Raw genomic sequence first — 64,255 nt, 5'->3', positions numbered from 1 at the left:
ATGCTAGCATAATTCCTGATTCCCACACATACCTATTATGCCTAAAATTATGCTGGCATAATCGCCGCATCCCTAACAGGTATTCAAGGGACCCTTGATGGGCGAGGCTCAGGGCAAAATTCCCCAGTTCCCCCCTCTAATTGTGAGCAACTTTAATTGAGAAGAAAAATTTGTCCGCAGTTAGACTCAGTCAGATCAGGTGTCTGCCAAATTGGGGTTCCAACTCTTTGAGTCCCCAGATCTGTCCCTACACTAGGCCACTACATATATAGCTGTTTCTCTTGTTCACTTCATCATTATCCAGATCAGACTGGTAGCATGCTTTCCTTCATGACTTTCTTTGTGTTTCTTCACATGATGTGTCAAGCAAACTACATATAGCTATAGCTAAGTGCTACTATTACCATGTAGACAGATAACTAGATGAACTTTTTAGTGAATACAGTTTAGCAATAATAATGATGTGGTATGTTATACATTTAGCTAATCGGCAAAAATTTACTCACTACTTGCATATACCCGTATATAGTGCTGTCATTAACTAACTATAGTTGTGCATTGTGACCGGTTTTATGAAAAGAGGTCTTCCCAAGTACACATCAAGACTCACGGTAGTGAGTCGCGCGGCCAAGAAACTACAAAGCGCACGCCCAATTAAAAGACGCGCGGCCACTACTGTGAGTTATTTACGTGTAGGGCCGGTTTCGCAATATTAGTCCTAAATTACGCAACATCTCTCAATAGATTTGTATTGCGTTACGTGAAAAAAAATCTTTAGGAGTCGTCATCATTTTCATAGTTTTCTTGCGACCTCGCTAAAATAAAAAAGTAACCATCGCAAAATAAAAAATAGGCGTATTTCACTTTATTTCTCTACCTTATGTTACAACTACTGTCACGTTATACCAGTCAACCAGTCAAAATAGCCGTGTTTGTATAGTCCATCTAGCACTGACATTATCCAATCCTGGTTTGCCTATACGCGTATTTTCTTCAATCAACCTCTAATCCCTACAATAACTTTTAAAGACACGACGTGGACACAAACTCTAATGCCTGATAAAAAAGTTGTGACAGCGTGCTGAACCGTAAGTTCCCTAGGGATGGCGTTTTAAGCAGAAATCTTTTAAATTCCATGTAGTACCACACCCCATGCGAGCGTTTATAAATCGCCAGTTGTCTTTGAACAAAATCACTAGCGAAGGTGCTTTAAGCATACTCTTCAATTCTCTATTTACATGTAATTTTTAATAGATTAACCACAAAGGCCGATAAGGTGAATACAAAAGGTAACAAGCCTTTAGGGGTTACCACCTCTATGTAGTGTGTACCATGTAGCTTGTGTTGTGGCTTTCATTAAGTATTATGCACACACAAATGGTGCAACAAAATTTTGTAATGGATTGCTCGAATGTGGTTGGTGGTGTTGTGGCTTGAATGTGGTTCGTGGTTTGCCAGTGACCATGTATGAGTTGGGGTTGGTCCACACAACTTACACAATATTCAAATTTCATGATGGCCATGATAATTTCTTGCCATATGGTAAACATACAACAATGTGTAACATCGTTAATTAACATCACATCAAGACTTGACTAAAAATAGTTCCAACAATAGTGATGATTTCTTGTATGTCAGCATGACGATACTGAGACCTGTAAAAGAATAAGCAGGCACTGAAGTTAACCTTAAATTAAACACTCATGCAACTGACCTGGAACATCGGTCGCAACACCAAAAACACTTGTTTCGATATCTGATGACACAATCCAGCAGGCACTGAATTAAAAGAGAATGTACAAAAAATCAATATGCCGGGCTGTGTCAATAATAGCATGGATAATCAAAATGAACAAAAATTATATCCCAGGCTAAGTGAATGAATAACATAACTGTTGGGTAAGCATGTTAAACCAGAACATTAGGACATTAGTCAAACCAGAACATTAGGACATTAGTCAAACAAAAGTACGCTATCACAACTTGGTCATAATACAATGTTTGTACCACTGGACTTCACACTGGTTGCCCAAAAATTGTGCCATTCCGGGACAACAGCATAATATTATGAAACAAATAGTTACTACAACACAGAAGGCTTACTGTTGCACTGTCTACACTGATATACCATAATTTAAAAACATAACAGGTGGGCATTAAATACAATACACTTAATATCTGGGTACTAGGAAAAAATCACTAACATCACAACATGTAAACTGACCTGGAAATTAACACCCTTGATGCCACTACAGTCTACACTGGATACTTGTTCAAACCCATCAACACTATGCCTGATACATCTGAGTAGACTGACCTGCAAATTCACATCACTAGTATACAGTGATAATTGATAACTGCAAAAACAACAATTGCAATAATACAATTCTTCTGTACGTCAACTGACCTGAAATTCATGACACTCAATACCGAGACCTGTAAAAGAATAAGCAGGCACTGAAGTCCAAAATTAAACACACATGCAAACTGACCTGGAACATCGGTCGCAACACCAAAGACATCTGTTTCGATATCTGACGAAACAATCCAGCAGGCACTGAATTAAAAAGAGAATGTGCAAAAAATCAATATGCCAGGCTGTACCAATAAAGGATGAATAATCAAAATGAACTAAAAATATATATCCCATATGCAGGTTAAGTGAGTAACATAACTGTTGGGTAAGCATGTAAACCAGAACATTTGGTCATTAGTCAAACAAAAGTACGCTATCACAAACTGGTCACTGATAATTGATAACTACAAAAAGAACAATTGCAATAATACAATTCCTCTGAATGTCAACTGATCTGAAATTCATGACACCTGTATCTTTGTTCCTGCATGGTCTCAACTTACATATGTACCATGATCACATTCAACAGCTAGTGGATAAACCAGTATGACCAGATGGCCTGCAAAAACCAACAAGCAGGTGTTAAATACAATACACATACCTAAAGCCTGGAATATGAAAAATATTATATAAGCATTATTCCACACTGATATAGTAATAGATTATAGGATGTTGTGGAACTTGCCTAAACGTGTAAACTTGAACATGAGGACAACTGCATAATCTGGACACTTGGAATTGTCCAATACCTGATGAACCGCAAGTAGGTACTAATGACATTCACTTCAACATTTTATCCCAGCTGGTGAATCTCTTGTAACTGAGTAAAAAGGTGTTTATTTTCCACCTGCAACCAAAGTTCTACATTTCCGTGGTTGGGTGTACATTAACTGACCTGGAAAATCAGTATGCCATAGGGGCTATGGAAATGGTTCCTTTCCTTCTGTTGTAACATTACTTACAGCTGACTGGTAAATGATCATCGATGTCCCAATGGACCCCAACAATGAGTATACCAATAACTTCACAAGTTGGAATGAATTTCCTTTCAACATCTGGTGGACAGGTCCAAAAACCCTATCGCACAAACACGGTGAATCAGTGTGTGGCGATGTGACACGTTGCACAAACTTCACTCCTCGTTTCGTTAGCATTCAAGACCGGCATATATCATAGAGTCCCTCAGTATTCTTGCCGGACTCTTACTTTTTCAAGCGTTGCTCAAGCGATGTAGTTTCTCACGAGGGGCTCGAGTTTCTCAGTAAAGTCGAGCCGATTAAAGTACGCCTCGCCATCCAGTTACATTCTTAAACCATTCAATTTAAAGCCACGTATCATGAGTGTCCGCTTAAGGTAATTAGGGACTTTCCAAGAGATTTCCCCTAAATAGATCACGTGTTAGTTGTCAATCTGGTGGATTCTGGTGGTATACATGGTTCAACAATGCGGTAAGTGTAGTATAAGCTGTCAATGAATAATTGTTTGTGCACAGTTATTTTTGTGTGATAAGCATGCTTGAGGAAGGGTCTGGGGGACGAAACTAATGTTTTGACAGCAGAATTGAATTGAATTGAATTTGGTTTTAAACTCCTATATTCGGCATAGCCGTTCTTCCCCGAGTCTTGATGATTGAGTCCTCCATTCCTTTCTCTGCTGCTCCAATCCTGAAGTTGTGACCACAGTCAAAAGGTGACGATCGAGGCTCTGGTCTTGCATCTATACTGTACTGCAACACCCTTGAGGGGTTAGTACCGGCATTGTCCATCGCAATACTGTTCCATCTCCCATATACAAGTCTTGATGGTTGAGTCCTCTATTCCTTTCTCTGCTGCTGTAATCCTGAAGTTGTGACCAAAATATTAAAAAATGGTTATAACATGATAAATGATTATGATGATAACAATTACTAATGTATTTATAACTGTGTAGCAACTGTGAACTAATTAGGCACTTGCAAGTTTAATTAGGTGTCTGAAGCATTTAACATGCACAGATATGAGATATATTCATGACGTGCAGGCAGTAAAGATAAATTTACTCTAATAGAACAGTCATACTACACCGTAAATTCATACTTCCGAATTTACGGTGTTATGAAACAATCATTATTATGTATGGATTTTACTGACTCTCCTAGATAATATTCTGCATTAATGTTAATTGCTCATTTCCAAAAAAATAGCTTTTAAACCAAATGTAGAGTCTATCACTGACAAAAATGAGTGATATCCACCCCAAAAACACCTTCACTGTAAAAAAGGCACGCCCAAGAAACTACAAGTACCTGGAACCCAATGTAAAAAAGAAAAAGAAAAATCAGCTCAGCTGAAGTGAAAAGTAACTGGTAACTTAAAGAGTTGATATCTGAAGCGGCCAAGAATACAATTACTAAAGTTTAATCCATGCAAGAACACCTTGGCTATAAAACAGGTGTATACATGAAAGTAACTGGGAACTGAAATGGCTGATATCTGAAGCGGCCAAGAATGAATGGTCATATACAACTAATCCAAAAATGTAACACTGAACCTTTATAATTCAGCTGTGTTCTATATTCACTCTTGCTGCATCGTAAAGTAATTTCTTTTAACTCTAATTGGCTGGTAATTTGGCCGCCTTTTTTTGCTCTATTATACTGACTATTAAAAAAGGCGGCCAAATTACCAGCCAATTAGAGTTAAAAGAAATTACTTTACGATGCAGCAAGAGTGAATATAGAACACAGCTGAATTATAAAGGTTCAGTGTTACATTTTTGGATTAGTTGTATATGACCATTCATTCTTGGCCGCTTCAGATATCAGCCATTTCAGTTCCCAGTTACTTTCATGTATACACCTGTTTTATAGCCAAGGTGTTCTTGCATGGATTAAACTTTAGTAATTGTATTCTTGGCCACTTCAGATATCAACTCTTTAAGTTACCAGTTACTTTTCACTTCAGCTGAGCTGATTTTTCTTTTTCTTTTTTACATTGGGTTCCAGGTACTTGTAGTTTCTTGGGCGAGCCTTTTTTACAGCGAAGGTGTTTTTGGGGTGTCCAATTTACCAATTGCAACTTTAATGATTCATAGCTTCAGACAGATTGAAGGAAACTAATGACATCATAATTATCTTGTCAATAGTTAGCACCAACACTGCTAAATAGACAAAAAAAAATTGTTCTATTATTCAGCTCCTATATATATGGATAAGTGTTAAATACCTGTTTTCAGTTAGACTAATTTGGCACTACTATACAGTGTGTTTAGTGGTCATGAACTTGCAGAAAAAGTTCACCAACAAGTATAAGAAAAATTAAACTAGACAACGTAGTACCACAATAAAAAGTGCTGAAACAGCTGGATTATAGTAGTATGTAATGTTCAATTGCTGTAAAACAACAAGAAGCAAATATCTCTACTGTGCATTTCAAATTCCTAACTTATACTTGTTATAGTTATATAATAAAATAAACCGATGGTGTTTATCAGCTTTAACAGTTAGGCTGTGTGCCAGTGTGTTTACTAGGCTTGAGTTAGCTACAGTATACTAATCTGTGACTACTGGTCTGGAGAGTTTTCTTTCAGTACATGCATGTCAAGCTAAGATTTGAGATTTGATTCTCTATCAGTAGGCACCAACAGAGTTGTAAGTGGTCCATAGATAATGTGGTGGACTAGTATTAGTATATACTGCTGACCCAAATAGTAATGTGGATGAGACCCGGTTATAGCATGTGTCAAGAGCTAGATTTAAACATGGTTAATCGTAACCAGTGTAGTTTTATGCACAAATTTACAAGCCAACAACAGGATTTACTGCCCCTAGGAAGAGGTCAATGGGCAAAGGGCAATAGCAGGCACCTGGGTCTGGAAGCAATATTTCCTCCTGTAATAAAGTATGATATGTATGCATAGCCTCGCATATGTAGCCTACAGTCTGTAAATTCAAATTTCTTGGTTAGGGAATAGATAAGGATTAATTGATTTCCAAACAGGCAGTAGAAATGTGTACGTGTTTTTAAAAGTCCAAGTTATAAGCGATAAATATAAAGGATTAATTGATATTAATCCATTCCCAAACAGGAAATAGAAGTGTATTTGTGTTATAAAAGTCCAATGCAAGTTCTAAGTGATAAATAATTACCAACCATAATTCTGGGACACTTACGTATTTTGCAACATTACTGAAATACATCAGAGAAGCAATTAGTCGTGCATTTTTTAAAACTGATAACCTTTACTTTGTTACTTGAATAGATTATAAATATTAAATCACTGTAAAACAATAAGAAGTGTTATATCCCTACTGTGCTCAAGATACCATAACAGAAATTCATAATAAAAGTACAATAAAGGGTAATCATTGCATGAAAATATAACTAGACCTACATGTATACAGGGTATACTACATGAGCTATGGAGACATCACTTCAGTGAAAAAAAAACAAAAAAAACAAACAAACAAACACATTCACACACACAAAAAAAGAATTACATAATGTTTATTATGTTACAAAGTAAAGTTAGAATACTTATCATATCTTTGAATTGCTTCAAGCAGGTCTTTGTGGAGGTATTCATACTGTTCCTAAGGAGAGAGAAAAAATACAATGCACTGACTCCACACAATAGTAAATACATCTGTGCAGCCTCCTGTACTATTCCTTCTATACAAGTACACAAAAATTAGAATTTTCAACTAGAGTAGGGACCATAGCACATCGATAAAAAGTACTGAAACAAGTTGGAGTAGTCCATGATATTAAATCACAATAAAACAATAAGAAGTGTTATATCCTACTGTGCATTTCTATCTTGAGCACAGTAGGATATAACACTTCTTATTGTTTTACAGTGATTTAATATCATGGACTACTCCAACTTGTTTCAGTACTTTTTATCGATGTGCTATGGTCCCTATTCTAGTTGAAATCCAAATTTTTTGTGCACTTGTTTGTTAACCTTTTCTTGTAAATAATTATTATGACTGGTGAACCCACGCATACCGCATCTGAAATGGCACTGCATGCCCCAACTATATCAATTATCATCTGGGGTTGGAGGGATTTTTTCCTTACTTTGGCCCCTTTTCTGTTATACCTTTTCAGCTATAAGTCACTAAGTCTAAGTCCTTGCAATTAGGTTAGGTAATCCTAAGGCTGCAGCACATGTTGCTGTCAGACCTTCAGTGCTGGTCACTGTAAAGTGCTAATAACAATAAATACTTTAGGTTTAAGGAAGAAAATCCATCCCTCCTGGAGGAGACTGAGTGTGGCCCCGACTAGACATTGGGTGACCTGCAGTTTGAATCCTGGGGTTGGAGGGATTTTTTTCCTTCCTTTGGCCCCTTTTCTGTTACACCTTTTCAGCTATAAGTCACTAAGTCTAAGTCCTTGCTATTAGGTTAGGTAATCGTAAGGCTGCAGCACATGTTGCTGTCAGACCTTCAGTGCTGGTCACTGTAAAGCGCTAATAACAATAACAATCTGAAAAGTGAAGTATCCATTATGCTTCATTGTCAGCTATGTTCAACTCATTACACAGCAGTACGAATCAAGAACTGTTCGAAAAACACCTCTGCAATCAAAATAGCTACTATGAAAATATGGACGATTTCCCTTATGAAGGGAAGCCATTATGTGCTACCGCCAAATCAACACTTTTCGCTGTCAGCAAAGATGAGTGGAACACAAATGAGGACACTGGTATGTAAGTCCATGAAGAATACGCTATATGTACTGCGGTATGCCAAAAGGCACCCTTGGGCCGAAGTGACATCGAACACTGAAAAAAAATAAGCCTGTAGCCTTAGCCATTATCAAGTTACACTTGTCTGAAGGAATCAGTCAGTCATTTACTCAGTCAGTAGAAAATTCCATTAAAAAATTTTTAAAAAGCTTCCGCAGCTACTTTTTGAAGGTTTCAGCTTGATCTGAAAGCTTCTTTGAGCTTAGTTTGACCTAACCAATAGTGCTTTATCATCGTCTGGGAAAATTGAGGCTGGTTTTTTGGTGATGTTATTTTGTGGGCCACGCCTACTCCCATGTGGTCCTACTATACAGTACTATTGTATTGTAGGATACAAAGTTATGGTAGAGACAAAAGCCTTGATAGAACTTGTTTCACTGAAGAAAGTACTAAATATTCAATGTTTTCATGAATAATAGCATTTTGAATCACTTCTACAACTGCTACATAATTAAGTCGGTTAGTTTCTTGTGATGAAATATAAGGATTCAACAATTTGGTTTTTGACACCATTTTTGTAAAATAGCACTATATCATGGACCACACAAACCCATAGGGACCCGCCGATTATGCTGGTATAATTATGAGCATAATAGGTGCCTGAAAGCATTGAGCATAATGCTAGCATAATAGGTAGAATATTTGTGTAATAGTATGAATTCTTGCTTATCAAAGTAGCTATCACAGAAAGATCGATATACTCTAATAGAACAGTCAGTAACTCTAATAGAACAATCATATTCCTGACTGTTCTATTAGAGTATATCGATTTTTTTGTAATATGCATTTTGACAAGTAAGTTTGTGCTTCAGCCACTTATTATTTATCCATAAACTGGAAATCATTAACAGAGCATGAGAACTGAGGTATAAATAATTGGGCATAATTTGAGCATAATAGGTAAGTATTGAGCATAAATTTAAGCATAATAGGTAAATTTTTGAGCAGTGCAGCATAGCATAATAGGTAAAATTATGAGCATAATCGGCGGGTCCCTACACACCCAAGAACAACTGTTTTACAAAACAAGTACAAAAGTTGTATTGCTACCACAACACAATTGATGAAATATCTCTCTCTGCTTATTAAGAAGTAGGTTTTGTAATTTGTCACACCCAGCTAGATCAAGCCCATGTCCTAAGCAGTTATTGAGTTATGCTTGTCTGAAGGTATCAGTCAATTAGTCAGTGAGTAGAAAATTCTATTAAAACTAAAAGAACTTTTCAGGTTGTACTAATAGGGCTATACCTAACAAATACTGCCAAGGTGCCAATGGTGAGGCTGGATCCAGGGTGATATTTGTGGCCAGAAAAGCTCAAATCAAATTTTTACAATCAGCACTATCATACTAGTATGATAACTGATGATAGGACATTCTACCAACATTTCATAATGCAAGCCATGCGGTGTTAACAGAGCACTATATTATGAGGTCTCATTGGAGCTTTAAAACTACAATGTGTAGAACAAAACATGCTACTTTTCTCACAACTTAAGCATACTATTCTTAAGCATGAATTGGTAAGCATACTGTTTTGATAACAGCATCGTAACAGATCAGTTTCACACAGTATATAAGGATGGCACAGTATGTGGCTTCTTAATATTCACTACAAAGTGGTCACATACAGGCTCATTGATTTTGTCATGTTCAAAACTAACCAATGTCTCAACTATTCCTGCACGTTGTGTACGCATTTTCTTCACAGTTTGGAATATCTCAGCCTTTTGCTCAGCTTTGAATTGGTTCAAACTGTACATCAAAACACAGAAGGTCCCACTGCGGCCAACTCCATTGCTACAGAACGTAACAAAAATTAATGACATCTATTCACACCATATCCAGATCATTAATAACTTTAAAAGTAAAATAAAAGTTAGAAAATTTAAATCCAAGAAGGGATCATCAGTAAATAGTTACCTTCACGTAGTGTTGGGAACAATGCATGTGTTATGTAATAGTTATAATTACTTTTTTGCCTTCTAAGTAATATAATATGTTACTATTCATAATATAACGTAGTTACTTTTGAAGAAGTCATAATCCATTACCAGTAATGACAAAAGTATTATTACATAATGAAGTAACAATATTATCATGTAAAGCTCTATACGTTAGTAACAAGTTACCGCTAATAAAGCTAAGGTAGGTATGACTTCAGTATTAGCTATTTATAGGATGACTGATTCGCAGAACTGAGTAAAGGTAAAACAGCAGCCCCGAAAGTGATGAGGCGGACTATTACTGTAGCTGGCTAGTTGGCTATAACAACAGTAAGTTAACGTGATGTAATGTATTAATTATCTGGAGTAATAAGTGACTAAGTTATTACATTGCTGCAGAAGTAAAGAGTAACTATGTACATGTATTTTGTTATGTGACTTGCCTAACATGTGCAGCTATACTAGACAAAATTTAACTACAATAGAAGATTTGCTATTGTAAACAGTTAACATGATGAAGCTATTAAAGTTTCTGACACAGTATTAACATGCATGTAACAGCAAGAAAGTAGTGGGCAAAATTTTCTAATACCTTGTAATTTGTGTTGTAAAAGGTCAATGCAATATTACCTGCACATGATTAACTTTACACACCACATGCACCAAATGTATCTCAACCAGGCTGGTGGCTAGAATGCAACAAGGATACACTGTGCACTACATTGCAACCACCACAAAGAAGCATATCTATTATTAATTAGATTTATGTAGAAATGTAGTGTACTACTGAACTAATTAACTCAAAGGTCTCAAGCGAAGGAGTTACTACAGGGCCTGAGGTTTCTAAACTCCATAGAACCCTATGTTTTAAAGCACAACTTGTGGTTGTACTGTCACAGCTGCTTGTGGCAGTACAACCACAAGTAGCTGTGACAGTACAAATCTCTGCTTTGTATAAATCTCTGCTCTGGGGTTATACAAATCTCTGCTTTGTATAACCCCAGAGCAGAGATTTATTGATGGTAAACCCATGCATACCACATCAACAAAAGAAGGTACAGTGTACCAGTCATACATAAAATTAATTTCGCATGTGAATGTGCACCCAAATAATTATATCAATTACTGAAAAGATACATGGCCATTTCCCTTCACTTTTAGCTACAGTATGTTCTACCCATTACAATGAGTGTTACTAATGAGGCATGTAAGTCCATTGTACCTGCTGCAGTAGGTGGAAAGGCAAGCCGTGGGCCAAAGCAGTGAATAAATTAACGCCATAGCATTTAACCATAATCATGTTATGCTTGGATAGATGACAACAGTTAGTTGAAAGAAAATTAAAGAAACTTTTAAAATCCTATAAAAATTTGTTAGGTCACTTTGAAGGCTTGTTTGGGATTGACTACCTACCCAATACTGCCAAGGTGTCTTGAAGGAAAAGTGAGGCTGGTTTTTTGGTGATATTTTTGTCAGAAAAGCAATCCTTTATGATCCCACTACACAGAATTACATGTACGTGTATACTGCATGATAATAATCTCATAAAACATTTATATCTGTGCATACTTGCAGTGCACTGTGATTGCTCCATTTCCAGTTCTATGCTGCACTCGTTCAATGGACTCAAGCATGTCAATTGTGGATAATGGGACCTCTGGACAACTGTCTAGTGGCCAGTTCTGGAAGTGGAACTGAGTGATGACACGAGAACCCATTGGCTGTATGTAGAAAGAAACAATTGGGAATTTGTTAATGCCATAATTATATTGGTAATGTAAACTTTTGAATGCAGTTCAGGTGAGATGATACAGTAGCTGCAAAACAGCTGAGAAAACATTCAGTATTGTATACAATGGTGGTTAGTACAACAATTTTACATGTGTAGAATATGTATATGGTAAAGTGATTGCTATAACATGTCATGGAAATTATGTTGCAGAAAGACAGATACAAAGAAGAGATAAACTTAATGGAAAACCTGTGCAAAAGTTGATTGAGTATTCCTAATAAGATTTAAGATTGTTAGTATGAAATTTGGTTGAAAATTTTACACACATACGTCAGAGATTTGGCTCAGTTTAAACTGGCGTTTAAACCAATCTCCTATTGGCTCATCACAATCCAACACTTCTACAGTGTATGAGCCATATTCCTCTATACCAGCATCTGGCCAGCACTGGTGGCAGTGTTCCTGTGAGGTAATAAATGATGTTTCATTGAGTACACTGGGATGATTCGCCTGTCTGTTTTCTTCCAATGCTGAAAGCATCACACATCACAATAGCATGTGTCTTAGATTCCCATATCATCTGCCAAAATTCTGTAACGGTTCCTTCCAATGGTCCTTGTGTTATGATATAGGCATTGCTGTGGTGGTATCCCTAAGTATTGTATGTGTACAATTGAGCTTAATGCATAGAAGCTGAACTTACATGAATGTAGGAACCATTGATATATTCTGACTCAGTGCCTGGCAGGCCAACATAATTTTCATCAGCTGTAAAGAAAATTCTGAACTGAGATACACCTTACCACTTTACTAACGTGCGAGAGCAACTGAATAGCAATTCTTTGGAACATTCTTTGGATCAGTTGCAATGGTATAGGTAAATGTCTTTTCATACAAAACACCAGATGTATTAAGTGTCTACAAAAATATAGTAGATCTTTTTTGCAAAGTAATAGTACATACCTTGAACTGTTTGCTGTACAAAGTTTCATTAGTGTGTTCATCAACAGACTCTAGCTCCTTCAGCTGAGCGATAACATTCTTTACTGGAGCTTCAATTGAAGTGCTCCCACACATGACTGCCTCCAACAGCACATCGTGGAGAAATACATACTGGCTCTACATATTAACAGATTAACAGCGATGATAAATCGTAAGTATCTGCACTACAATATTCTGGTATACCATGATCAGGCCACACTGTGTAATGAAACTGGTGGACTTTTACAGCATTTCTGGAAGGACTTGCATTCTCCTGAGCGAAATACCAACATTTTAATATATTAAAAATGCAATAAAATTACCTTCTCAACATCAAATACTCTGATAGTATATTCTACCAGAGGCTCCACTGATTTTAGTGTTACTTTGCATTTACTATAAACAGCCACTGCGATATGATGGCCGGTGCATGCCAGTATTGATGACACTTAGTCTGTAAGCAAAGTGCATAGGATTTAGACCAATATACTTTAGTACTAACCTTTCCGCCTTCATTTAGATTGGTGAGCATCACTATTGTTGAGCATCTTCTCTCCCATATCATCTTCCAAAAATCACCAAAAGTAGTTGGCAGTGGGCCTTGAGTGGCTATGTACTCACAAGGCCTGACATATCCCTTCAGTTACACAATATATGGCACACATTACCACACACACTATTATGTACATCAATGAAAGAAGCATTGATATAATCTGATCCAGTTGATGAGTAGTCTACTTCAAGAGGAACACGACTATGATCATCTGAAAGAATAACATATTAAATAGAATACATTTCTATTAGAAGCACATACAGAGCAAAATGGTGGAGTATCGATTCTTGATCTTGTTAACAGGTAGTTTAGCATTGTGGCAAGCAAATGACCACTCCGGTAAGCCTTTGTACTCATTATAAAAACTACTCTCCATACTTGAATGACACATTGCAACATGTTGGACAAACTCTTCCAGTTTGATTGGTGGATGGGCTGGATCATCTATACAAAAAACAAATTGGTTTATCTGTGGTTTATATTCCACAGCATGTACAAATAGACCTCTTAGTGGCTCTTACAGAATCTCATTTACAAACTTATAACATGTGTGTGTATTGCATGTGAAACACAGTAAAGCCTTATTAGATTAAGGCACAAGGAAGGAATGAATGGAGTAAATTACATACTGGCAAATGCTACATTTTAAAACCCAAGAAAATCACAGTTTTATACCTGCTGGTGGTATTGGATGAGACACTTCAACTCTGATATCTTCTTCACAAAATCCAGAAGAGTTGGCAAGTCAGTATAGCTCCAACTATCATGAGTTTGGGCATTGGCTATATACAGAGAACCACCTGATAAAATACGATGCTCAACCAGATTATTGTCTTTGAACCACTCCACGTTAGAAGGAGGATATCCTCCAGACTCAATACAGAGTGTAGTTGGCTGTCCAGCTGATGTCTTAATTTCAGAAACTGGTGCATAGATGTACGGAACTAGTAGTAATATACGTAGATAAGTTTACCATAGAACAACCAGTTACAACTTACAGCTATCTTCATGAGATGAGTCTGTTTCACAAACTAACAGTAATCCATATGACTCAGATACTGAAGACGACTGCAAAGTAGACTGTGCTTTAGGAATTGTTTTGGTAATCTGAGGATTGGAAAAGCATGGTTGTTTAGGTGATGACTGTGCTGCAGAGCGTACAGGCATTTCAGGTTTTTTTCTGTGACCTTTTTTCTTAGGAATTGTGATCAAAACAATTAGAATTATAATCAGTAATACCAGAACTGCAACTATAACACCCACAATGACTCCCACTGGTGTACCATCATCAGATGAATAATCAGACTCAACATCAGTAATCTCTGTATTGCAGAATAATTTATAATCCCAAGTAAACTAACAATGCTCACCAAAAGAAGATGACAAGTGACTGGTTGTGTAAACTGTTTTATCCTACAAAGACCACACATACTTTATTGTACATATAATATCTTGTGAAACATACACATTGAGAGTATATTCGTATGAAGTAACTGTATTTCTGATTGTATTTCAGAGGTTGATTGTAGTAGTACTCTACTGAATCCAAACTGGTAAGCATTCTATTTCCTAGTGTAAGACTGTTATTAGTCACTGTACCCACTATAGCTACATAGTAGTTTAATCTGTTGTCCATATGGAAAAGATTTCCATCTGGGATATCATTTGTATCATCTGAGAGATCTCCTATTACCACCACTACTTTGTAGTGACTGCAGAAGTAGAAAAAACACAAAAGAACTACATAAACATATAAGAAAGGAGTCAGGTACATCACATTACTTGTGGTAATCTTACAACTTATTCTAATAGAACCCTGCATGCTATTTTCTTCAATAGAGCTTTATAAGAGTTCCCTTCTAGCTACAAGCATTCACATTTACTGGAACAAGAAACTGAACTATATATTGTGTGTACTGGGCTTTTGCTCCTAACATTTTACAAAAAACCTGCTGTCAATAACCAGACTAAAAACTACTGAATCCTTAAAATGTCAACACAAGTAACTAACTAAACAACTTAAACCAAAGCTGAGGGCATGTGGAAGCAAATTTTCAGTTACTTGTGAAGAAGTTTTATTACGTTTCTAATACTTTCTTTGAGTAAACTAAGCTATATATAAATAGTATCTCCATCACTTGGAAGAAACATGCCCAAATGCTTCAACGTGTATACCCTAATAAATCTAGTATACAAGTCCTAGAAATGCCCATAGAGCCTACAGCTTCTGCTGCATAGAAGAACATGGGAATGACAGCTGGTGTTTACATGTTCTGGCTATACTGTAACTACACAAGACAAAAATTTAACGGCCTTCATGTCTGCTTTAAACATTTCACCCTCCTTGACTGGTTTTGTGATGGTCTCAATAAACATAGATACTACATGGAATCAAAACTAAATAATGCTGTACCATGGATGTACCATGGATGAACACTCCATGATAAACTTTTGTTATACAAATATTTTTGTATAATTATTGTATTACTTGTATATAGTGCCATACTGTAAAATGTGTTTGCATTTTGTACACTTAGTCTAATGATGCTGTACATTAATGGTTAGTAAATTTGTTAGTACGTAGCTATAGCAAACTAACTATAGCAGATTATAAGAAAGTTGCATCCTGTGTATCAATTCAGCTATCTATAGCTACTATATATACAAAATGAAAAATTCTACTCACTGACATGCCATCATGCACTTTGGCTAAAGCATGAAACTTGGCAGATAGTTTGAGTATATCATAAAGATCATATCATTTTTTTCATATAATACACCTTCTGTGTACCTATACATGATTTAAAACTTGCAAATGTGGTGCCAAATCAATGCTATTGTCACAAAGAACGTGTTAGAGCTTTACAGAAAGTCTATAATAATAACTTGCTTTGTTTCAAAGATCAGTAACCTTTAAAGGATTAGTTTCTTTCTCCCACATAAAGAAAGTAGGTTTGCTGAATGCTGATCCATAATTATTCTTTACTCCTTGACATTTTACCACGGGGATACTATGTTACCAAGAGTTACAGTGTAGCTATGTAGGAAAGTTGGATAGTATGACTTATGGGCACTAGTATATGTATTAATATTATATAGACAATTTAGTGGCATGCTGAACTTTAGAGTAATCACTGAAATGTAGTCGAAGTTGTAATAAATTTAGCACAGTTTACATATGCTAAGGGTATAGTGTATTTACATGGTACCATAATTTGCTTTTTTTCCGTTATAAAATAAGTTTCGTATGCAAACACTTATACTAAAATTTCTTGCACAAAAATATTTATACAAGATTGAATTACTTTAATAAAGCAGTCATTCATGTAAATCGTATGAAAATGTTTTTACAATGAGAAATTTAATCACGAAAAACTTTTGTACAGAAAATACAATTAATGGTATATCATTTAAGTCACTGGATTTTTAAGGAGTCTTTGATTCCTACATGCACAGCAAAGTTGCAAACTCTTATATACCCAACTTCAGGATTCATAACTTTGGTCACAAAGCACAGATGAGCTACAAACTTAATTGCTTGTGATATTTGCAGGTTTGCATACTGTAACAGACCTCAAATTTGTATGTGTGTGGCAGACTTTTTTTTCATATCTGAATTATAGCTGGCTATATTATATAGCTATAATCTGAATGGTGATGTGGTCACCCTAAGGATAGCATAAAGATTATAGAGTCAGTGCACTGCAACCAATTATCATCTGACTCACTGACTTTGAAGCATTCCTAGTATGCTACCATACATATGTGGTCCTCTACAACAATTATACATAATTTGCATTAAGCTATGGTATCTGGCAATTGTAGACAACATTGGTTTCTCTACTAGTAGTTATACTAATTTTCAGGTGAGCAAATTCCAGCATCCCCATCCCCCATACTGTAATAGAGCAGTTAGCTACTCTAATAAAACAGTCACCTTTACATTTCCTTTAGTAAATTGTAAGTAGCTAGCTACTTAATTAGTAGCTAAAACATAGTAAAATAATCTTTAATAGGCTCCCTGGGCCTCCAAACTATGAAGGGGCAAGCCTATAGACCCACAAGAATATCAACATATCTGTTGTATGCTTTGGGTAAATTTCATTCAAAGTTGGCTCCCTCACTTTTTGGCCTGCTCCACTGCCCCTGATGACAACTAAAACATGTCTATCGCTTTATATTATAACCCAGATGTATAGATAGTCAAAATATCATATAGACAGCACAAGACAGCTGTACAGTATGGAGAGGCAGACTAGCAATTGTTAAGGCAATGTTAAAAATTAACTTCAAGATGTAGTTCACTATAATTTTCACATACTTCTGCAATATGCACATACTTTGAGCTTCCCTCCTAGGCTTTTGTCTTAGCCTGTAAGCCCTGTATAATATAGTAGTACTCCAATGACAACTATGATATTGTCCTCACATGTGACACAGCAATCAATCGTATACGGTGGTGTACACCTTGCAACTTTCCACACATAGTGTTTCATCAAGTTCAGATAACAATAAAGGGTTCATTTTGTATTAGACAAAGTTACAGTTTCTTAAATATTTGATTGCATATGTAAATATGTGGTTATACTTTTTCGGGGATCTGACTATGGATGGCTACTGTAGACAGACAGACAGACAGACCTGTATTGCTTTCATAATACCTGTACATTATATTGCTTGGTTTTTAATGCTGTTAACCCTGATGTACCATATAGCCTAAATATTTCAAGTGGAAATATTTTCAATGGTCAAGCCACATAATTATGCATTTACAATGATGGTATTGAAACGTTTGTGGATTTGCAAGCAAACCCACATGTGAGACATACTGCCTGGTCAAAATATTTCACAAATCATAACTTTTGCTGTATATACATGTGTTTCTTTCAAACCCTCTAATCAGCAAAATAATTATTTTCCCCATGAAATATTTACAGTAGGCTATACAGTATACTATTGTGCTCTCTGTTTACCCTTCCCTTACTTGGAAATCCAGATAACTCTATTACTGAGTGGAAAATAATTGAGCATCAATTCCAGAAGAAAACATGAACAGACAAATTAGAACCATGACATAAACTGGAACATTTGAGACTAAAAAGGATGGTGATTCGGTTCAACCACATAATTATGAAGGAAATGGCAGAGATTTTTGATGGACTGTCAATGATTGAAGACCCAGTTTCTGAGGAAGATCATGTTGTGCATTTGTTGACCAGTTTTTCTGCTTCGTACAGTATGCTAGTTACAGCTTTTGAGACCAGGGATGAAGCACCTAAAATGGAAGTGGTTACAGAGAGTTTGATGCATGAAGAAAAGAACATAACAGAAAGGGTAACGAAGAAAAAAATAACAGAAGGGATAAGCAATAGCAGTTGATGGTAGAGCGGAAGCAATCAACATTCAAGGAGCAGCAAAGCATGAAGGTGTTAGTACTGCCATAAATTGGGCCACATTCAGAGAAATTGTGAAGAGCGTATCCAGGTAGAAAAGAAGGAGAAACATGCCAAAGAGAAGACATTCAAGGTTAGGAGAAACAATTTGATAGTGATAGCTCAGATAGTGAGAGCACAGGTTTAGTTGTATGCCATGCACTATATACATTATGTTGGTAAGTTGGACAGTTGACTCAGGAACTACCTGTCACAGTGTAATAATGAGGCATTGTTTGTCAAGTTTGAATGCCTAGAGGTCACCCTTGGAGATAGACTTTTTTTATTAACTTACAGCACACGTACTGAAGGTCTGTAGGACTCCTTGTCCTACAGCTTGTCCAAAGGATGTCAGCTAAGGATGTGGAACTGTTATGTTAACAATGAAGCTGCAACAGCATTAAGGGCAATGTATGCCTAAGGTGCTAAAGAAGGTACCAAAGAGTACATTTAGGTAATCATTGGTGATACATCTTCATTGAGAACATGTGTCACAGCATCAGATACCAGTGAAGCTGACAGTTGGATTAAAAATTAAATGCATTATTTTCATGAAATTAGTTTAACTGGGTATTTTTTGTAGTTTGTAATAATACATTTATAATGTAAGAACTGTAATTGGGGATTTATTTTGTGACTTTGTTGGCAAGTCACAAAGAAATGTATTGAAATGTCTACTCATAGTTAATTTCTTATGTAAACAGTTTGCATATTACCAGGTAACTACAATCTTAAAATTAGGGCTAAAACTAATACTGCAAATACTTGAGTATCTTTTTAGTACTTGGATAGTAAAATTGGCACTTGAGTACTTGTTAAGATCATGTGATCTAATATTTATCAGCTCACATGATTCGTTTGCTATCTGGCAAAGATGCTGTTGAGTTTGATTGAAGCACTTTGCTTGATCATTTACTGCATGGGCACTTTAATGGAGTGCATTTATGATCAGGAATATGATATAGTTGCAAATATTTGTGGGTATACATAATTATATACTCAATTGTTAATATTAGAGAGGACTCAAATACTAAAAATCCATATTGTTTCAGCCCTACTTAAAAGTGCGCATCGCAGCTCTGTTTTATATACATGAACAATATTACAATACTTTAAGTGTACGCAAATTAATAGTGTGGCATTCTAAATGCATTATTACACTGCATAGCTACATATCATATACTGAGAGTGACTCCCCTTGATAATACAAAACGTCATTACAAAGTCACTCTACATGTATGTCACTATCTTGTTATAAATAAACAAACTACTTATGAGTGACCATAAAGAAGTCAAGGGTTACTTTCTTTTGTAATTTTTTCGTGATTATGTTGTAATGTTGATACAAAATGAAATTCTGGAGAGCTTTCATCTTGAGTGCATGCTGTGTCAGTCTTGCAGCCAACAAGAAAACTGACAGTATTTGCTACATGAAATATACAAATAATGCAGTATTACTATTATGTAACGATAATGACTTTTGTACTTACAACCAACTGGCGATTGTACTTGCATTAGAGGAATAAAACTTGCAGGGTTAATCAATACATTGTCAACAGCAGTAGTGTAATCTTTTGGCTTATTTTTTTCCGCTGGTAAATCAATCTGTACCACTTTCTGCATGTCAAGCTGATCACCACATTCTGTATGATCAACAGGAACTGTTGAATCTACACGTTTGGTATAATTTTTGTAATTTGCAATAGCATCTTCATTGTAATCAATGTGGCCAGTAAACTCAACATGACAAATCAAATCACAAGAATTGATGTCTTGATTTTGATTAGTCCCACTTGCTGTTGAATACAATAAATTTACAATATATATGTGTATGCTATTGTGATTAAACATGTGTAAACAAGCACCTACATGCATACAGTCTTTATAAAGAACTTCACAATGTGTAGCTATATTCAAGAGTATACTAAGGAAGTTTTGACAAGTTTCAGCTGTAGCTAAGTGACTGTTCTATTTAAATAAGTTAAATTGTCTGAATGCTTTATTAGAATATTTTGAATCTTTGATCATTATCACTTAAAAAGTTTGTCAAAGCTTTTTTATTCAGTTTGGTACCAGAGGAATTATTACAAAAGACAAACCTGAATGATGTATACCATTTGATAACCTATAGGAGTTGAAAAGGGAATGAACCGCCACACTTATATATATACCGAATCGTTACCTGATAGATAATTTATGATACTGAATGCTTTTATTTAACATGTAGTAGCATTAACATTATTTTACTGTATGTTCATATTTTAATTCACCTGGGTCTTTATCTCTTGCTACTCAGGCAAACACTCATACATTCAGTTAACACACATCAATCTTAGGTATTAACGTTTTTGTGAGTATAAATACATATCATGAACAACAGTATAGAGGTTCATATTAGAAATCATGAAGAATTGGGATTTCTGGCCAAAAAATGTTATTATCATTAGTGATGAAACTCACAGTGACATATGCAAACATATACACTTGTAAAGCTTTGGTTAGCTTGTATGTCAGCAGGTTCCTGCGAGTGATGCTGGTTAGCGGAGCTTGCAGCATCACTATTATTCTAGAAATTAACACCATATACATACAATAATGGGATGTAACAGCAAAGTCTTGAGTTCAACTTGAACCTGGGAGACTTAGATGTCTTCTGATCATTGTAGCTGTTCTCAAAATTACAGTCTTCTGTAGCTGGTGGACATTAAGATCCTTCACTGGTAAGCTGGCCATGTGTGTAATGAGAGTGTTGGATATTGTCCCAAGTGCTCCAAAAATAAGTGATATTGTTTCAATAGTAGTACCCCATATACACTGAAGCTAAATTGTAAAATCCATATACTTCTCCACCTTGTTCTCCATTGATAGCAAAATTCACACAGCAAACCATTATCTTCAATTGATTGGTCACAAGAAATACATAATGAACTTGACTCACCTGCTGCTGTGTCCTCATCTTTTGTTATCTTAATTGGTGGACAGGTGGAATGCTACCAGTTGGTCTGTCTTGTTTCTCCATCAAGGTTGGTTCTGCTCTGGCTCACGGATGGAGGCCCCGACAACACTGAAAAACTCACGAGTTGAAGACTACAACTTACTGAAAACTGTAAAACTAAAGAAGGGTGTGTATGGTGTGTTAGACACCTTTCTTCCTTTTGATGCATTGTATGCCCAGGTTCTCCATCCAACACTGATCCAAATTGCACATCGGGGGAAATCAAACTAACAGTATCAGTGGATTGCAGCACTACTATACTATTGGTTTTGACTCTCAGCATTTACTCAAACCAATCGAGGCCGGTTTTAATAGATGGATTTTCTGGGTGGTGTGGCAGGCTCGAATGGCAGTCTTTGGCCTTGTAAAGGACCTGACTTTAAGAGATGAATGGGTGGATGGCCTTATACAGTTGCCAGTACAGCCCCATAATCTCGTGTTTGGACTTCAATCTTATTTGGTGGGAAATTCTGCAAGCAGCTACAAGTACTGGAGATGGTCTGAATTGATAGTCTCGTTCCCAGACTTGTTTCCTCAGGGGTGGCGCTTAGTAATTACAGATTATGAGTTCCCCCCTCGGAAAGGGTCTGGTCATCTGCCCATACCATTTTGTTCTGAAAATTTGACAACTTTTGTCGTGTGTTAAGTAACAACTTCTAAGCAGTCACAGTGGCGGATCTAGAAAGTTTCAGACAAGATTTCAGGTTTCACTCAACTCGGCCTACGTATTTGTAAGTTGAAGACCAAAAAAGGTCACTACCTGCCTTTGAATGCCATAATGGTGATTTCAAAGGCAAAAGTATGAAGTTTCGCCAGTAGAAAATTCATAATATAATACACTATGTATAACTCTTGGTGATTTTATCACACACAACGAATATTAAATGGACATGCGTACATGTGTGTTTCAGTTGAATCTGCCACTGAGTCAGAAGTGTTGATACTGCAAAGTCAAAAAGTGCACAATGCGTTCTGTATCACATGTCACAATAGGCTTCTTAGTGCACCTTAGAAGTCAGTAAGCATCAAATAGCATACAACAAAAGTTGTCGGTTTTTCAAAGCAAAATGGTATGACCAGAATCTTCTGAGGGGGTTATAATTTGTAATCAAACAGTGCCACCACTGAAGAAATAGGTCTGGGAACAGAGTAATAAATTGATGTATTTCTTGTATAAATATTTCACACATCTGCTTAGTTTCCTAGGCAAGTTATACTGGCTGAAATTCTTAAAACCATATATCTCAAAACTTCTAATGTGTGATTTAGATAGCTTTCCAAAATCAAGTCATAATTAGGTGTTCGGGAATTATGCTTGCACAATTTTCAGCATAATGATGAGATAAAAGAATTAGGAATTATTCTGGCATTTTGAAGCAATTTTGGCATAATGATACGAATTCACGTAAGTTGAGATTGAGATACTCTAATACAGCAGTCACCTACTCTAATAGAACAGTCAATGGAATAACCTTCAATCTATTGCAGTAGTGACTAAGGATCTTGCCAACTAAAGATAACTTTCTTGTCTGATGGAACTGCTCAAAAATCTTGCTAAACATTAAAAGTTAATAATTTGGAATAATTTTGAGAATAAAATCATTTTGGGAATAATTAGAGCATAATGAGAACTTTTTTGGAGAAATTCAAAATAGAATAATGATGAAGCATAATTCCCTGAGGCCTAGTCACAATTATGTTACAAATAGTAAACAAACAAGTAGAAGGAACAATTAGAAATTTTAAATTTGAATTAGGGATCAAAAAAGTAATGAAACAAGGGAATAGATAAAAGTGTAGTGAAACAAAAGAGGTCACCAATACCTGCAGATATACTGGAAATTTAATCCCTAATATCAGTCATGGTTATAGACTGAAGTATAGGGATTAAAAATAATGTCTACTAGTATACACTGTATGTGCACGTATTAGCTTCCTCTCTTGTTTCACTCCCTTGTTTCATTTACTTTTCCCAACTTTTTAGTCTTCCTACTTTTTTTCTTTTTATTTATTTAGTAAACACTATAGTTTGCCTGAGTAAAAATTAAGAAATGAAGACTCAGGTGAGTTCAAATATGAATGAACTATATCAAAATAATTGAAATTTCATAAAATGTTAATGCTACTAGATGTCAATTAAATGAATCCAGTATCATGTCCAACTTTCAGGCAATGATTTGGTATTGTGTGTGGGACTCAGTTATTTGTTCAACTCCTAGGCCATTAAATTAATGGTACATCACTCAGGTTTGTGTATTGGGTATAAATCAACAAACAGTGAACACAGGCAAACACTCAGATTCAGTAAACACACAGCACTTCTTAAGTTTTATTGTAAAGCGTTTGTGAATTGAATGCATATAAACTACATTTTTTTGTTTGGAGTGAGTGCTGCAAACCAGCAAATATCTATGGGTACACTAGTGTACATACAACATATACCATCGCTCACTTGTGGATTCCTTCCTTGGGTTTGACATACTTAAACTTTTAGCCTGCATAATTATAAAAGAAATATTGTTAAATGCATGTATACTGTATTGCTTCCACTTACTGGTATACGTGATGTTAGAGTTCCAAAAGAAATCATGTCCCATTTAGTTTTGATAAATGTTAAAAACTACAACAAGAAAATAAATTACATCTAGTCCCAGAAACACTGTGGTGCATGATACATAGCAAAACATGAATGACTATAAAATTGCACTTAAGTATGAATCAAAAAAATTAAAATGATAGCATAAGTGAAAGTAGCAGCTATATACGTAGTAGCTTTGCTTTCTTAGTAATTTTTTGCACTGTGTAATATATAAATATATGGTGACTGCTTCATTTGCTTCTCATAAAGAAACACATGTAATAACATATGCACATATACTGTAAACACAGCAAGCAGTGTGTAACTGAATGTAATAACCAATTTTAAAAATTGCTTAGCAGTCTGACAGATGAGAGTACAAGGTGGTGGAGCTATAGGTCACTGAAAGCTACCCTCAGTTTTCGAACTTGAGTAAAGCCCAGCTTTTGTGTCTTAAAATCTACTGAAAACCGTTTAATAGATCATATTGTTTGTTTTGTTTCATTACTTTATGGTGTAAACACATCAAGGGTCTGTTGGTAACACGTGTAACATGTACCAACAGCCATTATATGTGCTCTAATAGAACAGTCATTTGCATACTATGGTCTCAGCTTTAAAATAAGACCTAAGAAACCCTATGTCAGTTAAGGTTAAACTCCTTTGGAACTCCTAAGTTATATATTAAAGGTGTTTATCTGCAGTGCACAAAATAACGTTTTAGACATGTGCTGACATGCTGTCAGAACAGCATGAAAGTTGAGCAGACATAAATCAATTTGTCCGGACATTTAATATTTTTTGTGTTTCTCCTTTCCTGTATGTATTTTGCCAAATTATTTTGTTTCAAGCATTGGGGGCACCAATGTGCTGTACAACGGATTATTACTTTTCAATCACTAACAGTGACAGATCAAGATTCTGGTCACATATAAGAGGTCCTATAAATTCAGTGCTGTTACAGGAGCATTTGTAAAACAGTAACAAAGCTAAAATCACAATCATAGTACTTTGCATAGCAACAATAACCAATTATATAGCCGGAATTCACAGTATAGAGAAGTTTCTGCCAGAATTCACTGTACATTGTGTGCCAAAAGGAGCATCCTTTACTGAGCATGCAGAGAATACTGAGTATACAGCTACATGCCAAGCATTGTGACTGGACACAATAACAACTAACTGCAATCATTATGATTATTATAATTTTCAGTTTAAATGCATCTTGACACTCCTGTACTAGCTAAATGTAAACTAACGAATTGTAATAATTAATTCAGTTACTTATGTCAGCTTTCAAGTAATACATAACTTGTGAGAGTCGGAGTAGCTAATAGCACACATTCAGTACTACAGGTAGCTCATTAGAGTCATCAGTGCACAAATTCAATGAAGTTTTTGTCAGCATCTAAGGGCAAACCCCACTGCTGTAATTGCCTACCATGTCAGAGTGCAACCCCTCTTTGAGAAATTCTGGTTACAGCCCTTATGTAGACACATTTTACACTAGGTATTATACCTTTTCAGTTTTCACTACATCAAAAATCAAGATGAACAGACCCTGTGAACAATAGAATATTAATGCTATGGTGCGACGTGAAAGTAATTGCACCTGTAAAGAGTTTAGCACTGTAAACAGCCATGCAAAAACAACGGTATCTTCATTAACAGCTAGTATTCCAAACACCCAAGTGCTTCCAAGTAGAGGAACAAATATCACCGCTGCTTTAAGCAATGACCTGCAGCAGGATGAATAATGTAAATTATGTAAATACAGGTAGTCAGCTTTATACTCTTTAACCTCACCATAAACAAAACTAACAGTGTAATATACTTCACAAAGTTAGGCTACATACAATAGCAGTTTGATCTATTGTCAAAAAACCTTCTGAACAAAATGGGAGAATAAACTGTAAAGGTTAGCTGGATGATTACATGAATGTCTTGTATTTTTGTAGTAGCACTATGGGCAATTTCTAATCATGAGTTTATTTGATATGTCCCCAATCCGTCCCCGTGAAGTTGAGTGTGCTTTGAAGAAGTGTTTATCATCATCTGCAGCAGGAAATGATAACATTACTTACTTCCATCAGAGGAACTACCCAGTTGTCATCTACTCTTGGCCACCCTATACTCCAAGATTCTATTACACTTGCACTCTGCTCCCCAGTGTTGGTGCCAAGGCAAAACTATATTACTTTATAAGAAAGGGGACCCAACCTCTCCCTAAAACTTCCATCCCATTACACTGACCTCAGTCTTTGGAAAACTCTTTCATAGAATGCTGTCTATTTGTTTAGAGGTACAGAGCAAATGTGACCTCTTATCACTGTGATGGCTCCTGTGATTTAGTTTATGATAACGGTGACACTGAACAGTCTGTGGATCTTCACAGAATGGTGCTATGCAGGCAGGTATTGTAAAGTATGTTCATTAAACATACATGATCTAGTCACTTGGGCTGGTTACTGGTAGCGGATGAGGGATCAGGAGATGCTAAGGTTATTAATGGTGTTAGTTGGTCCATAAGTTGTGAGGCAGCGACAGGTTGGTCTGTAGGGGCTTGAGGTAGACTGGTAGGACAGGTCTGAAAGACAGAGTTTTTGACTTGGCCATATAATTGGTTATTCACAAAGATGCTGTTGTGAATAACCAATTATATGGCCAAGTCAAAAACTCTGTCTTTCAGACCTGTCCTACCAGTCTACCTCAAGCCCCTACAGACCAACCTGTCGCTGCCTCACAACTTATGGACCAACTAACACCATTAATAACCTTAGCATCTCCTGATCCCTCATCCGCTACCAGTAACCAGCCCAAGTGACTAGATCATGTATGTTTAATGAACACTCGTAGTATAGTCAATAAAATGGATTTGTTTCAGAACTATGTATACTCTAATTCTCCTGATATTATCGCAGTAACTGAGACTTGGTTATCTGAAAAAATATTTGATAATGAAATTTTACCTAACAACTATACAATCATTCGGAAAGATCGCAAAACTCTTGGTGGTGGAGTAATGTTTGCTGTAAAATCTTCTAAACCATATCAAGTGTTACAATCCCCTACCAACCTAGAGATGCTAACTATCAGTATTGGATCTACTTTACCAACTGTGTATTGCTTAGGATATATTCCTCCTGATTCATCGGTTGATTATTGCCAAGAGTTTCTGAGCTACATTAACACCCTCAGGGATCTTACTGGCCATTTAATTCTACTGGGAGATTTCAATCTAGGAGATATCAACTGGGATTCCCTATGTGGTCAATCCCCCTTTTCATCAAATTTCTGTGACGTTGTATTTGACCTTAACCTTGTTCAAATGATAGATGAACCTACTCATATAGCTGGTAACATACTTGACCTAGTCCTAACCAATACTCCTGACAATATTTTGAATCTAAGAATACACCGTGATCCTCCTTTACCTATCCCATCAGACCATTTTGTCATAACCTTTGACTCTCATTCATCATTGTACAATGACAGTGACCAAAGGGCTATACCAATTCTAAATTACTCTAAAGGTAACTACAATGACCTGTGTTACTTTTTATATAACTCTGATTTCACACCTTGTCTCATGTCTGAAGATATTGAATTTGTGTGGTCATACCTTAGCAACACCATTAAAGATGCTCTACCACATTTTATTCCCATAACTACAATTAAACCTAATAGTCAGCCCGTGTGGTTCAATTCCGACATTAGACACCACATCAACTGTCTACGCTCTCTTAGACGTAAATTTAACAACAACTCTACTGAATACAATAAAAATAAGCTGGTAACCTCCCAAAACCTGCTTCAAGCAAAGATCAGCAATGCTAAAATGACATATGAATCCAATTTAGTCACTACATCTGACAATTCCAAAATTTACAAATATATCAGAGGGTTTACAAAATCCAAATCTATCCCCTCCACTATGTATCACAATTCTACGACATTCGACTGTGATAATGATAAAGCCAATGCTTTCAACAATTACTTTTACTCAATTTTTAATAACACTTCCACTGATTTACCGCCTTCTTTTAACTCCTATTGTCCTGCATCACTCTGTCATATTACAATCACTGAAGCTGATGTCTATGAAGCATTGGTAAGCTTAGACACATCCAAGGCCATGGGCCCAGACGGCATCCCACCCATTCTACTTTCTAAGTGTGCTTCGGTCCTCTATAAACCTCTTCACTATCTTTTCAATCTAACATTAAAATTTGGTTATCTTCCTTGTGAATGGAAAGTTCACAAAATAATTCCTGTGTTTAAATCCGGTGACCCTACCCATATCAACAACTACCGACCGATATCCTTACTCAGTAATACTTCTAAAGTGTTGGAACGAATACTGCACGATAAAATTATTGGACATGTTACTAGCAGAATAAATCCTGCCCAGTTTGGATTTATTCGGAATCATTCATCAGTACAACAACTCCTTTTAGTTTTATCTGACATTTTTACCTCTCGTCATCAGCTGGATATCATTTACCTGGATATCACCAAGGCTTTTGATACTATTTCTCATTCACATCTACTTCACAAACTTCGTATGTTCGATATTGGCGGTGAACTCTGGTCATGGTTTCTGGCATATGTTACGAATAGGTCTCAATTTGTATCAATCAATGGCTGTAATTCCAATCTTCTCCCCGTTGAATCAGGAGTACCTCAAGGTAGTATACTTGGTCCTTTATTATTCATTATTTACATGAATGATATCTCCTGTGCCATCACTTACAGTAAAATCTTTCTTTTTGTAGATGATACAAAATGCTTTAAACATATCAAAGTACCAAGCGACATGCAGCTCTTACAACAGGATTTAAACTGCTTATCAAATTGGAGCACAACATCTCTATTGTCATTTCATTCCTCTAAAAGTACCCATTTGTCGTTTAAATGTAAATTTACATCCACTTATAACATCAATGGCAATCCTATAAACACTTCCCATTTGCATAAAGACTTAGGTGTCCTGATTAGTGACAATCTCAATTGGAACGAACATCATGACTACATTCTAAAGAAAGCCTATAAGACTCTGGGACTTGTACATAGAACCTTTTGTAAAACCATTGTGCCTTCGGTTACGCTCAAACTATATATATCCTTAGTAAGATCGCAGCTCCTATACTGTGCACCAGTGTGGCGACCTCATCTCTTAAAAGACATCTCCAAAATTGAACAACTTCAACGTAGGGCAACTAAATATATTTTACAAGACTTCTCCTCAGACTACAAAACACGGCTGACAAAACTCAATTTGCTTCCATTAATGTACATCTTTGAAATATCAGACATAATCTTTTTTGTCAACTCTCTGAAACATCCCACTCCAAGCTTCAATATCAACCTCTACATTTCATTCTCCCATAGTACTACAAGATCCAATTCAGTCAAGCTACACCACAACATATCCTTTACTAATAAAGAGCGTCATTTTTATTTCAACCGAATCTGTCGCCTTTGGAATTCCCTACCAATCATTGATATAAGTTTGCCTATAGAAACCATCAAAAGACGCATCAAATCTTTTCTCTGGAATCATTTTATCACAAACTTCAATTCTACTGACCCACACAAATATCATTATCTCTGTCCGTGTGGTAACTGTGTCAGCAATCATCTTGTCATGAACTTTGATCTCTTGTAGTTACATACTAATTAATTTATAATTAAATAAATAAGTAACTTACTGTAGTTAAGTAATTAATTTTTGTAACATACTCAGGCCACTAGCACAGGTTGCTAGTGGACCCTCAGCATGGACTAATATTGTTTTCATGAATGTATAACCACTGTATCTGTATGTAGTTGTACCCATGCTGAAAAGCCTTATAAATAAATAAATAAATAAATATATCGTTCTGATAATCTTGCTATGCGCTGGTGATACTTTACCAACTCCTATGAACCTGGCTAGACGAAACGTTATTACTAGCCCTAAATGTGCCCTTTGTCAAACTATCCAGCTCGCAACAAACCATATCTTGACTGGATGTCCTGTTGCTCTTGATCAAGGTAGGTTTACCTGGATACATGATTCAGTCCTACAGGTTCTTGTTCATGAACTTCAACAGCAATTACCTGACAGTTTTAAACTCTATACTGACCTTTCAGGATATCATGCTAGTGTCTGCCCTTCCCAGCACCATTCCAACCAATCTTTCCTCCACCCTTTGCAGACCTGACTTGGTTTTAGTTACCAATAATTCTATCTGTTTGTTCGAACTAGCTATTCCCACCAATACCCAGCAACATCTATTGGCTGCTAGAGCTAGGAAGGAAGACCGGTATAGCTGTTTACAATATGACCTTCAGCTTTCTGGCTTATCTGTTAATTTCATTTCCATTGAGATTGGTTGTTTAGGCCATTTTATGCCGGACATAATTGCCAAAGTAGCTAATGCTTGTGAAGTGGCAAAGAAATCCCTGTTTGAGCAGGCTGCTCACATTGCTGTCTCTTGCTCACACAGAATCTTTATCCTAGAACCTCCCCGGACTGAGATCTATCAGTTGCCTATACTAAACTGTTCTGCATGCCAAAATTATTATTATTTTTGTATTGTAACTTAATAGTGTAAGTCTTTCCAGAGCCCTGTACTGTTCATCCAGTGCTTGGTACCCCTGAGTCTAGACCCCTGTACTTTAGTTGTATTTTGTCTTAAGAAAACAAGACGTCTCTCCCTCCCTTATACAAATTGCATATTTTTAGAGTGAAACAATTCAACAAAGTGTATATGTATAGCTCTCCCAAACATTATTTTAATAGCACTGTGAAGCCTTTAAATACCAGAACTATATGTGTGACGAAAACCCAACATAATGGCGCAAGCCTAAATTTTCAGTATACTAAGCCATTGATTACAATGGGTAAATATTTGTGTAATTGAAAAAAAATTTAATGCTTTGTTCTTTGTGAAGAAAGGATCCAATGATAAAACTTATTTGCCTACTCAAGAGTTCAAAAATCTTTGTTTTGTTACAGTAGACTAAAGGATACGTGAGTTATGGGTATTTGTTTACATCACATTGAAGCAATCATACGCGATCTATCTTCACTGATCATGATTTTGTCACTGCATGTACTGAAGAAAGGTAATGGAAGGAAAACATTATCCAGTAATGGACTCCCCTATTCATGGCAAACACAATGGTGCAAGTTGCAACTCTGTACTGTATTGTGTTTGTAAGTTACAGCAGTTTTTGTAAGTGCCTGTAATTTATTTTCCCAATACTTGCTGTACAAATCAATCTTTCTGTTCTTGCTACTTTGTAGGGCTGTAACTCCACAAGTTGTTGGCATACAAAGCTACAATTTGGCCTGAGCATACACTTGGCTCAGCAAATTATAAATATTCAAAGAAGTTGACAAATGCACCATTAGCTATGTCGGGTTTTTACAGATCCAGTCACATATTGTTAATCAAAAAGTGCTTAAATATCAACAAGAACAAATCAGTTATGAAGCTTTAAAAATATCTCATACAGGGACTATGTAAACAGTGGAGAATGGTGGAGTGATAAAATTTTCATAAAGTTCTAACTTAACATCCAACTGAAGTACAATGTTCTTCATTTTAGCTTTGTACATGTTTGTGTCTCAGCATACACAAAACTAATTTAAATCTATTGTAGTTTATCATTGCAATGCATTAAACAATAGAAGTTTGATTTATTGTAGGGTATACCAAAACGCCTCCTGGTCAATGGGTATCAACTTTAAAAAAGCTGAATACATGTACTATATATAACAACCATGTATTTGTAGGCATTGCGGTTACTTCCATTTTAGTTGTATTCATGATAAGCTGTATTAGCCTCTTAACGCCATCTCATGCTGTATTTTCTGTACACATGCATGGCAGTGTTTCAACTGTAACTAGACCATTTGTATACAGAAGTGAGACGAAGGTGAAGTAAGGATCTGCCGATTGTGCTATGGGCATAATAGATCCCTGAAAGTGAGCACAAGGATAGGCAGAAAGCTTATAAATTTCTGCTTTTCAAACCATATATCACAGAAAAAGATTCATTCACTCTAATGGAACAGTCAGTAACTCTAATGGAAAAATTAGGGTGCTGATTGTTCTGTTAGAGTTTGTTGACCTTTTCTGTGACATCCATTTAACAAGCAAGGAATTATAGTCTGTGTTTCAATATTCAGCGCTGCAAATTTATTAGCAAAACATGGGAACCGAGGCACAGTAATTATATTGAGCATAATTTGAGCATGGTAGGAAAAGTTTTGAGGAGTGCAGCATAGCATAACACTGTAGGTAAAATAAAAGCATAATCAGCTGGTTTGGGTGCAGATTGTAGCTAGTAATTAAGCTTCCTTCTACAGTATGTACAACAAGTGTCTTTATCAGTGTAGTTATTTTAAACCTCAGCAATGTTCTGTGGATTTTGCTTCTGATTACTGAGTTATTGGTGGAAGTGTCCACCTGTTCTGGGGGTTGTTAACAACAAATTACTGATGCCTGCATTTCACTTACTGTTGTCATAACTGTATTTTACAAAGCTTTGAACTTTCATAAAACATAGTCAGTAGGGTACAAAGAACAACCCGTACCTTGACTGTACTATATGGAAATATTTTGCCCAAAATAGTCACAACTTTATACAATACTTACACAGTTACTTATAAACCAGCCTTTTACTTACTTTACTACATTGAGTTTAGCAATTTTCTCAGCAGTCATACTATGCCGTTGACCTTTAAATACTTCATAGATAGTTATGGCTAAGAACACCATGTTCACCTATGTAAATACATATATTATTACTTCAGTTTGCTCAATATCCATAACTACAATATACCAATATGATCAGTAACATGGGACCAACAAATGCCCAGATGGCACCATTTTCTTCAGATATCCAACATCTGTGTAAACATAACTATATTAGCCACTACAACAAGCAAATATATGTTTTGCATATGCCATACTTCTCTTACAGCAAATAAACAAAAACACAAAGTATATGTATATGTTAAAGCATTGCTGCGAATGCTATATGAAAAATAAAGCAAGAGGCATGCGGCCGAGATGCTAGTAAAGCATGAAGCAAAGCCGAGTGCTTTATTAGTATCGAGGCCAAGCACCGAGTGTTGTATTTTTCATACAGCACAAGCAAGGCAATGCTTTAAATCATTTATGGGACTTTCTAGTTGTAGCTTGCAGCCATACGTTAGGATTCATAGCATGCGTCGTACAAATTATTAGCAGCCTGAATACACACAAACTATTTTAACAAAGTAACTCACACATAGTTCGGCATGGTAGATGTTCATCACGTATTTTGGCAGGTTTTGGTCACAACCCACAATTGATTCTATTGTGACACATGGTGAAGCATGTCCATGATATCTCCAGGACTTGTCCGTTTACATTATCAAACATAACAGCAACATTACCTTCTCCTACCCATCATTAAAGTATTTAGATATGTCTATAAAAGCATTCCAGTGGTAGAACTCGTGTTGGCTGAGAAGATTGACGACTCAGCGCAGCGAGGGCTATCAGCCTGCACCGGCTTGGGTGATCAATTGTACTGGCATGAGTGCTGAAGGCTATTAGCCTGCACTAGAGCATGTGGGAATCTGCGCTTTATCCCACAAAGAGTGCTTTTTTGCACCATAAAGAGTGGTTCTTTGTGGTTGGTGGGCAATAAAGCACTGTTTACCCTAAGGTGTACTTTATGAAATTTAAAGTACACTTTTTCCTTTGATCTCGCCCATGCAAAATTCTTTAATTATGTATCAAGTACACTGCAATACTACGTATGCAAACATTTTATGAAGGCATGTACCAAGAGTTCATATATAGGGAGGGAGAGTATCCAATGCTGTACTGTCTGGTCAAAATGGACTGCGTTCAAAGATTGTATCGCACCTGAATACTTTAGTGTATCTCTGTACAAATTCATCACCTAGCTTTGCTGACTGACACAAGTTGATCAGTGTTGAAACAGTCAAAGGGAAGCATTTGTAGTGCTTGGCCTTACTATATAAGCAGCTGCACTTTAATAGAATTGACACCATTTAGTAGTGATTTAATATGTTTTGGTGCTAATAGTCATTGCACAATCTTTGAACATAGTGAGTTTGTCACAGCATTGGATACTCTTCCTCCCTCTACATATAGCATGAATTCTTGCATGTACTTAATTACAATAAACTTTTATTCTCTTGATCAAAGAACTGATCACATCAAAGGACTTTGACCTAGCCCATCAACTTAGCACTGCCGATACATCCCAGCCCAATATATATCACAAGATGGTATTGCTACTGTATGCCATCCATCTCCACTGTAAGCTCTGTATATTATATAACTCATCACACTAAGCCACAATAAAACATCACTGGAGCACACTTTCAGGTGATATGGCCACCAAGGTAAAGGAGGTCACAGAGAGGGAGATGAAAGAGGACATGCAAGGCAGGGGTCAGATACAGGACAGGAATATGCATACATGCAGTACTGTTTTTGGCCATATGGAAATTATAAAACCTGGAACCATGAAGATATTGTGTAATGAAGATGAAGATCATCGTCAATTGAGCCCAGGGATTCAATACATTATTTGATCAGCTGTAAGAGGTATACTTGTGCATGTGTGCAATTTGACAGTATTTGGCCCAATTGCACGCATGCAGTTTCATAGTAGTTGCATGCATGTATACACCTTACACCAGTGTAAACCTTTGGGACCCTTAGTTCAAGGATCACATCATTCCCCTTGTGCACACTCTCTTATTATTGTCCTTCAAGCTTCTGGACTAAGAATAATATTGCTAATCAAAAAGCATACACCGCTTTATCCCAAATTATGCTCTGACTGCTTACACAAAAACAAAAGTAGACAATTACATTAGCTATATGAAATGCATTAAAAAAAATCATTATGATAATCATATAATCAGACACAGTGCATACATGTTTAGATGTTACCAACTATGTAAGTGCATTGCATTTTTAACGTTTACATCAGCAGTTTGCAAAGCACTGCACACACGTACTTACACATTCATGTAAAACTTAAAATGCTTGACACTTTTCTATAGAAGATGTATAAGAGTAATGTGAAACCAGTATGGGGTGATAGTGCAATAACTTACACCATATTTTATACAAGTATTATGCACCCATAAAATGAGTGTTAAATTTCTTTTAACATTCCACCCACTCTTTAGAAATAAAAGTTGCATAATTTAAATTGGGAGTATACTTCTCTTTATCATAATAAACATAAGTGATTAGCACAGAATGATTACCTGTCATTGACACCGTAATGCTCATGTGATACAGCAGCTGATATAATAACAATTGGCAGAGGTAGTCCTGTGTACAACAATAAAATGTTTAATGCGCAGTTGCATGTTTTTGAATACTCACCCCAACCAACCATGAAAAAGAACACCTTTTTCTTCACAAATCCATCATAGAACACAAGTTTGATCATGATGAACACAAGGATTCCTTCACATAACATCCAACTGAATGCAGCCATGAAAAAATAGTGGAGTAAGATGGCCACAATGAGACAGCTAGCCTAAACATGAGTAGAATTAAAACACAGTGGTAAACTGCAGTACCACATACAATGAATAATTATTATGTGGCTAAACAGTTGTAGCACATTATTTTCAATTTACTTACTATGTTGTTACCAGCTTACATTCCTGCACCTTTTATCCATGATTATGTGAAAATTTACTACAAACCAAAGACTACACTATTAATGTATCACTGAATCCTAATTATAATGTAGTTAAGAACCTAAAAATCTACACACACTTGGGGGCCCATTGCAGTAATTGTAATCACGTACAATACTAAGAACTGTATTGAACTTCTAGTATTTATTAAACAAGCCCTGCCATGACCTGCAAGAAAAACAACCAAAGCCTTGATACTTTAATAAACAACAAACAGTACTACTACATACGCGTACTTGGTTACTTAGAATATACTGTACTATAACTGGATAATGATATTCATCAGTATCACTTGTTATGTGCAATATTAAACATAGTCAGACTGATAGTTCAGATACACTCTTACTCTGTATTCACTAGCAGCTTCAATACCACTAACAAAAGTTATCAGTCCCAGTAGGAGAGCAATGGAGAGGTTGAGGTGGACAAAGTGTTGCTGCAAATTAAATACCCTTCTCCTATCAAAATTTAATTAAAACACTCCATCTTTATATTACCACAATGCTAACCGTAATGAAATCAGTACTATCACTGCAATCAACAAACACACTATAGATATAGCACATCCAATGTAGCTGACAATTGAAAGTGCTGTAGATCCCTATGTATGAACAAATTGCAGAATCTGGATTGTTATTGTGTATAAAATGGGTAAGACAGTTGTTAAGACAAGCATGGACATGTCTTACCTACTGTAGCACAATTTTGAAAATTGCCTACCTTCTATTATTGTAGGAGTAGGTAGAAGAGGGCACCAAACTCTTTTACATATACTGTACACCATACATAAGTAATTGTCTGTTACACAAGTCTGAATTTTTGGCATAAAACCTTCAAAAAATTTTATGTTTGAGCAGCTGCACCTGTGTACCTTTGCATATACTGGGAAACCAAGCTAAAATATACTATCAGAAGTACAATATTATTAGTAAGTACTGGTAAAGGCATGCTAATACCGTTTCAGCATAAGTGTTAAAATTTTATATCTACATTCAACAAATAAGACGATCCAATTGAAAATAACTCACAGTTCCTCCAGACACATCTACCAGAACAGCAAAACTAGTCAAGTGGGTAGTAGAACACTGAACAAATGTGCTATTAGTTGTGTCACTCTGTATAATGCCATCAGCTGAGAACCTTCCCCTTTGATCAGTAGTGCTGCATATTTTATAGTGTGTTATGATTGAGTGCACTGCATAAGCAAATGTACCTTGACAGTTCAAAGAATTCACATCGAGGATTAATTCGAGGGTTACTTTTGGGCTACGTAAAGATAATATAAAATATATACTACAGTGGTCATATTTTAGCTGAAACTAAAATGAAAAGCTTAATAAAAATGTACTGTAAAATATAATTATTGAGAGTTCAATACCATTATGTTTTCATTGTTAACATAATGGATATGCATACCATTCCAATGTTAAAAAACAATGACACAGGTTTGATGAGTTCTATCCTATTTTGCTCAATAGTAGATATTACAATGGACAGAATCAAACTTTCTACCCTTTCGCTGTAAAAAGTACATGAAGTGAGTCAAAGACAAGCCCAAAGCACAACATACTTTCTATCTGTAGGTAGGTGTATATTTCTGGTAGTACCACTGATTATCATTCCTATAAAAACAATACAACTTTGTCATTTGAATTCATTCCACAAAATAGCTACAGAATTTATTGTGCACATGTAACTGAATAACTGGGTATTGAGAATTTAAACATATATGTAAATTATTTAAATGTCATCCTTAGTATATCAGTCTCGAGATAATCTTATGGAGAACAAGTGTGGTTGAGCAACAAAATACAGCATGTGACATAGTCGTGATGGTGTGGTGTATTAGCCTCTAAACCATGCCACTAGTGCTTTCTGTACAACCAAGTTATAAAGCACTTCCTGTTCATCTGGTTTGGAACCTTCATATCAAGTACTTAAACTGCTTCAGCCATCAGTTTTCAGCATCTTAGTTAGTATCCAAATAATCTGTTTCTAGTCATATATATGTAATAGTTATGCCATGGGCAAGAGTGCTTTGCTTGATATATACACACAAGCCCGAGGGCAAGTGTGTGCATACAGGCAAAGCACGAGCGCCCATGAATATATTCTACTTTAGCATGTAGACACACCTAATTGGCAAAACCTTTAGTTGCTATACCTTCTCTTATATAGGGAACCAAGTAAGCTGTGATTGTGTGATTGAATTTTGCCAAACAAACTGTGATTGTGGGATTCAATTTTATTATTGCTAATATAGCAATTTTAAGAGACTAGTGTTAATTATGTTACTGTAATTGCTACATTTACAAAAGTAAAAAGCAAACTACTGTTGATGTATTAAAATTGAATCCCACAATCACAGGTTGTTTAACATAATTCAATCCCACAATCACAACTTGCTTGATTCCCTATATAAGAGAAGAGGATAACAGTAAAACATCAAAGAAATCTGATGATTTCTGGATATAGTGTGCACACCTATTAGGTATGCAATGTCTCAAGTTAACGAGATATACGCACTGGTGGCAGTTCCCACCAGTGCGTATATCTCATTAAGGCAGTGTGTAACAAGATATCCGCATTGCCTTAACGAGATTGATATATGCACTGGCTTTCCTTTTGATCTGAGGTGTGAAAGTGGTACACACATATATATATATATATATATATATACCATGATCACGTGAAACTTCAAAGGCACCGCTGGTTGCATATAGAGCATATACACCCCCAACCCTCAGGTGAGTATATATACATACCTGAGGTGAGTATATATATATACTCACCCAGGTAAGTATATATCTAATCCAAAACAGCCAAGCTGTAAAAAAAGTGTGCGGCCCTCAAAAAGGCTATGGTGGAAAAAGATGTGAAATCCAAGGTGGCGGCCAAGAAATGGCTGTGATGGTAGGTTAATGGTAAAAATATTAATAACAACAATTCAGGTGAATTTTGGTGCCGCTTGGTCAATTGGCACAAAATTCACCTGAATTGTCGTCATTAAAATTTTTACCATTAACCTACCATCATAGCCATTTCTTGGCCGCCACTTTGGATTTCACATCTTTTTTCACCATAGCCTTTTTGAGGGCCGCACACTTTTTTTACAGCTTGGCTGTTTTGGATTAGATTTCACTTCTTTTTGTATTTGAATACCCCAAAGCCGGCCTATGGCCTGCTTTGGGACTTTTTAAACCTATCTTTTTTTCTTTACCACAGGAAGAAGAAAAGATGAAGCAGATGTACCTTAAATATTTCTGATTTTATCAGTAAATGTACAAATTATATATATAATACATATATTTATTACAGAACTGTCCATGGTGGTTTCTTTGTAACTGAACACTCTTCAAGGTAACTTCTTCTAGCTGTTCTCTCTACAGGGTGATTTATTTGTAGCTGGATTCTGTACAGGTGATTTTTTTGCTGCTGAGCTCTTTACAGAATGGTTTCTTTGTAGCTGAACTCTCTACAAGGTAACTTCTTCTAACTGAACTCTCTACAGGGAGATTTGTTTGCAGCTGAACTCTCTTCATGATGGTTTCTTTGTAGCTGAACTCTCTACAAGGTAACTTCTTCTAGCTGAACTCCCTACATGGTGGTTTCTTTGCAACTGAACTCTCTACAAGGTAACTTCTTCTAGCTGAACTCCCTACATGGTGGTTTCTTTGTAGCTGAACTCTCTACAAGGTGACTTCTTCTAGCTGATCTTTCTACAGGGTGATTTGTTTGTAGCTGAATTCTGTACAGGTGATTTGTTTGCAGCTGAGCTCTTTACAGAATGGTTTCTTTGTAGCTGAGCTCTCTACAAGGTAGTTTCTTCTAGCTGATGTCTCCACAAGGTCACTAGTTTGTAGCTGAACTTTCTACATGGTGGTTTCTTTGTAACTGAACTCTCTACAAGGTGACTTCTTATAGCTGATCTTTCTACAGGGTGATTTGTTTGTGGCTGAACTCTCTACAAGGAAACTTCTTCTAGCTGATCTCTCTACAGGGAGATTGGTTTGTAGCTGAAGTATCTACAGGTGATTTGTTTGCAGCTGAACTCTCCACATGATGGTTTCTTTGTAGCTGAACTCTCTACAAGGTAACTTCTTCTAGCTGATCTCTCTTCAGGGTGATTTGTTTGTAGCTGAATTCTGTACAGGTGATTTGTTTGCAGCTGAGCTCTTTACAGAATGGTTTCTATGTAGCTGAACTCTTTACAAGGTAATTTCTTCTAGCTGATGTCTCTACTGGGTCACTAGTTTGTAAATGAATTCTCTACATGGTGGTTTCTTTGCAACTGAACTCTCAACTAGGTAACTTCTTCTAGCTGATCTTTCTATAGGGTGATTTATTTGTAGTGGAATTCTGTAAAGGTGATTTTTTTTGCAGCTGAGCTCTTTACAGAATGGTTTCTTTGTAGCTGAACTCTTTACAAGGCAACGTCTTCTAGCTGATGTCTCTACAGGGTTACTAGTTTGTAAACGAATTCTCTACATGGTGGTTTCTTTGTAACTGAACTCTCTACAAGGAAACTTCTCCTAGTTGATCTCTCTACAGGGAGATTTGTTTGTAGCTGAATTCTCTACAGGTGATTTGTTTGCAGCTGAACTCTCCACATGATGGTTTCTTTGTAGCTGAACTCTCTACAAGGTAACTTCTTCTAACTGATCTCTCTACAGGGCGATCTGTTTGTAGCTGAACTATCAACAAGGTAACTTCTTCTAGCTGATCTCTCTACAGGGTGATTTGTTTGTAGCTGACTTCTGTACAGGTGATTTGTTTGCAGCTGAGCTCTTTACAGAATGGTTTCTATGTAGCTGAACTCTTTACAAGGTAATTTCTTCTAGCTGATGTCTCTACAGGGTCACTAATTTGCAAATGAATTCTCTACATGGTGGTTTCTTTGTAACTGAACTCTCTACGAGGTAACTTCTTCTAGCTGATCTTTCTATGACTTGTTTGTAGTGGAATTCTGTACAGGTGATTTTTTTTGCAGCTGAGCTCTTTACAGAATGGTTTCTTTGTAGCTGAACTCTTTACAAGGTAACTTCTTCTAGCTGATGTCTCTACAGGGTCACTAGTTTGTAAACGAATTCTCTACATGGTGGTTTCTTTGTAACTGAACTCTCTACAAGGAAACTTCTCCTAGCTGATCTCTCTACAGGGAGATTTGTTTGTAGCTGAACTCTCTACAGGTGATTCATTTGCAGCTGAACTCTCTACATGATGGTTTCTTTGTAGCTGAACTCTCTACAAGTTAACTTCTTCTAGCTGATCTCTCTACAGGGTGAATTTTTTGTGGCTGATCTCTCTACAGGGTGACTTGTTTGTAGCTGATCTCTATACAGGTTACTTGTTTCTAGCTGATCTCTTGAATTCTCTTCGGGTGACTGCTCTATTAGGATGACTGCTCTATTAGGATGACTGCTCTATTAGAGTATCTCGATCTCGCACTTGCTACACCAAGTTGGATTTCGTGTTATAACTCCGTGGCTCTAAGTCTGATTCTTCTACACCATCGAAGAGCCTTTCTAAGATGATAACTCCACCTGTACAGCGATTTTCAAAGCATTACCCCAAGCGGTTTACCTGGTAGGCGTGGCAAGCAGTCGTTTTTTATTAGCTAATCTCGATTGCGTAATTGTTACTCAGTGTTGGTTTTTTCGTTGTATCTTCCTGGTTTTTAGGTCGATTTCTTTCAAACCAGAAAAGGTTTGAGGTTCAATAGTTAACCTATTCACCCTCCGAGTTTCAGCTTCTTCCCATACGCGGTTTACCCTGTAGGCGTGACAACATATTGGTGTTATTTTTCGTGAATAATCGCTCATAACTCTTTGCTTGTTTATCGTATTCCAACCAAAATTGGTACAGAGATGCTCCTTTATACCCCCCTTCTGTGTGCCAAATTTTAAGGCGATCGGATATGGCGTTCGCGTTTTATAGCAGTTTTTGTAAGTGTGCGAAAAGAGGAAGAAAAATAAGAAGAAAAAAAACGAAGAAACTAAGCCAATTTTTGAAGTCGCATATCTCGGGAACGCTTGAAGCGATTTCGCTCAAATAAGGAATATGGAGTGCTGAAGTTGGAGGGAGTGTCCACAGCAAACATCGTCTTGTTTCATCAAGGCAGCACAGAGCTACGGAGGTGCGAAAATTGTGGTTCTTTCTTCCTGTCAATATACTCGCGGGTGTTACGCGCCGGCTTCTTGGGCCGCACGACACACTACCGTGTGTCTTGATATACTCACCTGGGATGTCACATGACACATTACTGTGTCACAATTACGGGCTGATAGCCCAACATGGGTGGGTGAACGACGCCCACGCTAGCATGACAAATCATCCAGATGACTCAGGCTAATAGCATTCGTCATACTAGGCGATCAATCACCCCAGCCAGTAAGAGTCCAACCACTGGACTCATTTTATACCCATACCTAGCGACTTCAATGATGGGTGGCAGCAAGTAACGTTGCTGCTACGTTTGTTGATATGAACGGACAAGTCCTGGCGATATACGGAGATATTTTTACTAAGTCCCACAATCAATTGATTTTTCATTGTGAGAGCTGAATTGTGAGAGGAACGTATCCAGCGTGTATACCATGCCAAACTATATACTTTAGTGTGCATATGGGTTGTTAGTAAGTAATGTAGTGCGGATTAATTTAGAAATATGGTATGTACCACTCTGCGTGGGCAGTTCAAAGGCACCGCCAGTGCCATAATTTGTATATTGCACTGCTGCAGACCGCAGCGAGTGCATTATAACTTATAACGCACCGGTTGCGGTTTTGTAGACCACAACGAGTACATTATAAGTTATAATGCACCAACCGCAGTGCAATATACAGATATTGCACTAGCTGCGGTTTTGTGCAGCATAGCACAAGTTCCGGTGGCAAAGACCACTACGACACCTCACCTAATGGGTGGAAAGACACTTCACAGATCACTCGAATTCTTTTATAGCCTGACATGTAAAGGTCGATTGTGGGCCATAATGTCACCAATACGTATAATGTTTTCAAGCAGCCAATGGTGATTGAAAAAGCCAATGCAGGTGGCCACAACTCTAGTCTACATATATAAACGTACTTATACACCTTACTAGTCTGGTGCCATCTTAGCCCAGATTAAACTGTAGTCCACTTTGACAATGACTCAATAAAACAAATATATTCTAAATAATACTAACCTTTAGGTTCGATTGTGGGAACCAGTTTTGTCATGCCACCAGATTCGAGTTTAGCCATTGTAAATAGTAAGAATTAGACTAGTATCGTTTAGTAGTTAGGTTTTGTTTACTTAAATCGTCTATTTAGCTGCTTTTTTTCGCTCGAGAGAATCACTATGGTGATTAGTCTGGTGCTTAGTCTATATGGCATGCTGAGCACTACATGATGAGAGTTGAACAGCAAATGCAGGTTAGTGATATAACCCATAGCGTACTAGCTTTCAATATCTCAGGTGGCTGCAGTACTGCAGGGGGAACGTCATCGCAACATCTGGCTTGGTTACCCACAATCGATGTTAGAAACCTGGCCTTTATAAGTGTTACAGCTGTCTTGTGAGACTCTCCCCACCTATTAGGTGAGTGGTACATAACAGTTATACAATGTGCACTCGTGCTCTGCCTGTATAAACGCACTTGCCTTCGGGCCTAATGGCCCTCAGGCTCGTGCGTTTATATCAGGCAGAGCACTCGTGGCTGTTGTATAACTATATAATATATCATATGAACCATGGCTCACTTCGGTGCATTGCACTTATATCCACCCCTCCTCCTCAGTCATCGGAAGTTTACTGTTGATAAATGCCTCGGCATTTATCAACAGTAAACTTCCTCTGACTTTGGAGTCGGGGTGTATATAAGTGCAATACACCTCATAGCCATGGTTTATATATTACACATATATATGTACCACTTTCACACCTCAGATTAAAGGAAAGCCAGTGCATATATATCACATATCGCACTGACTCAAAATGTTAACGAGATATATGCACTGCTACCAATGCATATATCTCGTTAAAGCAGTGCGTATATCTCGTTACACATTGCCTTAACGAGATATATGCAGTGCCACCAGTGCATATATCTCGTTAACTTGAGACATTGCATACCTAATAGGTATGCACACTATATCCAGAAATCGTTAGATTTCTGCGACGTTTTACTGTTATCCTCTTCTCTTATATAGGGAATCAAGCAAGCTGTGAAAGGTCAAACATATGGACTACAGTATCAAACTGTTTAATAGGCATAAGAGCTGTGTTGGTTACCCATAAATAAATTTTAATATATACTTTTCATAATTGTTATTTATCTTCTATGTAATATAGAACCTTGCGTGGAAATATCAGACAGTTCAGTTCTACATTAGCCATAATGGATGGTTCAGTTCTATATCATAGAATATCATGTGAGATAACCTGACACTGAGTGGGTAATAAGACACTAAACAGCCAGAAGAAAGTGTTCCCTAGATAGGGATAATAGTTAAGAAGAGTGTGTGGTTGCCTGAAGGAAGTGAGTTATAAAAATCTCAGCATCCTTCAAATTAATGCTACAAAAATCAATACCTTCTGGATTACTTTGATTCAAGATCACACCACTTGGTATCTGGAATGAAGGTTGAAAATATCCAGGAGTAGATAGGTTTAAATTAGGCAAATTGTAGTGGTCTGTCATTGTCAAATTGTCGCGATGAAACGTTATTGCTTCTAAACCTATGTACAAGGATGAATATATATGCAAGTTGTGTAAGACAGCATATTACTAGATTTAGCAGCAAATATACATTAAGCATGTCACTTAGAGTTACTATAATTGTACAATATAAATACACGTGTGTACAAATATGGACATAATTACATGTATGCAACTACTAACCAATGTTATGTTCTTTCCCATGCATAGCAATTCTCATGATAGACTGATTATGACTAACATTTAAAATACTGCTCAACAATCTGGCAATTTGTTCAGTGATTATTAGCAATCTTTCACTCTCTGTTATGGTTGATTGCATTTCAGTCTGTAGTGATATCAAGCAATAAGAGCATAACTTAAAAAAATTATATGCAAAAAAATACACTGTGGTGTTGTTGCTGAGGTTAGTATTAAAGACACACAAATAGTAACTGCATTTAATTAAACATCAACAAGGTGCAATGTCAGTGACAAGAGCAAATGTACAAATTTAAAATGAAGAGGGGATCTCAGTAGTGAAGCAATAAACGTAACGATGATAGCTATGTAAAAATATAATTATGATCAAGCCAAAAGTATAAGGATATTCTATTACATATGTTCCTATGATATACAATCAACTCTCTTTTTAATTACATTTTAGTGCAATAATCTCTACTTCATTAAACCAGCAATTTTCTGATATATTGTACTTTACGTGGGAGGATCGAGGCAAATACAGTGCTCAGCTTTGCCTTGTGCTGTATTAGTCTCTCGACACACCCCCTCATAGTGTATTTTCTGTACATACATGCGGCGGTACTTTAACTATAATATACAGTACATTAGTTGTTTATTATGTGTTGAAATATTTCCAGCAGTGCTACACGGATAATAAAGCATGAGGCATAGCTGAGTGCTTTATTTGCATCAATGCAAGTACCATAGTGCTTTATTATCGGTATAATACAAGCAAAGCAATATTTATGGAGATTTATAACATACGTAGATATTATAACACCTGGATTGGAAACGGTTTTTGTGGACCTAATATACACTGTAGTTATGACGTAGGCATTCTTGAAATAATCCTTGTTATCTATGCTAGGAAAAATAATAATTACCTTTGGACACTGAAAGGTCACTCGAGAATCTGAAAACTGATGAGTTATCAATGTGGTTAGTCATATTATGACATGTTGCACACACTAGTTTAGTTTTTTTGTATGAAAAAGATGTGTATTCGTGTTTTGAAAAAAAAGCGCCACTTTTGCTTCCTCTCTCTTTCACTGGAGCTATCAAAAATTGTAAGTGTTTTATGTCACAAATTAAATCAGTTCTGATGCACTATTTAATAGTGATACTGTCCTGTGAGCTTAGAGGTAATGTTGTAACAAATTCACGACTTGTGCCAAATTGTAGCTAGTGGTATCTTTTTGCCTGTTTCACAAATAGGTATAAAACTAACCAGACAAGCATCTTTTGATCGCTTTGAGTTGCTGAGATGATTGTCTGTGATAAAATACATCATAATAGCTATGTTTTGAGTTGGTATCTGTAGTAGATTAAGAACAACAGACCATCCATTGGTTTCATGCCAACAGTTTTGTTTTCCTTGTGCATGGACCCTAAACATGAGTCAGTTCTAAATACAAGTTTGGTTATAATGGTGCGACAATATGTAAGGATGTGAAGTAAAGAGTTTCCATCATGTTAAGGTGTTAGTTGCAAATGTCATTGTAACCAACCTGGTGTAAATTTGAAGGTGACAAATGATAATGATTGTTTGGTCAGTGTACCATTGGTACTGCTGTAAATATGCACAAAAAAAGAAGGGTAAGGAATAGTTAAACTGTTGTGAATGTTGAAGTGCTGATGGTTTGGTACATTTGTCTGGCCACTGTTAGGAACTCACTGATTATGCTGGCATAATTATGAGCATAATAGGTGCCTGAAAGCATTGAGCATAATGCTAGCATATTAGGCAGAACACTTGTGCATTACCATAAATTCTTGCTTATCAAAATACATATCACAGAAAAAGATTGATATACTCTTGCAATACTCCACTGAGCAAACTACTATTAGAATCACTCTTATTATAACTCAGTATCAGAAGAAGAGAGTACAACACATTATTACAGTTTATTTTATAATAACAGTCACAAAAGTTAAGGTTACAATGTCAGGCTGGAAATAACAGGTTTACAATAACAGATACAAGCTTATTACAACAATTTTAAATTCAGGCTATTACACTCTAATAGAACAGTCAGAGAATAATCAGAAAGTTGAATGCTCTATTAGAGTATATTGATCTTTACTGTGACACGCATTTTGACAAACAAGGATTTAGAGTCTGTACATAGCAACTTATACTGTTTCCCATAAATGCAAGTTTACTAGAAAAACATGGGTACTAAGGTATAAACATAGAGCATAATTTGAGCTTAATAGGCAAATATTGAGCATCTAAGAATAATAGACAAACTTTTGAGCAGTGCAGCATAGCATAATAGGTAAAATAATGAGCAATGTTTTGTGGCATAATCATGTCCATGGTAATTTGCTATACTACGGCAATACCAAATCAATCATATGTTTCACGGATTCTCTAGTAATGAGCTGGCAGGCTTTGTTAGAGTTATATTACTGCTCTATCAGAGTGTTTCAATCTTGATAGGTGAAGTCCTTTCAAAATAAAGTGACAGACCTCCATTTCCTTCCCCTTGGCTACTACAGCTGTTACTGCTTGCACAATATTTTATTTTTGATTTTGCCAAAATACTGACCCACCGCATCCGTGAAACATAAGATTAATTTGTCGTGGCCTAAGCCGCTCACTGGTTTTATATTTTTGTCATGTATATAATTGTAGTGCACAAAAACAACTGAGCTGAGAAAAGAGTTCCGGCCTTCGAAAGCCTGGGTGAATAAAGTTGTGCACCAAGAGAAATTCAACTAAAGTAAAGCAGTGCTGACCCTGTCAGTGTGGTAAATGCTTTAGCTCCATTGGTTGCATAGCAAATAGTTAATTGTTAGTTTGCCCAGCTAATTTTCAACCATGTAGTGTAAGACACTGCAAGCCGCACACTTTTTACATTGCTATTCGTAACTGACCTTCTGCAATGGTTTTCAAAAATTGATAATTCACAAGCAAAAACAAAGCAAACTAGTGACTTCCCACTGTGCTTCATCTAAACCTAGATCATAAAGAAACACTGTTACTCCTTTACGTTAGAAGGGAGGATTAGCATCCAAAGTGTTGATGTACTCCTTATACGTTGTGTCAGAATTCTCCAAGTAATCTACAATTTCTTGGCTATAGCCCAGAGCTACATTCAAATCGCTAGAAAGTAGTTTAATTTAAGTTTTAATACTGTGCAGGCTTCCCGGGGGGTATGTGTGCACAAAGACGATAATTACAATGGCTGGGCGTGAAATGATTTGATCTTTCACTTCACAATCCATTTGAAAAACCGCTCAAGAGTGTCTTAGTGTAAGGTCTGGGTTTATATAGCTAGCTGAGGACCGATTTTCCAAAACAGTCATCAACCGTTCATTTAGTCATAGGCAACACACACTACTCTAATAGAACACACAGTTGGTGACAATGTTCAATCATCCATCTTCCTGGTTGTGTAGCGTGGCTGGTTTCCCATATGTACTGGCTTCCCAATAAAATTGTGCACCTAAGACTAAGTAAAGAAATCCTTCCATTCCTTCACCAGTACATGAAACAGCTGTGTATTCAGTCCTTCCTGAAGCTTGACCTCCACACTTCTGGTAACACGGAATGTTTCAACACACAAACTCCATTTCCAATCCCAGTCTGATAAGTAATATACTATCTAATCAAAAACAGCCAAGCTGTAAAAAAAGGTGCGGCCCCCAAAAAGGCCATGGTGAAAAAAGATGTGAAATCCAAGGTGGCGGCCAAGAAATGGCTGTGATGGTAGGTTAATGGTAAAAATTTTAATAACGACAATTCAGGTGAATTTGATGCCAGGACCAAGTGGCACAAAATTCATCTGAATTGTCGTTATTAAAATTTTTACCATTAACCTACCATCACAGCCATTTCTAGGCCGCCACCTTGGATTTCACATCTTTTTTCACCATGGCCTTTTTGGGGGCCGCACCTTTTTTTACAGCTTGGCTGTTTTTGATTAGATATCACTTCTTTTTGTATTTGTATACTGCAAAGCCAGCCTATGGCTGGCTTTGGGGCTTTTTTAACCCATGTGTTTTTTTATTTACCACAGGAAGAAGAAAAGAACTTATAGAAGATTTTAAATACTTCAATTATTTTTGATTTTATTAGTAATTATACAAATTATATACATATATTTATTACATGCCCATTATTCCCCACAGTATATTTTTTAGCAGCTGATCTCTCTACTGGGTGACTTAAAGTATAGTTGAACTATATACAGGATGGTTTCTTTGTAGCTGAACTCTCTACAAGATAAATTCTTCTAGCTGATTTCTCTACAGGGTGATTTGTTTCTAGCTGAACTCTCTACGGGTTATTTGTTTGCAGCTAAACTTTCTACATCCATGGTGGTTTCTTTGTAGCTGAACTCTCTACATGATGGTTTCTTTGTAGCTGAACTCTCTACAAGGTGACTTCTTCTAGCTGAACTCTCTACAGGGTGATTTGTTTGCAGCTGAACTCTTTAGGTGATGGTTTCTTTGTAGCTGAACTCTCTACAAGGTGACCTCTTCTAGCTGATCTCTCTACAGGGTGATTTGTTTCTAGCTGAACTCTCTACAGGTGATTTGTTTGCAGCTAAACTCTCTACATCCATGGTGGTTTCTTTGTAGCTGAACTCTCTACATGATGGTTTCTTTGTAGCTGAACTCTCTACAAGGTGACCTCTTCTAGCTGAACTCTCTACAGGGTGATGTCTTTGTAGCTGAACTCTCTACCTGATGGTTTCTTTATAGCTGAACTTTCTACAAGGTGACCTCTTCTAGCTGATCTCTCTACAGGGTAATTTGTTTCTAGCTGAACTCTCTACAGGTGATTTGTTTGCAGCTAAACTCTCTACATGGTGCTTTCTTTGTAGCTGAACTCTCTACATGACGGTTTCTTTGTAGCTGAACTCTCTACAAGGTGGCTTCTTCTAGCTAAACTATCTACAGGTGATTTGTTTGTAACTGAACTCTCTACAGGTGATTTGTTTGCAGCTAAACTCTCTACATGGTACTTTCTTTGTAGCTGAACTCTCTACATGATGGTTTCTTTGTAGCTGAACTCTCTACAAGGTGACTTCTTCTAGCTGAACTCTCTACAGGGTGATTTCTTTGTAGCTGAACTCTCCACATGATGGTCTCTTTGTAGCTGAACTCTCTATAAGGTGACTTCTTTTAGCTGATCCCTACAGGGTGATTTGTTTGCAGCTGAACTCTTTAGGTGATGATTTCTTTGTAGCTGAACTCTCTACAAGGTGACCTCTTCTAACTGATCTCTCTACAGGGTGATTTGTTTCTAGCTGAACTCTCTACAGGTGATTTGTTTGCAGCTAAACTCTCTACATAGTGCTTTCTTTGTAGCTGAACTCTCTACATGATGGTTTCTTTGTAGCTGAACTCTCTACAAGGTGACTTCTTCTAGCTGAACTCTCTACAGGGTGATTTCTTTGTAGCTGAACTCTTTAGGTGGTGATTTCTTTGTAGCTGAACTCTCTCCAAGGTGACCTCTTCTAGCTGATCTCTCTACAGCGTGATTTGTGTCTAGCTGAACTCTCTACAGGTGATTTGTTTGCAGCTAAACTCTCTACATGGTGCTTTCTTTGTAGCTGAACTCTCTACATGATGGTTTCTTTGTAGCTGAACTCTCTACAAGGTAACTTCTTCTAGCTGATCCCTCTACAGGGCGATTTGCTTGTTGTTGAATTCTCTACACGGTGACTTTTTCTAGCTGAACTCTATACAGAGTAATTTGTTTGCAGCTGAACTCTCTACATGATGGTTTCTTTGTAGCTGAACTCTCTACAAGGTGACTTTTTCTAGCTGAACTCTATACAGAGTAATTTGTTTGCAGCTGAACTCTCTACATGATGGTTTCTTTGTAGCTGAACTCTCTATAAGGTGACCTCTTCTATAGCTGAACTCTTTACATGGTGTCTAGTTTCTACCTGATCTCTCTACAGGGTGATTTGTTTGCAGCTGAAATCTCTACAGGGTGATTTGCTTGTAGCTGAACTTCTTACATTGTGTCTAGTTTCTAGCTGATCTCCACAGTGTGATTTGTTTGTAGCTGATCTCTCACAAGTTGATTTGTGTGTAGCTGATCTCTCTACAGGTTGATTTGTTTGTAACTGATCTCTCTACAGGGCAATTTGTTTGTAGCTGAACTCTCTATAAGGTGATTTGATCTCTCTGCAGGTTGATTTGTTTGTAGCTGAACTCTCTAAATGGTGATTTGCTTGTAGCTGAACTCCTTACATTGTGTCTAGTTCCTAGATGATCTCTCTACAGGGTGATTTGTTTGTAGTTGATCTCTCTGCACATTGATTTGTTTGTAGCTGAACTCTCTACAAGGTGATTTGTTTCTAGCTGATCTCTCTACAAGTTGATTTGTGTGTAGCTGATCTCTCTGCAAGTTGATTTTTTTGTAGTCGATCTCTCTACAGGATAATTTGTTTGTAGCTGAACTGTCTATAAGGTGATATGTTTGTAGCTGATCTCTCTGCAGGTTGATTTGTTTTAGCTGAACTCTCTACAGGGTGATTTGTTTCTAGCTGATCTCTCTACAAGTTGATCTGTGTGTAGCTGATCTCTCTGCAAGTTGATTTGTTTGTAGTCGATCTCTCTACAGGGTAATTTGTTTGTAGCTGAACTGTCTATAAGGTGATATGTTTGTAGCTGATCTCTCTGCAGGTTGATTTGTTTTAGCTGAACTCTCTACAGGGTGATTTTTTTCTAGCTTATCTCTCTACAGGTTGATCTGTGTGTAACTGATCTCTCTACAAGCTGATTTGTTTGTAGCTGATCTCTCTGCAGGTTGATTTGTTTCTAGCTGATCTCTCTACAAGTTGATTTGTTTGTTGCTGATCACTCTAAAGATTGATTTGTTTGTAGCTGAACTCTCTGCAAAGTGTTTTGTTTGTAACTGATCTCTCTACAGGATAATTTGTTTGTAGCTGAACTCTCTGCACAGTGATTTGTGTGTAGCTGAATTCTCTAGAGAGTGATTTAGTTGTAGGTGAACTCTCTACAGGGTGCATGACTTGTTTATAGCTGAACTCTCTTTAGTGTGACTTGTAATGTTCTGAATCTCTACAGTGATATAATTGTAGCTTAATTCTCCACAGGGTGACTTGCTTCTTGCTTAACTGTCTATAAGATTAACTGTTTGCAGCTGAAGTCCCTACAGAATAACTTGTAATGTAATAGAATTCTATAATGGAGTAAATAAATTAGCTGAATGCTCTATTAGGGTGACTGTTCTATTAGAGTATCTCGATCTCGCATTTGCTACACAGAGTTGGCTTTCGAATCATAACTCAGTGGTTTGTAATCCAATTCTTCTATACTATTGCAAGGACTTTCTATGAAGATTATTCCAGCTATACACTGATTTTCAGCTCATTGCTCTTAGCGGTTTGCCTAGTAGGCGTAAAAACTAATACTTTTTTATTACTAAAAATCGATCGCGTAATTGTGACACAGGTTGGGTTTTGTGTCATATCTCCGTGGTCTTAATCTCGATTCCTTTCAAACCACCAAAAGGCACTCCTACGATGGTTACTCCATCTACATAGCAATTTTCAGCTCATTCCATGAAGCAGTTTACGCCGTAGGCGTGACAACAAATCGATCTTGTTTTACGCGAATAATCGGTCATAACTCCGGAACCATTCATCGGATTTGCACCAAATTTGATGCTAGCATGCGCCTTTGGACTCCCTTTCTGTGTGCCAAATTTCAAGGCGATCGGAGCACGCGTTTGCGTTTTATAGCAATTTTTGCAAGTGTGCGAAAAGACGAAGAAGAAAAAAACTAAGAAAAAAAACGAACCTTTGGCCGCTCATATCTCGGAAATGGCTTGAGTGATTTCCTTCAAATTTGGAATGTAGACTCCCCTAGCTGGCGGGAAACTCTGCAGCAAATTTGGTTTCAATCGGATAAGCCATCACCGAGATACAAAAGTGTGAATATGACGTTTTCTTTCTTCCTGTCAATATACTCACGGTGTGGCGCGCCGGCTTTTTGGGCCGCACGACACACTATCGTGTGTCTTGATCTATGTTTATAGCAAATAAAAGCCTAGTAAGTTTAATGTACTGACATGGAAATGTACATATATATGCAAAGTTATATGATTTTTTTTACGGTCACTATAAAGCACAGAACAACATCTTAAGGCTGGCCATAACACCTGTACCATTCACACTATCCTGTACTAAAACTGTTAACACATGTAAGTAAACAGCTAGTATAATACTAGCTGTTTACTTAATACTAGCTTTTTACTTACATGTGTTAACAGTACTAGTACAGGGTAGTGTGAATGGTCCAGGTGTTACGGCCAGCCTTAAAATGCTGCTCTGTGTGTTATAGTGACTGTAACAAAAATTATATAATTTTGTGTGGGCAACATCAGGTGAAAAGTGTACTTTATTTTCCATAAAGTACATGTGAACTGCACTTTATAGCCCACAAATTGTACTTTATAAAAATTCAAAGCTCAATATAGTACAGTTATCTGGCATAATTTCGAGCATAATATGGTAGCAAAAGTATCAAGCATTATGTCAGCATAATAAAACAATTTCAAAGAATTGAATTAAAATGCACAATGCGCATGCCAAATTTAAAATACTGTACAACTAAATAATTATTACTACTGCATTTCACATCAGAAAAACTTGCAATGCATTATTTCTATTGTTTCTTTGTTTCTTGGATAATTTTTCACAATAAGATTGAGATACTGCACTTACTCTATTACAGCAGTCAGGAACACTGATATACTGTAATAAAACAGTCAACGCCCACATATATTCTTGTTTTGAAAGCATACTTTTGTTCATAATAGGCTTAGGAAATAAAGCATAACAGGCAATTTTCATAGCATAATTGGCTCAAGTCTATCTGTGTATGGTTGCTCTATTAGAGTTATGCATATATTCAGAAGTGTTTAAGCAAAGGAATCATCTAATGAAAATTACATTAAAGTATGGTACTGTATACAAATATGCAAAGTATATATATTGTAGTATATTTAAAAATTAAAAGTGAAGTAGGATCAAAGTGATAAATAGTAGCGAAACAAGAAAATGGATGGTGGCATTGCAGCATAGCCCTGGTGAGAAAATTCCTTCACTGAGATGTTATTTTGGCTCAATGCCAATGTAGTGACTTACCCACAGAGCTTTGCTGCAACATGTACCATTATTCATTTTTTCTTTCACTACTTTTCATTGCTTGAAGCTTTAATAATTTTAAAGATTACTTAGTTCTTTTTTGTTGTAGCATACAGCTACACATGTGTGCATGAGTGCTCTATTTAGTAGAATATCATTAATAACTGCTGATATAAGGGTGACAGCCACATTCCTTTTGCCTAAATACATCACAGAACTATTGTATATATTCCATTCTATTCTATTGTATTCTATTTCTAGTCTATTTCTATTTATAAACTATACTATAATATTCTATATCTGGTTGCCAGTGTTTTCTAGCTTTTAATGCTGTATTTAATGCTAAATGGATTAATATTGATTTTTTTCACATACATGTAAGATGTCTCTAGAATGATTTGTAAAGGTGACATTTTGAGTGGTGTACATCATCTCATTTTAGGGTTGACCCCTAATACCATACTGTACAAATACAAATAAATAACCTCATTTCTCAGTAGTTCAAAATTTATATCATTATCTTCATCTAACAGTATATCCAGCACATCAACCCAAATCTAATAAACATTACACATATTCAGCTATATTATAGCCTTATAATGCGGTTACTTGAATACCATTGTGTGGATATTGGTGATTAATAATTTGAAACTTAATGCAAAGTACTTAACAATAAAGATACACTTAGCAAAGTTTGCTTTTATGAATTATTCTAGCTTATTCAAGATGTACATGCTAATCAATTTGCAACATAGTAAGATGCACATTTTGATATGTATATTCTAATACCCAGTCTCAGTGTATATGAAATATACACCACACTATTATAATCAACCCATGTCTATCCAAAAGAGATTAGTTATTTATCCAGTGCCTTAATTACAACAAGCTTCATTGATTAGCATTTCAATTTTTTATCCACAAATAGTTTACTCACAATTTATATATACTGTTACTTTTAGTTACACATGTACAGATAGAAATATAGTGGAACCACTGTTAACAAACTCCTCATATTAAGGGCACAATAAAAGAAACCTCCATAATAAGGACATATAATTTTGTCTCATAGCTACAGCTGTATAACATAAAGTCCGGTTGTTAAGTGCATGCACTTATAATTTTTGGAGAAAACATTTTGTAAAATCACACTATCTGTTAGGTGTATACGCCTAATAAATAATTGTGGTGAGTGTAGCACAGAATCACTATTGTAATAGAGTAGTTAATAGTTTGTCCCAGTAATGACGCCAGTGTGTAAGGATATTTGACTCCATTCCTGTGTGAAATCCTTTGTGATATATGAGATTATTGTTATCCAGAGGGCTGATTTGCTGTAGACATGGCAAAGGGAGACCTCAAGGGAGATGTAAGTGCCTGAGGAGACAATAAATTTTCAGTACTCTCAGCTTTTCTTGCTGTGTGTAACTTTATCAATCAATGTCCTTGGTCATGTGTGCTTATCAACCATGGTAAATTACAAGAAATCTGTATGCTCTTAACAAATAATATGCACTTAATAGATACATGTGCTTAACAACCTGACTCTATGGTACTTCTGCACAGTTTACCTCTGAGAAAGGAAACCCTTTTATATAGTCCTAAAATTCTGGGTCTCTAAGTATCTGCTAAAGAGAGGTTTCACTGATACACCTTTATTGTAAGGACCTGAATTAACTCCAATAGTTGTGATCTTGTGAACTGTTCTGCATAATTGTTTGCAAACATCCTACAGAATTACAATAAGAAAAGTAAATGAATAAATATATCATAATGTACTAAGTTCACACAAAATGTTATATTTTGCAATCAGAGTGAGGCTTGATTAAATCTGAAGAAATTAATAGCTTGTTTACAAAGTGTGTAATCATACAGTACACTAGTAACTGTGTATTAGGTTTTGGGATTTTCTGACCAAAAATATCACCCCAAAACTAGTCTCACAATAACCAGCTATATGGTTCCTTGGCAGTATTGGTCAATCAAGCCAAAAAGTGCCTTTAGTGCAACCTGAAATGCTTCCAGTAGATTGCTGCAATTTTTTTTATTCAGTGGAATATTTTCTACTGTCTGACTGATTGACTGACCGGCTGACTAATTTGTTCAGACAAGCATAAGTTGATAATGGATAAGGCTACGGGCTTGATGTTTTCACTGTAAATGTTGTTTCAGCCTGACTAGTGCCTTTTGGCTTGCTGCAGAAAGAACAGTTCACAATGCACGCATCATTGATTTACCTTATTCTTCCTTTATGTCCCATTTCTTTAGCACGATTTGATTATCTGCAGCATGAGCAATGGCTATCTTATGTAATCATCTGTATTTTCTGTAGTGACTGGATTGAGTGCTACGTTCACACTTATTCATGTGCAACAGTGTGTAATGGGTGGAACGTAGCTGAAATGAAGTGTGATGGCCACTTCATCTTTTCAATAATTAGTGATTGTTGGGGTAAAAATTAGTTTTATGGCATGAATGCGCCATTCATTCTTTTGATGCAGTATGTGCTGTTTCATTACTCATAATTATGTTGCAAAAAGTATACAAACAAATAGAAGGGAAAATCAGGAATTATAACTCATGAATTTCACTTGTACTATAATCTGGAAAGTTGTTTACTAGCATAAATTTTTATATCAGATGAAAAGATTAATTGAACAGTCACTTACCCTAGTAACACAGTATAATAATTATACCACTTTCACATATCATTTCAAAGGGAAGAGAAGGTATATAAAATGCCATATAGCAGTGCTATCAGGGCTCAGGAATTCATTAACAAGAAATGTAGGTAGTCTAATTATACAAGTTATATACATGTACTACTTTGATACCTCAGATCAAAGAAAACCACAAGACTATGTTCGTGTGTTGCTCTGACTACAGGCGATATCATGATATCACCTTGTGATTAGGGCGATATCATGATATAGCCCTGACCACAACTGCCTTTGATGCAGAGGCAGTTACAAAACATCAATTCCCTTTGGTTTTTATATAAAGTTGCTTAATGTTTTGCATTGTATGTTTGAGTTTAACACATTGGTTTAGTTAGGCTAGGCATTGTTTTGTAAGAAATAGAATTGAGCGAGTCAGCATTGCATAGCTCAGTTACTAGGCATCACTAAATAATCATTTTTGCATTGTGGGGATTGTTTTTCTACACAGTACAATTCAACTACATGAAAAGATGCCTTAGACACTTCCAACTTATGCGCCTAAGTATTTTTAGCACCTTAAGTTATTATAGGTATCCACAAAGTAGTCATTTGGTTAAAAATGGTATCACTACAACCAGTGAAACCCACAATCATTTCTTTTTGTATCCACAATTTAAACCCACAATCAATGTTTGCAATCCTTTGCAAAAAAAGTGATGTGGTGAATGCAGGTTTGTCTTCCTTCACCCATTAGGTGAACATACCAGAGTGGCATATATTACTTATACCATGGCCACTCAGGATTTGCCTGATATATATATATATATATATATATATATATATATATATATGCCTGTGCCTTCAGGTTTGGGCATATATATCAGGCAAATCCCTACATATCACTTCTAGGGGGGACATATTGTGTAATCAGAAATATTGGCGTGGAATTATATTTGGTAATTTGGAGAATGATCACAAAATCACCAAATTAAAATCTTGCCATATTTTCATATTTTATGTTTCTACAGTATAATAATGATTATAATAATAGGTGCATTTCGTCAAATGCAACACAGCAAAAAAAGCTAAAACGGTGCTGAGCAGAGCGAAATGCATACACAGTCTTCTCCACTTACTTGGTGAAACAACATCAGGAGCACTGATTACCTGTGATGCTACAACAGTTGTACTTCATTCTATTGAAGTGAACAGGCACTGGAGAAACACACTTGTCAGTTTAACTGGACACATCCCTATTGATGAATCTCATGATACCATAGCTGGTAGGTGCCAATCTACAATGTCAACATGTGGCTTGCTATATTACTTTTAGGAGCCAAGGAAAGACTTGTTCCATTGCAGCAGATGTAAGGATGATCTTCTTTGTGTATAACTAAATAGTAGATGGCAAAAGATCTAAGAGGTTAGTTCGTTTTCTATTTAATGTCCTTGCTTAAAGTAGAAAACACTTATTGATGCTATTTTTTACCTATTCTATACTGCACAATTATTAAACAGCACACGCTTCTGTTGTTTTTTAGGTGACCTTCTGTAAATAATGGCTGATAAAACACCAGTCTAGTGGATGAAAAGGAAGTAACTTCTTGGTTGTTTGAAAAGTCATTTGTGTTGAAATGCAAAGTGCACGTGTGTGTGTGCATGTGCGTGTGTGTATGTGTATGTGTGTGTGTGTGCGTGTATGAATATTGTTTGGACTATGTTGCTAGATGCACCCATCTTGGGAAACATATTGTTATCTTGACAAGTCAGTCACCACATTTTAATAAGTGTTTATGCTTACTGCATGTAATGTGTATGTGGATGTGTGTTCATTGATATCCTTTATCCTTTTTGACCTATGTTGCTAGATGCACCCATCTTGGGCAACATATTGTTGAGATGCACCCAGCTTGACAAGTCAGTTACCACATTTTACTAAGTATTTACATTTACTGTGTGTGGTGTGCGTGTGTGTTATCCTTTGCGACCTATGTTGCTAGATGCACCCATTGAGATGCAGCCATCTTGACAAGTCAGTCACCATATTTTGCTAAGTACTTATGTGTACCGTGTGCATGTATTGTGTGCGTTTGTGTTACATAAATCGTATGAATAACAGATTATGCAATGTCACTCTTTTCTAGTGACAAGCACCATTACTGTTATTCCAGGTGGAGTGTGTACAAGAATGGTAAGCCTATTATGTCATGAAATTTGGAGAAAACAAGATCTGGATATTCATGGTAACGATAATTTTCCAGAGAAGATATTCCTTTAGCAGACATTAATTCTATGCTTACATCATAATATGTAAGTATGGTAGAGCCGGTTGTGTCTGAGTGTGAGTCCCAAATTTCTGCGAAGTTGCAAATTACGTACATAATATTGTCTGCATACAGAAGAAGAGATAATGCTAATACATACAGAGAAAACAACATCTCCATGGAAATTGATGAGCTAGCAAGTTGTCCCCATCTGCCGTGGTCATCAAATGGTAACATCAAATGGTAAAATAGACTGAATTTTGTTGGGCAATTGAGACGTTAGACAGTTCTTTGCAGCTTTTTTGAAAGAGACCATCAATGAGGAAGTGACCTCAACTAGGAAATGACACCATTTTCCACTGCATAAGTAAAAGGAAATGTATGGTTTGTCATAAGCTGTTTGCAATGTTTCATCTGTACTCTGTAGCACACCATCACTATCTTTACGTGAACTCTTCTGTGTAGCGTGCAACGACAAATGTGAGTGCAAACATGCATTCTACGTATGTCAAGTTTTTGATACAGGTTTAGTCCTTGTAATAGTGAACATCTGTCACAGAGCATCAACAACAGTTTTACGCCTCGTGCACAATTGGATATGTGACTACATCTACTGAACTTTATGTTTATTTCATTGTAGAAAAGCAGTCTAGAAGTTACCATGATGGGTCAGTATGGTTTGTGTGTTGTGTGTACTTGTATTTGATGTAGTGTGTGTTTGAGTGCGAGTGTGCTTGTGCATGTGTGTGTGTGTGTGTGCATGTGTGTGTGTCACAAAGCAGGTGCAACTTCATGTACCATACTATCACCTTTGAGATGTGGCACTGGGTTATTAGTCATGCCCCAGAAGGATTTGTAAGTGCTGAATCTTAGCACCTGAGTAGCACACAACACTTTCATTGCTGATTCACTGGCTAGGCATGACTAGCAAGAAAATTTTGCATTATATAATGTTGGCCTACTGACCTATTGTCTATTGGGGAATCGTGTTTCACAAAGCAGTTATGGGAGTGCAGGTTCTCCGACCTCTAGTGCAGTCCTCCTGAGTACCTCATTAGTACACTAATACCTCAGCACTGGTTTGCTGGAGGGTAGTAAGTGTGTTTTGCATGGCTGCCAAAGACTTTGATTGCTCTGTGCAGTGGCAGTAGTGTGTGTGTGTGTGTGTGTGTGTGTGTGTGTGTGTGTGTGTGTGTGTGTGTGTGTGTGTTGTGTAGTGTAGTATAAAGTAGTGTGTTTACATTTAACTATGAAAACACCGTAGTTAGTTTTATATTGTTCTATTTTTATATGCGACTGGATTTTGGAAAAACGATCCAAATCGCACATTAGAAGTTTCGAGATAAACGGTTTTGAAGAATTGAAGCCAGCATAACTCTCCAAGGATAGCAAGCACGCGTATGAAACTTACACAAAAGATGCATCAATCTGTTACCTTTCAAGCCACTTCCAGTACTTGTAGCTGCTTGTACAGTTTCCCACCAAATAAGATGGAAAATCTGAGCAGTTGGACGAGCAAAGTAGTATCACGAGTGCTCACAAAGGGGTGGAGGCTGGGGGGTGGCAGGGAGGGCAAGAGATAGACCTCAAAATGGAGGCAGACCACGATTGGAGTCCAGACACGAGATTACAGGGCAGTGCTGGCTCCTTAGTGGCTGATATGTAGCAAAATCAATAGAGAGCACGTCTGGCCAACATTATAAGGCTGTCCACCAGCAAACCACTGATTCTTTCCAAGCCAGGTCCTTCACAAGGCCTGAAACCGCCATTTGAGCACTCCACACCACCCAGAAAAGACGTCTGTTAAAACCAGCCTCGTGTAGTTTGAGTAGTGCTGAGGGTCAAAATTTGTAGTACGATAGTGTAGCTATCCACTGGTGGTGTTAGTTTGATTTTGCGTGATGTGCGATTTGGATCGGTTCTGTAAAATCTGGTCACATACAGCAATCCTTGTGCAGGTCACGATTGACACAAACATAATGATTGTGCAAGGGTCAGGTGTATTATACTACCATAATTTTTCTTAGTTGATCATTAATGTTAGATCCCACCAGAAGAGTTGGTCTCTACACAACAAACAGAGATTGTGATACATGTAAAAGGTATCAGTTTTCTCTTTGATGTTCTCAGTATTATGTTGATTGTATTTTTAGCTACTGTAGATGAGTACTCAGAGAAGTGTTGATATGGTGACAAATACTGCTAACTTCTGTCCAAATCACATTTATTCTTTACAATTTGAATTTCATTCACTGTATTTCTAAATGCTACACAAGCCATAAACCAAATATCAAATATGGAGCATTCCAAGCTAGGATTTTACCAGTTTTAATACAATGGGCAAACAGAGACAAATGGGCAGACAGAGACAAATATCAGTGACACTTTGAAGAAACTTTGGGAAGGTGATGTATTACAGCTAGTGAAACTGCTGGTCAGTGTATTTTTATCCCATTACTGAGGAAAACAGCACAGATGATACCGGCTACATTGATGGCAGTGTATCTCAGAGACTAGCAAAGAAAGCAGATCTAATACTGTCAAAAATACTGTCTGTTATTTCAGTATGATTTCACTGTGCACTTTATTGAGGAATTGCCAAATATTCAGCTCTCCAAATTTCTGCTTATATGGTAACTTGTATATACAGTACTGCTACCATTTCACATTAGTACATTCCATGCATTCTCAGAAATCATTAGATTTTCTTTAATGAAACTTTGCGATCTCCTCTACTTAATACAGTGACACTTCACAGGATTGATAGTGGGTTTTAGTTCTGTAAAAATGATCAAGCTAAAAGTAGTGAAATGAGAAAGGTTTGTTATGCCTGCAAATATACTAGTGGACATTTAAATCCCTAACTGAATTATGGTTATAGACTGAAGTAAATCCAGGTGTGTAGGGACTAAAATATAATGTCCACTGTAGGCACAAGCAACCTCTCTTGTTTTACTATTTTTTTAGGTATTCCCTTGTTTTATTACTTTTTTCTTTGATCTCTAATCCAACTTGAATCGGAATTATAAAGCATATGGCACAAGTGTTTGGCATTAAGTACGTACTATGCTGCTGTTCTACCAAAAAAATACAGTAATGGTTGCAATAGAGGTGAGCTGGACAGATCAAGAATCAAATGGATTAGCATTACAGTGGTGAGATGGAGTCACATTGCATTGCAGCAAGTCTTCCCAGCACTTGTGAGTGACTGGCCCTGGATTAGTATAATCACTGTGCTCTTGGTCATTGGTAGTGTCAGTGAGCTAGTAGTGACATTGAAAAAACTGCCCTCTTAAGTTGTTCTCCAATCCCAGGCTCTGTGGCTCTTCAGGCACTTCCCTAGACTGCAAGCTGTCTGTGTATCAAGTCACCACCTGGTCTGGGATTTATTTTCTGTTAGTTTTAGTAACATATTTCTGATTCTCTGCTGCAATACAAACTTTGAGCCTTGAGCCTTCTGGTGGGATAGTGACCAATCTTTTATGGTATCGGGTTTCTTGCTACAGCAAGTTTATGTCTCTTCACTGTTACTTTCTTCTTCCATTGTCATGTTTACGTGCACTGAAATAAATTGTGCTTGCATAATACACATGTTATGGTGCTTATTAAAACAGATAATGTGCGTTTTTAATTTTTATTTATTTACAGTACCTTATTTTTTTGTATGTGTGCTGATCCAAATCAACACCTTCTGGTGGTGATGATGGCTGTTGTGCAGCAGTGCGTTTTGGAGGAGCAATACAGCATTGAACACTTACCGTATAATATAATAGAAAATTTACGCATAATTTCCTATGATGTCTTGAGGCTTAATGAGGGCACTAAATCCAATAGAAACCTGTGACAGGGTTATTAACTGGTTAGTAACCTGTGGTCTAGCTCGTTGTTGTTTACTACATTGATCAAATGAAAATCGGCAAAAGCCAAATACACAATAGCCTTACTTTTAGCTTACTTTCTGGACAAGACACTTATCGTTTGGGCAGATGCACGCGTTATTTGGGCTGATGCACTAGTGCCACAAGCTGTGGCGCTGACACCATCAACTTGAAGAGTGAATTATGATACCAACAGCCACAGTTTAATACTTTCTTTCACTTTTTCTGTACTGGCTTCGCTCACAGAATGTTTCTATACTATATGAGCTGACACATTGCTTTAGTATAGCTACACCATGCTGTAATGTTAGTGTGCATGGCACTGACGCAATCAATAAACTTGAAGGGCATATCTTTATGCTAGCAGCTATTTTGCCACTTGTTATAGCTTACTTTCTGGATAAGACAAGTGTTACTGGCACTCATCCAGGCATAGTAGGTGTGGCGCTGACACCTTGAAGAGTAATTCACAATCTTAGTACCCTCAGTGCCACTTTCTCTCAATCCACTTTGCTCAGAGAAATTTTCTAAACTACTTAGAACTTTACTCTTGTTAGAACCAGCCAACGTTGGTTTCTAAATGACTTAGCACCCCTCTGATGATGTGGGCTCAGCTAGCCACAATTAATTATCTTGGCCTGTGGCCTCGGTAATTAATTTGTGAATAGCACTCACCCACATCATCATCAGGATGCTAAATTGTGTAGAAACCTTGTCGGGTCATTCTAACTATAACTTACGAACTCTTGGCGGATCCCTATTCATAGTTCAACTGACCTGTCACAAAACTGATTCAGCTACATGATACTATTATTCATGTTTAAATGTATGAATGGAGTCTACAATAAATGTAGTTAAAGAGTAGTTTATGTATGTACTACCATAATCATATTAAATTTTGTGGGTAAAATTTCTGTGGATTTTGATTTGCAAGTGTATTAAGTTTTGTGGCCAAAAATTTTGTGATTTAAAATCTTGACAAGTGCAAAAATTGAATTTATGCATTCAGAGTTATAGCTTGCCTCACCACGATGAGAAAGGTGGGTGTACATCTAACAAACTGATCCAATTCCTCAAGCAACACGTAATTCCTCAAGCAATACATGCCAAGCCTTGAAAGTGAGGAAACAGACCATATTTCATGCCACACAGGAATCTTATCTGCTGGTATCAGTGGTAGAAACTGGTCAGAACTGGATACTCGAAGCCATTATGTGGTCTACAAGGTGGTGCCATTGTCACATCGCAGGGTTATGGGTAAGGTGCATTGATGACTTTTGTTCTAGGGTTTGCTCAAGGTCAAGCTACAAAAGTTTCATGTGGATTAGTTTTCATGGATCACT

At 36.7% G+C, this 64,255-nt stretch overlaps 3 protein-coding genes across 4 annotated transcripts; all 3 read right to left on the bottom strand.

The window, feature by feature from the left end:
* Positions 1-1,157: 1,157 nt before the first annotated feature.
* On the bottom strand, positions 1,158-3,896 carry LOC136265962 (uncharacterized). 2 transcript variants are annotated; one of them, XM_066060909.1, is made up of 8 exons: positions 3,488-3,896; positions 3,252-3,433; positions 3,042-3,203; positions 2,493-2,915; positions 2,408-2,436; positions 2,225-2,357; positions 1,715-1,779; positions 1,158-1,655 (listed from the first exon to the last, which is right to left on the bottom strand). In XM_066060909.1, the coding sequence occupies exons 4-8, from the start codon at positions 2,520-2,522 to the stop codon at positions 1,580-1,582; spliced, it is 333 nt and encodes a 110-aa protein (XP_065916981.1). In that variant the 5' UTR covers positions 2,523-2,915; positions 3,042-3,203; positions 3,252-3,433; positions 3,488-3,896; the 3' UTR covers positions 1,158-1,579. The 2 variants fall into 2 exon arrangements, with proteins under 2 accessions (XP_065916981.1, XP_065916973.1); XM_066060901.1 differs by having other exon boundaries at positions 3,252-3,896.
* Positions 3,897-6,848: 2,952 nt separating this feature from the next.
* On the bottom strand, positions 6,849-14,857 carry LOC136247115 (receptor-type tyrosine-protein phosphatase S-like). The gene is made up of 15 exons (XM_066038745.1): positions 14,762-14,857; positions 14,667-14,709; positions 14,295-14,618; positions 14,097-14,240; positions 13,558-13,740; positions 13,431-13,507; positions 13,246-13,380; positions 12,726-12,881; positions 12,578-12,680; positions 12,466-12,530; positions 12,301-12,414; positions 12,093-12,224; positions 11,600-11,751; positions 9,749-9,884; positions 6,849-6,926 (listed from the first exon to the last, which is right to left on the bottom strand). Exons 1-15 carry the CDS (start codon positions 14,855-14,857, stop codon positions 6,849-6,851), a joined length of 1,938 nt encoding a protein of 645 aa, XP_065894817.1.
* A 4,971-nt stretch (positions 14,858-19,828) lies between these two features.
* Positions 19,829-55,833, bottom strand: LOC136250676 (adhesion G protein-coupled receptor L3-like). Its single transcript, XM_066042907.1, has 20 exons — positions 55,779-55,833; positions 54,596-54,667; positions 44,932-45,076; positions 44,622-44,768; positions 37,615-37,666; positions 37,461-37,563; positions 37,258-37,310; positions 37,073-37,205; positions 36,554-36,645; positions 36,391-36,502; positions 35,722-35,878; positions 35,601-35,667; positions 33,140-33,206; positions 32,984-33,081; positions 25,914-26,040; positions 25,821-25,862; positions 24,278-24,343; positions 24,176-24,218; positions 20,219-20,524; positions 19,829-20,154 (listed from the first exon to the last, which is right to left on the bottom strand). The coding sequence occupies exons 3-20, from the start codon at positions 45,068-45,070 to the stop codon at positions 20,021-20,023; spliced, it is 1,938 nt and encodes a 645-aa protein (XP_065898979.1). The 5' UTR covers positions 45,071-45,076; positions 54,596-54,667; positions 55,779-55,833; the 3' UTR covers positions 19,829-20,020.
* Between the last annotated feature and the right edge of the window lie 8,422 nt (positions 55,834-64,255).

The sequence above is a fragment of the Dysidea avara genome, chromosome 1 (genome assembly GCF_963678975.1).
Source record: "Dysidea avara chromosome 1, odDysAvar1.4, whole genome shotgun sequence".
Classification (NCBI taxonomy): domain Eukaryota; kingdom Metazoa; phylum Porifera; class Demospongiae; order Dictyoceratida; family Dysideidae; genus Dysidea; species Dysidea avara.
The sequence above is the reverse complement of the archived record's forward strand: the minus strand, read 5'-3'. Positions and strand labels throughout refer to the sequence as shown.

What these genes read in the sequence shown, in the direction of transcription:
- LOC136265962 (XM_066060901.1), bottom strand. Translation starts at nt 2,522, where the DNA reads ATGTCTTTGGTGTTGCGACCGATGTTCCAG. An exon ending in TTGAGTGTCATGAATTTCAG is followed by an intron (nt 2,358 to 2,407) that starts GTCAGTTGACGT and finishes TTGTTTTTGCAG; the next exon opens with TTATCAATTATCACTGTATA. An exon ending in TGTTGCGACCGATGTTCCAG is followed by an intron (nt 1,656 to 1,714) that starts GTCAGTTGCATG and finishes ATTCTTTTACAG; the next exon opens with GTCTCAGTATCGTCATGCTG.
- LOC136247115 (XM_066038745.1), bottom strand. Translation starts at nt 14,857, where the DNA reads ATGCTTACCAGTTTGGATTCAGTAGAGTACTACTACAATCAACCTCTG. An exon ending in TACGAATATACTCTCAATGT is followed by an intron (nt 14,710 to 14,761) that starts GTATGTTTCACA and finishes TGGTCTTTGTAG; the next exon opens with GATAAAACAGTTTACACAAC. An exon ending in AACTGAGCCAAATCTCTGAC is followed by an intron (nt 11,752 to 12,092) that starts GTATGTGTGTAA and finishes TTCTACATACAG; the next exon opens with CCAATGGGTTCTCGTGTCAT.
- LOC136250676 (XM_066042907.1), bottom strand. Translation starts at nt 45,070, where the DNA reads ATGCAATCAACCATAACAGAGAGTGAAAGATTGCTAATAATCACTGAA. An exon ending in TAGATGTGTCTGGAGGAACT is followed by an intron (nt 36,646 to 37,072) that starts GTGAGTTATTTT and finishes GTTCATACATAG; the next exon opens with GGATCTACAGCACTTTCAAT. An exon ending in AAGCTGCTAGTGAATACAGA is followed by an intron (nt 35,879 to 36,390) that starts GTAAGAGTGTAT and finishes ACTCATGTTTAG; the next exon opens with GCTAGCTGTCTCATTGTGGC.